The sequence below is a fragment of the Ahaetulla prasina genome, chromosome 2, assembly GCF_028640845.1.
Source record: "Ahaetulla prasina isolate Xishuangbanna chromosome 2, ASM2864084v1, whole genome shotgun sequence".
Classification (NCBI taxonomy): domain Eukaryota; kingdom Metazoa; phylum Chordata; class Lepidosauria; order Squamata; family Colubridae; genus Ahaetulla; species Ahaetulla prasina.
In genome coordinates, this window is record NC_080540.1 from 118709819 (window position 1) to 118781311 (window position 71493).

At 38.8% G+C, this 71493-nt stretch overlaps 4 protein-coding genes across 10 annotated transcripts in view; 2 read left to right on the forward strand and 2 right to left on the reverse strand.

The window, feature by feature from the left end:
* The first annotated feature begins 268 nt into the window (after positions 1-268).
* Positions 269-18794, forward strand: LOC131193205 (low affinity immunoglobulin epsilon Fc receptor-like). 2 transcript variants are annotated; one of them, XM_058173160.1, is made up of 9 exons: positions 274-428; positions 4904-5023; positions 8408-8470; positions 9481-9534; positions 10248-10310; positions 12750-12839; positions 14802-14953; positions 16231-16337; positions 17092-18794. In XM_058173160.1, the coding sequence occupies exons 1-9, from the start codon at positions 344-346 to the stop codon at positions 17228-17230; spliced, it is 873 nt and encodes a 290-aa protein (XP_058029143.1). In that variant the 5' UTR covers positions 274-343; the 3' UTR covers positions 17231-18794. The 2 variants fall into 2 exon arrangements, with proteins under 2 accessions (XP_058029144.1, XP_058029143.1); XM_058173161.1 differs by lacking the exon at positions 4904-5023 and having other exon boundaries at positions 269-428.
* An 18062-nt stretch (positions 18795-36856) lies between these two features.
* TRAPPC5 (trafficking protein particle complex subunit 5) lies at positions 36857-40489 on the reverse strand. Of its 4 annotated transcripts, none has more exons than XM_058172611.1 (2): positions 40374-40489; positions 36857-38762 (listed from the first exon to the last, which is right to left on the reverse strand). In XM_058172611.1, the coding sequence occupies exon 2, from the start codon at positions 38753-38755 to the stop codon at positions 38189-38191; it is 567 nt and encodes a 188-aa protein (XP_058028594.1). In that variant the 5' UTR covers positions 38756-38762; positions 40374-40489; the 3' UTR covers positions 36857-38188. The 4 variants fall into 4 exon arrangements, with proteins under 4 accessions (XP_058028594.1, XP_058028597.1, XP_058028598.1 ...); XM_058172614.1 differs by having other exon boundaries at positions 36857-38759; positions 40374-40486; XM_058172615.1 differs by lacking the exon at positions 40374-40489 and adding an exon at positions 40175-40352 and having other exon boundaries at positions 36857-38759.
* Positions 40490-40634: 145 nt separating this feature from the next.
* CLEC4M (C-type lectin domain family 4 member M) lies at positions 40635-50527 on the forward strand. 3 transcript variants are annotated; one of them, XM_058172609.1, is made up of 7 exons: positions 40635-40788; positions 41076-41395; positions 44065-44151; positions 45438-45572; positions 46340-46494; positions 48040-48140; positions 49929-50527. In XM_058172609.1, the coding sequence occupies exons 2-7, from the start codon at positions 41197-41199 to the stop codon at positions 50056-50058; spliced, it is 807 nt and encodes a 268-aa protein (XP_058028592.1). In that variant the 5' UTR covers positions 40635-40788; positions 41076-41196; the 3' UTR covers positions 50059-50527. The 3 variants fall into 3 exon arrangements, with proteins under 3 accessions (XP_058028592.1, XP_058028593.1, XP_058028591.1); XM_058172610.1 differs by having other exon boundaries at positions 41239-41395; XM_058172608.1 differs by lacking the exon at positions 40635-40788 and having other exon boundaries at positions 40839-41395.
* A 14158-nt stretch (positions 50528-64685) lies between these two features.
* LOC131191972 (G-protein coupled receptor 54-like) overlaps positions 64686-71493 on the reverse strand; it is a 7989-nt gene continuing 1181 nt past the window's right edge. Inside the window, exons 2-5 of the mRNA XM_058170678.1 lie at positions 68853-68977; positions 68407-68542; positions 67028-67266; positions 64686-65310 (exon numbers count right to left, since the gene is read on the reverse strand). Of these exons, the coding sequence (XP_058026661.1) occupies positions 64951-65310; positions 67028-67266; positions 68407-68542; positions 68853-68977 (860 nt within the window). The 3' untranslated portion in view covers positions 64686-64950. The remainder of the gene's footprint in view (positions 65311-67027; positions 67267-68406; positions 68543-68852; positions 68978-71493) is intronic.

Sequence of the window (71493 nt, forward strand, 5' to 3'; positions counted from 1 at the left end):
TCCCAGGAAAGTCTGATACTGCATAGCAGTATCAATATTGGCAGTTAGTTTGAAAGGTGCCAGATCTGTGAACTTATTCTGACATGCACAAAGCCGACACTTTAGTACTGAAGCAGTACTAGACATCATATTCCAACGTAGCCCTTAGGAGGCCGTGTTAACCGGTGCATTAGGATGATATACGGATTTTCAGAGGAAGGTTTTAAGAACTTCGTGGAAGTTCTGAGCTGAAAAGAGGAAGGGTGACTGCTCATGCTCATTTCCTTTCCTCAGAAAAAGTTTGGGAGAACTTTAGACTATAATAAATAGCTGAAAGTCCCACAGCTTCCAAAGACTGAGAAAAATGTCATCACCACTGGGTATCTATAAGAGATGTGAGGAACCCGATGAACAGGGGAAGCAGCCAAGCAAGATACTTGAAACAGCAGGTAATTACCAGCTCTATCTGGATTCAGAAATTTTGACTTGTGTCCCTGGGGGGAGGGTTTCCGGAAAAACAGCTGTTTTCAGAGGGGAGCTTAGAACAGCACCACAAACTCCTGCCAGCTGTTTAAGAACTTATTCATGAAAATGATTGCCAGTTTGGTAGAAGACCACAACTTCTTCAATAATATGAATTCTTATACTTATGGTGTCTGACAATAAGCCTCACTCACCATGATGGGACTTGCTAATGATTGGATTTGTGTGAAATTGGACTATAAACTGGAAAACAATTGCAAAGGCACATTTTATGGGAAATGAAAGGGTATCTGAGAAGAACGAAAATACTCTTTCCATTTTCACTTATTTCCAAACTTTTAAACATTCCATCCACCTAGCAAATTAAAGGGATTAGGGAAGAATTCTAGCTGCTTGAGGTGCATGCTTACTGAGAGTAACTGTTCTTTGCTGATATGGAGGGATAGTTCATCATATGAGCTGCTGTAACTCAATGGAGGATCACAAGGTTTTTGCATATCAGAAAATTCATCTTTTAAGGCAGTGGCCCCCAATCTTTTGGGCATCAGGGACCAGTTCCATGGTGAGAGGTTTTTCTGTGGACCAGAAGGGGCATAGTTTTGCATGCTGTCTGCATCCTGTGGATGGGGCTTCGCTTGTTTGTGCAGCCTGGTTTGTGGCCCGGTGCCAGTCCACAGACCAGGGGTTGGGATTGGAGACCCCTGTTCTAAGTTACATAGGGAGGATCCTCTGTCTTGATCCCTGAGAGAATTGACAGTCAGTCAACTCTAGCTAACATTGAGGTAGATGGGTCAATGATCTAATCTGATGAAAGGCCTATAGTCCTAACCTGAACCTGAAGACAAAGCCCAGTCTCTTTAAATTTATGTTCCAATTTTTGATCTGCATTTCTAACATCAAGGAGATAGCAACCAAACCAAATCTAACATCATTAGATGTTGCCAAGCATAAGTTAGGCAACCATCTCTCTGGGATGGTTTAATTTCTATTCTTGTACTGAGAAGAAGGATTGAGTTGATGACCCCAATTGACTCTTCTAGTTCAGCAATTCCTTGAAATAAGATTTCTAAGTTTATAAACTAGGCATAAATAATGTGAACTTCATCACATGCAAACCCACATGGTTGTAGTTCCTTCAATTAACCATGGTTAAACAGCCATAGTTTGTTTACTAAGTCAGTATACTGTAGGAAACATGTATCTGAGTTTCCCGTAGAGAATTTCAATTATCATACCCACACAAGTTAACTGGCCAAAGAATGAGCCTTTTTCCTTTTTAATGTGCAACTTCTGAACTCTGCACTGATAAGGTGGATCAAAGTAATCTCAGTTCAAATAGTCTGGCCCCACCGTAAGGCAGCTTTCTATGCACTTCTGTTCCACAACAGAAATCATCATGAGCCTGAAACAGTATAATCCTTGTTGTGCAATGTTTAGAGGACAATCAGTTTGTTCCCTTTCTCTGGGTCATACCAAAGACAGCTGCTTCCTGCTTTCATCAGTCTATGATCAATTGGTCATAACCTCTTTTGCTGAATCAGCAAGATTCATAACACGAGGCATTCTCATGTGTTCTGGAACTAAGATGACCGGATCTTCCATTGAAGACCTGTATACTGCATGAATCTTCCATTGAAGACCTGTATACTGCATGAATCAAGAAGAGGGCTGTGAAAATATTTACAGATTCCTCACATCCTGGACATAAACTGTTTCAACTCCTACCATCAAAACGACGCTATAGAGCATTGCATACCAGAACAACTAGACACAAGAACAGTTTTTTCCCGAAGGCCATCACTCTAGTAAACAAATAATTCCCTCAACAATGTCAAACTATTTACTAAATCTACACTACTATTAATATTCTCATCGTTTTCATCACCAATCTCTTTCCACTTATGACTGTATGACTATAACTTTTTGTTGCTATCACTAAGGGTTACATTGCAACCTATGACCATCATTTGTGTTGTAAATGTTATACCTTTGATGAAGGTTTTTTCTTCTTCTTTCTTTTTCTTTTTCTTTTCTTTTATGTACACTGAGAGCATATGCACCAAAACAAATTCCTTCCAATCACACTTGGCCAATAAAGTCTATTCTATTCTATTCTATTCTATTCTATTCTATTCTATTCTATTCTATTCTATTCTATTCTATTCTATCTAATTCATGTACTTTAAGACTTCTCATCAAGTTTAAAACAGTTTAGCTATAACAGGTTTTCCCCAAGGCACTCTAGGAACTGATGAGGTAATAAATTGGCATTCTAGCTATTAATTTACTGCTTTCTTGCTGAGAAGCAGTTCAGAAATCTTCTCTGTGTTACTCAGCTAGAAGTAGATATCATCATTTCCCTCTAAAGTTATATAGATCAGATGAAGAAAAGAGCCTAATGTAGGTACTTGAGACATCAAAGAATTAATCCTTGCCTATTTTACCTCACAGATAAAATGGTTTGGTACATAGGCTGATTTTTAAAAAAATACTTCAAGCATTTCTAACAGCCTGTAGCTAAAAATATATTCAAAACTTAACCTCAGAGGTATGGATTACAAATGATGTTGCTTTTAAAAGATTCAAGGGAAAACTAGCACTTTCTTAGCAGACATTCATAACTTCTTTTAATCAATACTTTAAATAATATTGGTGAGAGTGTGTCAGGTGATGGGAGCTGACAGATTATTGTTATAGTATAAATACTCCTACCCTGCTTCTCTGCGAATTTAATTTCTCAGGGTTTTGTGAAGAAAGAGAGACTATGAGCGCAAGACAGAAAGCATCGCAAAAGCCCCTTGGTAACACAGAAATGATCTCTAAGGTTCAGAGGGACACCTAAAGGTGCTATTTCCAAAAGGACTTTTGGGGGTTTTTTTTCTTTGAAAACATTTTGCTTGGAACATCCAAACTTCTTGGATGAGAAGTGAAACATTTTTAAAGAAAAAAAAATCATGAAAATCCAGTTGCCTTTTGGTAAAAGCACCTTTGGGAAAACCATAATCTGGAGGATGGAGACTCTCCATAGACATTCAGAGGGCAATTGCATGTACCTAAATGACATGAGCTGAAATAAGTACAGAATACACATCAACTGTTGTTCACTGCAAAAATCATATTGTAGCTGACTTCCCATTCAATACCATATTTTGAAATAAAGTGATTTATCATAGCAGTTATTGATGGAGTAAATTATTTCTGATTCTGTTTTGAATCTCTCTCCTTCTGCACAGAAGCCTGGGAAATGAAATTTGGGGATGTATATTCCTATACATAGGAATATGTATATTATAACAATGAGAGGGCTGCTATCACTCTTATCAACAGTCATACTCTCGTCAATATTATTTACCATAGCAGTTATTGATAGAATGAATTATTCTATTTGAAAACACGAACAATGGATTGTCTAGAGCAGGGGTGTCAAACTCAAGACCCAGGGGCCGGATTCGGACCGCGGGGTATATAGATCTGGCCCGCGGGGCTGACCTGGAAACAGTGAAGGACCGGCCTGCGGTGCCTCTGACAGTGAAAATGGAGATCAGGTGGGCCATGTGCAGCTCTCCCCAGCTCTGTTTTCACTAGCAGAGGGTTGCAGGAGGCCGTTGCAGCTGAAAATGGACTTCGTGAGGGCTGCATGTGGCCCTCCCAAGCTCTGTTTTCGCTGACAGGAGGCTGTCACAGCCAAAAACAGAGCCACAGAGGGTTGCAGAATTGACATTCTGCCTTAGAGGATCACCAGGAAATACAATGTTAGCCATTTGGTCCATTCAAATTGATGAGTCACTAATGCTGCAGTAAGCTGTGGAGAAATAGTAATTTTCTTATTGTGCAGTTGTTTAAGAACATTTACTCAGATCTAATGTGTTTAATTTCAAAGACAGTTTTTCCCTGCGCACATTCTTATCTCTGTCATAGTCCATTTCATATATGTGATGAAGAAAGAGCCTAATGATTATAAGTTTATACTGTGGTGGGATTTAAGTAATTTAACAACCGGTTCTCTGCCCTAATGATTTCTTCCAACAACCAGTTTGCCAAACTGCTCAGAAAGTTAACAACCGGTTCTCCTGAAGTGGTGTGAACTGGCTGAATCCCACCACTGAGTTTAAACCAGCTGTATAAAACCATGTTTTGCTGCTGTACAGAAAAGCTAATGCAAATATTATTCTAGAATGAATGGGATTTTAGCTAGTTTGTGTGAAACTTTGTGGAGTTTTTCTTCTATAGCAGCACTGTCAAACTCACGGCCCACGGGCCGGATACATCACGCACTGGCCACACCCACACCCCATTTAGCGAAGGGGAAAGTCACAATACGTCATGTGAGGATGCTATGACGGCGCGGAGCTTGACACCCCTGTTCTATAGTATTAATAATTGAATTCTTATCCTAGTTTTACCACTGTAGGTTTTATAAAACATGTTTTTTTGTCCACAGGTAATTTCCTGCCACAATGCTGCCGAGGTGGTTCAGGAGTATCCCTCCCAATCATTTCTCTTGTGACCATTGCATCATTTTTGCTGTGGATCATCATTGTTGCTGTAATGGCATCAAAATGTACAGTATAAGTCTACAGTTCATTTGAGATACCCGATTTCTAACATTAGCTTTAATCCAGTCTTCATGCTTGTTTCCTAGTTCTATCATTACATATGATTGGTCATTTTAGCTGCTTTTTTCTGATAGGAATTCATCTCCTCTTTCTTGCGGGCATCTTCATCTAGCAACTCTTCTGTATCTTGAAAATTACTTTATTTATGAAGCCTCCATTCTTCCAATGCTTGCTAAAACCAAAACTGCATATTTGTTGCAAAGGCTTGTTATTGTAAACCAGAGCAATAATTTTCAATTATAATTTTGCACTGAGTAAAACACATGCATTATATTATCCACAAGGGTACAAGCTTTAGATAACCATTCAAACATTTAATATTCGTTGGAAATGGAAGAGGAAAAAAGGAATACTGTGTGTCTTCTGAGTCAAAAGCTGGTTCATCTATCTCTATTCTAAAATAGCAGATCTTGGACGTGAAGAGAAAGAAAGAGAATAGGATATAATCTGGTGCCTTATAAATAAGTAAGGAAGATCAACCTCATAGTATTTCCCTTCAGGTGTGTTAAGTCTGCATTTTCCACAATTCCTCCTCAGCTTGGGGAATTTTGGGAGGTGAGAGATGCCTTTATTTAAAAAAATTCTAGATCAGAAACAAAGTATCCCAGTTATGTTTTCAAATATATCTGCACTTGAAAATAATTTATTTTTAGAGAATCAAATCACTAAATATATTGACTAAAAACTATGACTCAATTTTATACAAGATGGAGCTGTTTTGTCACTGAAATATTTGCACAGATACTATCAGTAATTGCCATAATTTCTGGTTATTGGCCATGCTGGCTGGAATTGATTGGATGGAGCCTAACAAAATACCTCCTTTCTAATCCAATTTATTTTATGTTTTTTTTTAATTTGCATTTATATCCCGCCCTTCTCCGAAGACTCAGGGCGGCTTACACTATGTCAAGCAATAGTCTTCATCCATTTGTATATTATATACAAAGTCAATTTATTGCCCCCAACAATCTGGGTCCTCATTTTACCTACCTTATAGAGGATGGAAGGCTGAGTCAACCTTGGGCCTGGTGGGACTTGAACCTGCAGTAATTGCAAGCAGCTGCTGTTAATAACAGACTGTCTTAGCAGCCTGAGCCACCAGAGGCCCTTTGATGAAGTTTGGGGATAGGAGGAGGAATATTTGCTTTTTGTGACTACTGATCTCAATGTCCTGATTGATAAAAAAAAATACTATAGGAAATAATGTGGGGGTTTTGCTCAGGTCCCAATACAGCCTTTTGGTCATGGACATTCTTTTCCTGTCACACAATTCCCAAGCTGAGCACTTCACATGAAAGCCTTTTTTTTTTTTGTTTACATTTATATCCCACCCTTCTCTGAAGACTCAGGGCGGCTTACAGTGTGTAAGACAATAGTCTCATTCTATTTGTATATTATATACAAAGTCAATTTATTGCCCCCAACAATCTGGGTCCTCATTTTACCTACCTTATAGAGGATGGAAGGCTGAGTCAACCTTGGGCCTGGTGGGACTTGAACCTGCAGTAATTGCAAGCAGCTGCTGTTAATAACAGACTGTTTTACCAGCCTGAGCCACCAGAGGCCCTTTGATGAAGTTTGGGGATAGGAGGAGGAATATTTGCTTTTTGTGACTACTGATCTCAATGTCCTGATTGATAAAAAAAAATACTATAGGAAATAATGTGGGGGTTTTGCTCAGGTCCCAATACAGCCTCTTGATCATGGACATTCTTTTCCTGTCACACAATTCCCAAGCTGAGCACTTCACATGAAAGCCTTTTTTTTTTTTGTTTACATTTATATCCCACCCTTCTCTGAAGACTCAGGGCGGCTTACAGTGTGTAAGACAATAGTCTCATTCTATTTGTATATTATATACAAAGTCAACTTATTGCCCCCTCAACAATCTGGGTCCTCATTTGACCTACCTTATAAAGGATGGAAGGCTGAGTCAACCTTGGGCCTGGTGGGACTTGAACCTGCAGTAATTGCAAGCAGCTGCTGTTAATAACAGACTGTTTAACCCCCTGAGCCACCAGAGGCCCTTTGATGAAGTTTGGGGATAGGAGGAGGAATATTTGCTTTTTGTGACTACTGATCTCAATGTCCTGATTGATAAAAAAAAATACTATAGGAAATAATGTGGGGGTTTTGCTCAGGTCCCAATACAGCCTCTTGATCATGGACATTCTTTTCCTGTCACACAATTCCCAAGCTGAGCACTTCACATGAAAGCCTTTTTTTTTTTTGTTTACATTTATATCCCACCCTTCTCTGAAGACTCAGGGCGGCTTACAGTGTGTAAGACAATAGTCTCATTCTATTTGTATATTTACAAAGTCAACTTATTGCCCCCCCAACAATCTGGGTCCTCATTTTACCTACTTTATAAAGGATGGAAGGCTGAGTCAACCTTGGACCTGGTGGGACTAGAACCTGCAGTAATTGCAGGCAGCTGTGTTTTAATAACAGGCTTCTTACAGCCTGAGCCACACCGCGGCCTTTATTTAGAACCTCATACCTGGTGGCCAATCATCATCCCTTCTCACATTTTTCTCTACAGCTTGTAAAACATTCACTCCACAGCTACCTATTAGTTAGAAATACTATTGACCACTCTTTACAGTTAGTAAAGTTGAATAAAAGTTATATTAAATGAAAACATTGTCCTTTTCTTAGTGAGCCTTGTGTCTTCCTTCATAGATGCATTTTATTCATTGGCACCTCAGATTCTTTTTAGCTGCCGCTCAGATTCTCTTTTGCTTGTTACCCCTTCATCTTTACCTGTTGTTCTTCCTAATTGTAGAAGGAGTACCACCTCCATGCTAGCAAAAGACACTGAAAAAACTGAAATACAGACTAAGAAATACCAGTGCTTGAACTGGAGAAATTTGGTTAATAATTATACCTTTTTATTATAACAATCTTTATATAAGACAGTGGACTGATAATGTGCAGTACAGATTTATTCCTTAAGAAGACAACAATTTGAAACATGTCAGAAACTTACAGTATTTTCTGTTATCGGCTCGAGATCATTCCTCTTTAACTTTCATAGGAAGCCACAGTCTACTGTTGTCCATGCTAATGAAGCTGTCTCTCTCTCAAAGTGAAAAACAAACTAATTCATTTCAAATTGCCTAGTCTTGGCCAGGTTAAACATTTCACATAAATTGCAATGTAATTGGTTTGGCTCACTGAGTAGTGCATATCCAGCTATTGTAAATTATAAAGGATGATTTGTGGCTTAGTGTATAATTGTTTTGCTAATCTGGATAGTTATGGTTCATCCAGGAAACCATGGTTTGATGCAATGTCTGAATTCAGTCTCCCTATTCCTTCAGATTCTAAGATTTCCAAGGAACTAGAAGAGCTGCGTTTGAATCAATCTTTGCTGACTAAAAATGGTAATAATTCCATATTGTTGTTCCAAACCGTTATATATATTGTAATTTCTATCTCAATTACAAAAATAAGTTTTTAAAAGAACAATAATTGAAATAGCTACATAACCAGTCATATTCATGTGTGCAGAAATGTTTTGTAAGTAACTGCAAAAGTAGATTATATGAAAGGGGAAAGATACAAATAAACAGTCTTTTGGGAAAGTATCTTTCCTATATTTCATCACTGAGTTCCAGAAAAACAATGAAAAAATATAATACAACCTGCTTTGCTGTAGGCATTGTAGTCTTCTGTAGCCAGAGAACCTTCAAATTGTATGGATTTCAACAATCAGAATTCCCTAGCCCATATTCTAGAAATTGATTCTACAAGATCTGGATGGTATCAACCTTACCAAAGGCTATCTTAAGGTAGCCAGCAAAGTTTCATAGTGATAATAGTAACTAGAATACAGCTGAAATGCAGCATTTCACAAAGCATTCCTATATTTTCCTATTTCTTGGCAAGATATATTGATCAGAGACTTAATGATCATCCTTTTGATGGGTCTGGAAAGTGGACATTTCCAATTCTGAATTCGCTGAAGTGTCTACATATACTGCTTATACAAGTTAACAGTAAATTTATGTTGGAGATTTCTAGAACAGGCTAGCTTTTCTGTGTATCCATCCTATTCTACTTTCGTAAGTTTGTTAGGTCTGAACCAGGATCTCCCCAGATACGATTGCCTTTACTGAGAAAAAAACCCTTCCATAAGCATTCAGTTTCTTGTTTTGATAAATCATTACTACCCTTATTACAAAGGACTTAATATCTTTAGAGAAAGAGGTCTGGGTCTTTTGGGAAAATTTTCCAGTGAGGTTGGGTCTATAAATTCCTGAAGCTACTGAAGCTAAACCTGACCATGTAGGGGTTTAAAGTGGGATAGCTGTCTTATAATTTCCAGTCAATCCATATATTGTACATTATCTGGCTGAACTAGGTCCCTCAGGCTAATATTCTGTCTTTCTAGGTCTCAAATCAGAGAAGCAGTTTCAGCAGTTCCAATCCACCCATGCTGCTCAAGGTTAGCTTCATCTTGTGTCTGATATCCCAATGGATGTTTCCCATTGCTTCTTTCCTTCCTTGTGCCAAGCGTCCTTGAATTGTTTATTTCTGTTCTCCCAACTATCACAACATGTTGTTTTGGCTGCTGGGTGACCATATTTTGTTCAGTGTCTGGGAGAGGAGGTCAACAATTCAAGATGATGCTGTGACCATACAATCTAAGACATATAACCGCTATCTTAACCTCTTTTTTTTTTTTGGTCTTCTTTATCCTATTGGATTCCTTGGCTGATTATCTGCTATTAGGAAAAAATGATTAATGGTCCAATTGAATGAATGAATAAAGCAATTTGTCAGTGGGAGTTCCTGCCCACTTAGGGTTGGGGGGAGGAGTGTTTCTTTTCTGTGAGAGTAGGAAATTGGCTTATTGGATCAGGTCTGAGACTAGTACTCTTCAAGGATTGCTAGGAGGAAGAAGAAAAAGCAATACATATTTTTAAACTTGGGACATAGAGAAACATCTGCACTGTTGCTCTGGGGAATTTTAAGCAGGATTTACAATTGTGTTGCTTATTACAGGAGTGGTCTTGACATTTAATTTTAAATCGAACCACTATAACCTAGTCCCATAGCACCTCCTATTTCTTCCTGCGTAGGGAAATACAGAGGTCTTAAAAATGCCTTTTCTCCCAAAGTAGCAATTTCAATTTACTGTGTCTTTTCTTTTTCCAGAATCAGTTCTAAATAACAGCCTTAAAAAGCTGGAGAATGATCACAATGACCTGAAAAAGAATGGTAAGCGGTCTTTAAAGGCAGATATGGGCTTGATTCTGGTGAGAAAGGAAGATAAAGTGGATACATGAGCTTGCTAATAGGGAATTTCATTAAGAAGATTTACTTTGAATTGTTCCCAATTGAAAACTGAGTCATTCCTGGCAACATCAGTCTAAGTTCCTAAATCCTGTGCATTGTATCTCTATTGTTTTTCTTTCTGAAGGACCCTTTTGACAATTTTCCCTATCAAGGATGGTCCTACATTAAAGTGAGGGATCTGCCCTGGGTTATTGATCATGGGGGGAGGGAGACACACATCAGCATCGACAGTCCACCAATTCCTCTCCCTGTCCTCTTGTGTTAGAAAGCAATTGTGTGAATCTTTCATGTATTCAGACAAGTTTCCCAGGAACACTTTTCAAAAAAGCATTTTGCCAAACATAAGGACTCATATTCTGATAATTGACCAGAAAATTAATGACATCTTCAGCAAAGTAGTTTTTTTCCCACCTGGCAATTTATAAGTTTTCCAGGCCAATAAGAAAGTAAATATGGACAATAAATAAACAAATAAATAAACAAATAAATAGAAAGCATTCATGAAAGATGGAATAAATTGGTCAAAGGATGTTAATTTTTCTGGATTTCTTAAAAAACGTGTGTTATAAACGAGTTAGCAACTGAATATACAAGAAACTGTTCAGTGTTAAATGTCATCTAGATATATTGAAATTTAGAGTATCGACAGTATTGTATTGGTTGAAAGTCCAACAAATTTGGTTTCAGCACAGCTTTGTCCCAATGGACCAAACTTTGTCCCAATGGACAAAGGCTAAATTATCGCCACTAGCATATACTGCAGAGGTGAATTTAACAGATAGAATAATGATATTTTTCCTTTTTTCCATGCCTGCATAGGAACATCTTTACATGTAGAAAATTGCATAAGAAAGAAATATAAAATGAAAACCATTTTTCATGCTTTCCCAGTGTTGATGAGAGGAAATGTATGGAAAGCAATAAGAATACTCAGTAACTAAACCAGGGGTTCTCAGACTTGGTGGTACTATAATCTCCAAAAATAAGAAATGAACCTCTGTGACTTCCACTTAAATAAAACTAACAAATTCATGCACATTAGGGTTGGGCAAAAATGATTTTAAAAATTGTTTTTAATCTATATATCAAATAAAACCAATGATACAACCTTACACATTTATAATTTTTTCACTGAAAATAAATAAACCAAAACCTTATGTTTAATAGGAATGATAAGCTTACTTAGTTTTGCATAATTGCTAAAATTTATGGAGTGGGAGTTGAGACAGTCACTCTAATTTTTCATTACACATTTATTTTGGATTCATATAGTGTGATTCGAATCACAACAGTGATTCAATTTTGAATATGTGTGCTATTGGATTTCTGGTCCCAAAGATGGTGCTGGGTCAGAAGGTACTCTGGATTTTGTTTTGACAAGAAGGTTTTGGCAAGATGATTTTCCAGCCATAGTGAAAGCAAGTTCTGCCAGAAATCCATCTTTGCATTAATGGAATTCTTCCAGCCATACATTTCAGTGACAGGAAAAATGGTTTCAGACTTACCTTTTCTTGAGTATGCCATATGACCTTTATATATGTATGTGTGAATATAAGGAAATTATTATTTCTTTAAACAATAAAACTAAAAGACGAACAGAGGTAGATGCAAGCATTTCGCATTGACTCATCAGTACCTACATTACAATAACACGGTTAAAATCAGCCTCAAATATAAGATCTAGCAAGAGCATTAATTAAGCCTATAACATATGCAGGAAAGCAACCAATGGCAAGACTTACACCCAAGAAAGGTTTTGATTGACATAAAGCTGTTTCTGCATGCACAAAGGAAGCTTCAGTTAATGGCAACCGCCTCAGCAAAATGCAGGAAACGAGAATTCCTGTGGCACAGTACAACTTTAAGCACAGAGTTTTGATCCACCTGGTGACCTGTAGCTAGTAAGTGTCTCGCAATGGCCAAAGAAGGCATTTTATGGCCATGATTTGCTGCTGCTGTTGGATTACTCAAGGCTGTTTGGACCCATTTCAGAAGATGCTCCTTTATTCTGAAAGCCAAACACCTATCAGTTCTGCCGATGTAATTGTGTCCACAATTAAAAACAAATTGGTAAATGCATTGATAGGTTGTGCTTCCTTTATTAGGGGCAGCCGTAGCCTCTGGGTTTGATTTAGAAATTTATTATTTCTTTCTTTGAATTCTCCTCTGCATCAGTATATCAATGGCTAACCTTCTCCAATCCAGTGCCCACAGATGTCTTGGAACTGAAACCCTTCAATGACTCTGTCAATAGGACATGATAGGTATAGGAGTTTCAACATATCTGAAAGACACAGATTGGTGAAAGTTATGTTATATCATTTCTCTTTAATTGTTTTCCTGTAAATTTGTACTTTTTAGTGAATGAAAAGATAAAAGAGATAACGACTCAAAGTGGTGGAAATGCGAAGACAGTCATCGATTTAATCAATGCAGTCTATCAGATTAATGGTAAGATACAATTCCTCTGTCTGTCGATTCATAAGATGTTACTCTTTCATAGTTAAGCACTCAATCTTGTTGTAATTGAGGCTGTGTTGAAGAAACCTTGTGTTTGATACTAGGCTGATGACGTTTGAATTAAACAATACAAGTACAAATAAAAGTTCTGCTACAAGTTTTGAACTGTAGCCCAATTTTACCACATGCCTCAAAGCATTGGTTATAGTACTATATATTATTATGCATTTTCTCTGGAGATTTAAATGGGATAGATACAAATGAATATATTTTGTTCCAGGTTCTGATCAGGGCCTCAGTCAAACCACCCATAGAACCTAAGGCCGTGATGGTGAACCTATAGCACGGGTGTCAGAGGTGGCACGGAGCGCCCTCTCCGACGGCACGCAAGCCATTGCCTCAGTTCAGCTCTGCTGTGCATGCACGCACACCTCCCACCGGCCAATTGGTTTTGTGTCCCACTCCCACTCCAACACACGAGTCAAGGAAGTCCGTAACAGACTTGGCAACGAAGCCTTTGCAGCTTGCCAAGTTCCTTTGAGGTTTCTCAGGGCAGGCAGGAGTCCAAGTTGTGACTTCAGCGATAGAGTCTGATATCAGCAAACTAGCTAAGACTTTGCTTGACTCAAGGTTGGAATGCCAAAAGCAGGTCCTTTATATAGGCTGTGGGGTGTGGCTCCATGACTCAGCATTTATCCAGGCCTGCCCCACCCCTCCTTCTGCTGGCGTCACCTCTCAGATCTCCGGAAGCGAGGGTCCTCCCACTTTGAATTGTCTTCAGCTGGATCTGCTGTCAGTAATTCCAGCACCTGGCTGGCTTCCTGCTCACATGCTTTATGAGTGAAGTTTATCGGGCTTGTCCGTTCACGGGGCCAGGGCCGGGGGCTGGAGGCATGACAGGCCGTTCATCTTCATTATCAGACTCGGAGTCTGATAACAGGCCCAGTTGGGGCCGGGGGGTCCCAGCTGAGGAGAGGAGGGAGGACGAGTCACAACAGGTCTTCGGTCTCTGCCGCACATGCACGGGGGCAGGGCGTGTGCTGGAGTGTGCGTGCATGCATGGGGGCAGGGTGCCTGCAGGGTGTGTGTGTGCATGCACTGGGGCGGGGCGCATGCAGGCCTCATGTACATGTCCGGGGGTAGGGCACATGTGTGGGGGTGTGCACATTGCATATGGGGGTTCAGGCATGCACATGCGCATTGGCACACATATGCATGCACTTTGGGCACTCAATCCAGAAAAGGTTAGCCATCACTGACCTAAGGGGAAAAAAAATAATCTGCCCTGGAATCCTCAAGTCAAGTGTGGTGGACCAAACTAGTTTCCCCCTGGCCACATGGTGGCAGCAGCATTGATAAGATGAAAAAGGTGATAAGAGAATGATCTGACTATGGCAAAGGAGTGGTGGTGATACCTTCCATTCCCAGATTGCGACTGCTCTGGGGATACAAACCACGTCTAATGCCCAGTGCTGAGTGTGTATGTTAGGCTCTTGGTGACTTAGGTCAGGCCCATGATTGCCCAGGTGATGAGGAACTCTTGGACTGACCCACACTTCATGCCATCTGAGGGCAGATCAAAGTCCCAAGAGCTACAGTATAAGCCATCTGGCAATCAAATGTAGCAGTTTGGGTAGGGATATTGTTGAGCAACAGGGAGGCCAGTAGGGCAGCTACAACTGTAGAGCTAAATTTAACCAGGTCTCATATCTGATTATCTGCAGAGCAGAACATCTGAAAGCCATTAAGGTTTTTTTTTTAAAAAAAAACTCGCAAATACAGTATTGCAATTTTTGCTAGTCAGGACCTGGGCCTAGACTTCATTTTCAAGACTGTATAGACTGTTTAGGCAGGATCAAATTATCACAAGCATTGATAATATTGGTTTAATGATTAAAAGCAACTCTAGAATAAGTGATTATCTGTCTTTAAATATCTACAACTGTTTTACAGCTTCAGGCTGCCAGATATGTCCAAAAGGTTGGCTGTTGAACAGACAAAAATGCTACTTTTTCAAGATGGGGAGTGAAGCCTGGTCTCAAGCCGAGAAGAGATGCGAGAGTTATGGAAGCAAACTGGTCATCATTGATGATTGGGTTGAGCAGGTAATAAGCAGCTCCTGTTTAATAATCAAACATTTCCCATTTCTGAAGCTTACACCACGCACATTGACTCGAGGAGCACTTTTGTGGGAAGGAACTTCAGCTCTCGAGAATTGAACAGTGGTGCCATGTTGGCTCTAATTATGAAGCTATTAGAGGGAAGGAAGAAGGAGAAGGGAAAAAGTTGCAGGGGCCACCTACTTCAGTAGAGAACAAGGGTCAGAAGTCTCCTTCACATCTGAAAAGATGGTGGAAAGGTATGTGCAGTGCAGGAACAGGATTCCATATCTATACGCTGCATTTGACCTGTTGTTGAAGGGAGCTAGTTTTAGTCTACCATGAGGGAGGCTGTTGGGTGGAGGGCTACTGACCCTTTGCTTGGCTGTGAGCAAACATCCTGAACTGCTTCTCTGGGCAAGGTACAAAATGCTCTCTTCCCATCTCTGCTCATAGCCAATATTAATATGCTGGTGATGAAGGTAAATGATATGCAGCTCCCCTTTATAGGATACATTTTTGCAGTTCCAGGGAAGATGGTAACCCCAGTCACAAATTCATCTGCATTTCCTGCATCAAATGAGGAAAGCACATCTTTCTCTTTCTGTCCTGGCCACTTTTGAGAGTGTACTAACAAACTGCATCACTGTTTGGTTTGGTGGCAGCACTGCCTCAGATATAAAGTCCATACAGAGAGTGGTAAGGACAGCCAAGAAGATTATAGGAAGCTCACTTCCTGTTATTCAGGATACTGCTTATACTGCTATGTGCTTAGAGTGCAAAGCATTGTTAGAAATCCCACACATCCACTTTACGATCTGTTTCTGTTCCTCCCCATTGGGAGGAGGTTTCAAAATATTTCTAGCAGGACTACCAGATTCGTAACAGCTTTGTTCCCTATGCCATCCATCTGGTAAACTTGCAAGGTTTGTTTTTCTTGCCATGTACATGTATACATCTGGACTAGACTGTGTTGTTTCTCTTTATCAAATAATATATGTGGGTCTATGCATACTTTTGGATTTTATTTATTTATTCATGTTTATGTAGTGTATATTGCAGGTGGTGACCATTTAAGAGCTGTATGCAACAAAAAATCATTTTAATGTATGCCGATTAGTGTACATTGTACTCCTGGTTGCATCAAGATCCATATGATCTGCAGGTTTGCACATCTGGTTGACCAGTTTTGGAAAACAATTGGACAGTTCATAAGACAGAACAATTGGTCTATTCCATGTGGTATATTATAGCTGAACTATTTAAACTGTCTTATATTTCAGGATTTTCTTATGTCACATATAAATGAAAAGACGTTCTGGATTGGGCTAAGTGATATTAACAATGAAAACAACTTTGTTTGGGTAGACAATAATTCTCCCTCATTTACGTAAGTCTCTGTTAAAATTTTCTCTCTTTTTCTCATTTGTTTATAAATACTAGGGAATTTCTACACTAGACTTTCAAACTATGCAATCAGCCTGCCTCTTTCAACATACTTTTATCTGACTGCAGGTAGTCTTCAACTCACAACCACAACTGAGCCCAAAATTTATGTTGTTAAACGAGAAATTTGTTGTGAGTTTTGCCCCATTTTATGACTTTTCTGATTGTTTTATCTTTTCTTGTTATGGGTAGACCTTCAGCACCTTGATTTTCAGTTTTGTTTTTCCTTTTTTTCAGCTTGTCTTTGTCAGGTGATTGTGATGGCGGTTATAACTGCCTTTATGCAACCAGGGCCCTGTTTTGTGCTGGTTTCGTTCAATGATAATGTGCTGATATATATGCGGTCTATTGGGTCATCCACTATCATCAGATGGGCCATTTTCTGGCTTTTTCTTTTGCTGTTTCCATCCTGCTGCAAGTTTATTGGAGACCCATTTGTTACACTGTTAGCGAAGACATACTGCATAGGCACTCATACAGAAAAAATTGCTGTTCTTTGTAGAAGTGTGCCCGCATGTACCTATGTCTATCCAACTTCTGTGCTTTCTGAAGCATTTTCTGCCCACATGTTGCTGCAATAATGGAGAATATAGATAGCTTAGGCTGAGTTGTTGGATTCTTGATACTTGTTCACCAATGTATCAGTGCTGACTAATTAATTTTGCCATTTATATAATCCCTTGCATTTCTAACTGCAGCCGCTGGCGTACAGGAGAACCCAATAATAGTGGACATGGGCAAGACTGTGTAGTGATGAGTTCTGATGGCCTGTGGGAAGATCGTCAATGTGGGAAAAGTGTGGATGGCTGGATTTGTGAAAAGCCCTGGAAGTGCTAATTGTATCCAATAAGAGCAAGACATTCAGCATTCCTAATACATGTGTATTATTTTGACCTTTGTTATTTTTATTGTCTTTTATTAATTTGCTGTATTTTTCTTTACTGAGAACTATCAATATATGGTGCAGCATAACTATTTTAGTAAATAATATAGTACATAATATATTAGGAAAAAAATATCCCCAATCTTATCTATTATATAGATTATCAAATTTCAGAAATGAATGATAACCGACAAAATTCATTAATTTTAAATTGTATCATAATGAGAAAAGGACCATTATTCTCAAGCTGCTTTGGGTTTTCCTTAGTACCTTAAAATGAGAATGAGAGCAGTTTACCTTCAGGTCTGCCTATTGCTTTATCATTTGAAATCAATGAAGCAGGTTTGACAATAGACGGCAATGATAGTATTCTGTAACAAATATAAAATTTCAGTGTTTTTGGTTTTAATCTTTACTGCAATAGTTCCACAAACAAGCCCCCCCCCCCCTTATCCAATATGGATTGGAAAGAGTGTTTCAATTTCTCTGTTCTTTCTTGGATCCCAGCTACAAAAATAATGGATTAGGCATTAAGAATAGATTGAAGGAAAGGATTTTCATAGAGCTTTTGACCAAATCTATTGGGCTGCTTATTTTTTTTGGGTGAACAGAGAGTTCAGCCTAGAACAGGGGTGTCAAACTCAAGGCACGCGGATCACATCTGGCCTGCGATGAAGTCAGGTCCAGCTTGTGCAGCCATACTGGAAATTGTATGGGGCGGGCCCATGTCGCTTCAGCCTGACCCACACCATCCTGGCAGGCAGGCATGCGCAGAGGAGGTGCCAGCTGCCCATGCGCGCAGGCTTAATTCTCTGCCGCTGCATGCAGGCCAACAAAAGTAGTCTGTGGGTCTATAGTAAATAAAATAGTTCAGACCTTCCAGCTTCGTGAGACCTTTTTTTTTTTTTGGTGAGAAGTTGGAAGGTTTGAACTATTTTGTAGCCCCACAGACTATTTTCTTGTCCTGCACGCGGTGGCAGTGAATGAAACTGGAAAGCAGGTTAGTGAAGAGATGCGGCTGCCCTGGGAGGAGTGTGTGTGTGTGTGTGTGAAGGTTTGGCATAAGTGGCCTGGCTGAAGGTCCCTTAGGTATGCTGGTGTGGGGCAGGCAGGGCAGCTGCACAGCCCCTGCCTTGCTTCGTCCTTCCCCACACTCCACTGCCTCGCTATGTTCTTCTTCGTTCTTTGCCACTTGCTCGCTGCTGTAATGGATGTCATTTACCGCCCTCAACGCCCATCGCTCATCATCCTGCTCCGTTATGGTGGCAAGCAACCAGAAGAAGCGGCGAAGAACGAAGATGAACAAATCGAGGGATGGAGGACAAAGCAGTGCAGGCCATCATGGAGAGCATGGCTGGTGCTGCCGCCATGAGGTGGGGACTTGGTACAGAATAATTCATGACATTGAAAATGCTTGAGAAGTTGAAGGCATTAACACTGCAGTTTTGGATTCAAATTGGTGCGGAACTTTTTTTATCTGTAATGTGTAAATCTACACAATAATAAAATTTAAGAAAAATGAAACACTGATTTGGGCTGTATTTTTGCATTCTCTATATCTCAATTTACTGTGAATACTTCTCCGTGACCAGGTCCCTTTGGAGTACAGTACATAATGTCCTAGGAACTCTCTTTTTAAAGATGAAATGTTTGCTTTGCTGTCCTGTTTGCAAGCTCAATGAAGGATTTCCTTTGGTAAATAGAAAATTGTTCTTCACCAATCTCTTCCTTCTAACAAGCACTCAATGAAGTTGTGTTTCTCCAGCCTCACAACTGGAAAGGCAGGCAGGGCCTGTTTCTCCTCTCATCCTTGAATATTTTGAAATCACTCCTGTCATTAAGAGTCATAACAGGGCATGAATGAAACAGGCTTTACTCAATAGTTGTGATAACCCAAAAGAACATGGACAACCTTGCATGATGAAGATAAGCCTGGAACTCCATTGTGCATATACTGCATGAAAAATTATCATAGCGGCAAGTTTAAATGCACATATAATTTAGCTCCAAGAATCTCATGCAGGAAGTGCATTTACATTCTACTGAATTAAAAAAAAGAGGTAATATGAATGGACTGGGGGAGGGGATTGCGCACCCAGTTGCAAAGCCGGTGCAGCTTCCGGCATTGCAGATGGGGGGTTGGAGGGGTAGCACAGGCAGGCGAACAGAGGTGGCATGCGGCTTAGGGGAGCCCCGCCCTTGCCACTCCAGCTTGACACCTAACAGGCAGGTTGGCTGTGCAACCCTCCCCCCAATCCCACCTGCAATTGCAGAAGCAGCACCCACCTTGCCGCTTCCCTGCACAACCCCCCAGACGCCCCTCTGCCCACTTGCAACACCAGAAACAGTGCTGGCCTTGCCATTTGCCTGCATGACCCCCCCCCAGCCCCTGGCCTCAACGTCAGAAACCGTGCCCACCTTTCTCCTCTTCCCCTCTTTTGATGGAGCTGATCGAGTTGGAAGCCAAGCTGTCTATGATAGAGGTCTCCAAATTTGGCAGCTTTAAGACTTGTGGATTTCAACTCCTAGAATCTGGAAGTTGAAGTCCACAAGTCTTAAAGCTGCCAAGTTTGAAGACCTCTGATCTATGTGAAGCCCTCTTGAGGCACCCCTCCCTTCCTTCCTGGTGTCCTCCAACACACTCTCACTGTCACCCAGTGGCCCCAGAGGTTGTTACTCCCCCTCCTTCTGCTCATGGTGTCAGATCTGCAAGGCCCCAAAACTTATGGCACAGCCCTGGTACTTTTTAAAAAAATCTTGCATCGCATGCTGCGCCCGCAGCACCATTGCTTCTGCCTGCCACCCGATTGGCTGGGGGCTATTTGTCCCATGCAGCCAAAGGCCTGGGTCAAACAAGTGTTTGGATGAATGGGCAGGGATGAAAGGTGAGAGGCTGAGGGCCATTGGCTGTAGAGAATGACCAGGATAGGGCCAGTGGAGGACGAAAGATGGCTGTAAATGGGCTGAGGCAGGTGACCGGGGGTGAAGGAGGAGTGGCTAAGGGTCTGTGCCTAAATGTCCCATTCCATGCTTCCAGTATCCCAACTGCAATGTTGTGTCTCGTCCGATCTCACCACAGCCGGGGCCTTCTTATCTGCTTCCGAACACGGAGGAATGTCCTAGTATGCCTCCCGGCCCCAGCCCTGGCTCCATGCCCAGACAGGCTGAAGAGGAGGAAGTATCTCCAGCCCCCAGCTCTGGCTCCATGCCCAGGCAAACGGAGCAACTAGACCCCTCCCCCTCCTCCACAGCATGTGAGCCTGAGGGAGGTCAATTGCCAACAGCTGCAGACTGCAGTGACCCTCGCGTCAGAAGACTTGATAGACGGAGGCAACAGAAGGAAGGGAGGGGCAGGCCTGGATAAGTGCTGAGTCATGGAGCCACACCCCATGGCCTATATAAAGGACCTGCTTTCTGGCATTCTCTGAGTCAGGCAAAGTCTAAACATATCTTGCTGAAATCACTTTCTGGTCTCCTGCCTGCCCTGAGGACTTTGCTAGGACTTTGGCAGAGCTGCAGAGGCACGCCTGATTCGGATTTCCCTGACCCGGCCGTCAGCGGAGGAGTGGGACACGACATGCAATCAAAACTTTTACTCTTAAAAAAAGAATTTAAAAATCCCTTGAGTCAAGCTTAATTCCTGTGACTACTATCTAAAAGAACCAACAAATCTGAATAGTATCTTCATTATTTCAGTAAGATTTAAGAACTGCTAGGGAATGAAAAAATAGCTTATTGCACCATGTGGAAAGCAAGGAAAAATGTTGACAATGTTTTCAGCTCCACTAAAGGATGTGCACTGGATATTTTAAGAGCATTGTACAAGTGCAACGTACTTCTAGCAAAGCACCGGGGAATAGATTTCACAGCACTGAATTGGAATATCAGACCAAGCTGCATTGGGAGCAAAGCAAAAAGTTGAGTAAATAATAATGTGCAGTTTTAAAAGTTATAAATGAAGTGCCAAGGGTATTGATCTTTTTTTCCTTTTAAAATCTCTTGAACATGAATTTCTAGAAAACAAAGTACTTGCTCAAAACTGAAGGTAAACAGGCTTCCTCATGGGCTAAATCCCACAACTCGCTACTCAATGAGTTTAAGATTGTCAAAATTAAAAAAAACAAGGTTTGGGCGTCCAGTAGTGATTTGTACTGTAATAAGAGTAGGATCCCCAAAGCAGAAGCTCCAGTGCAATTTTTTTCTCCAACCACAGAAACTTCTTTATATGTGGACTTCAGTTCACAGAATTATTAGCCATTACTGGGCTCTGTCCTGACTGGAGAATTTGAGGAGTTAAAGTCTACAGATCTGGAAGTTGCCAAGTTTGAGAAACACTAGTTGAGCAGTTGTGTGAGTGGACATGAGGAAAGAATAGTTTGGTTATATGAGTGAGCTGAGCAAACTGATAGCTTTCACAACTATCTGGATGCCATTATGGTCTGTTGTTAAAATATCCTGTTTTAATATTCAGATCTTTTGTTGAGGACTTCATGGACAGGTTTTTTTAAAAAAAAAATCTTGGAACTTCTTAAAAGTTAATGTTGTACTATTTGTTGTGACCCAGGCCCAAGTAGGTAGTGGTAAATGCAATCAGTTCAAAAACAAACAGACTTTATTAGAACAGCTGAGAAGTAACTCATTCTCAGTGTCATCCAAACTAAATCAAAGCAAATGCTTCATAACACAATTCTTCAGTCTTATCCCTAACTTTGGTCTAATTAGGCAAACTGCCAAAGGCTTTTCTTGGCAAAAGTTCAAAAGCAGAAGACGCTGACCAGAAATAAATGCAGCAAGACAAGGAGCAAGACTATCAACGTTGTTTTCCGACAAAGTGCAAATGCCATTGCTGGTCTTTTAAGCCTTATGGGATGGGGAAATCATATCTTGGCCCTACTCCCGAGTCGTCCTCTTTGCTTTAGCTGCTCTTGCCTTCTGGTAGCTCTTCTCATTCGTGCATTAGGAACAGGCTCCTCCTGTTCCTCTGCCTCACTACTGTCAGCCTCTGGGGTCCGCACATCACTCCCCGATGACCCTGGCCCCATCTCTCCCTCCAACACAGAGTCCTCATCCGGGCCTTCCCCAGCCTCCAGAACTGGCCCATGTTCTTCCTCAGCCTCATCGCTGTCTGACTCTGTTGCCAGCTCTGCAGGCTGCTGGCGGACCACAACACTATTCTGTTGAATTACAGCTCCACAAAAGCTGTAGTTCAGCATTGCCATCATGGTTTACAATTCATTGCATGGGAGTGGAGAAGAGGAAAGTGTATACAGGAGCTGGTAATCTTGGTGGCATCCAGTTTCAACCCATTAGTAGCACTTGATCCAGATCAGAACAACTTTCATAGAAGGAGTGAGATTTCTTGGGTAGAAAGGAGCTTTCCCTTTGTTCTCACACCCTGCAGACAGTGCAGTTACAGATCAAGGTTGCCGCACGTATTGATTCAGAATTTAAAACTTACATGGAGTAGAAATCTGATAGTAATTAATGGGAGGTACAAAGTATAGACTTTTTAAAATAGCCCTTGCTGCTGTGAAAGTTATTAAAAATTCCCGGGATTAAATGAACTATTTAATTTAAGGGAGAGAAGGAGGGAAGAGGAGGAATCTCCTTTAAGCTGAGTTACAGATTTCACCTCTGCATTTTGTCCTCCAGAGCTGCTGCATCTGCAGTTCCTTTCATTTCAAATTTTCTGCAGGAGATGCAGATTGCTCAGCGCCTCACAAAGGAACAACATAACCTGACTGTCAAGGTTCCAGAAATACCTCTTCTGCGTAACCTAAAGTCTAATATGGTTTCCAGGCCTGACACTGACAAAGGCAGGATGCATGCAATCTGCAGATCCATGCAGACAAGAAAATGTCAAAATCACAGAAGAGGATTTGATGTGCCTTTCAATGGAATTTTTTTTCTTCCCTTTCACCCTCCAAAAAAACTGGATTCAGTTGTGTCCCCCCCTCCCCCAGTAATTCAGCAAATTAACTCTGCAATTAACTGCATCAGTGAACATTCATTCTGCATTCCATTGACTGATTGCTGGAGCCCCTCTGCCTTCCCCCAGGAGCATGTTATACTCTAAGACACTTTCACCTCTGCCTGTAATGGTGGATAGGTGTTGGAAATGAATTCAACCAACAAGTATGGATCGATGGAAACAAAGAAACTTTATTAAAAGAAAATAATAAAAGCAATTTTGCAAAATAGGGTGGGTATCTCAGCAGATCTCAACAAAGGAGCTTGAGCCAGGAAGCCACACCTGAAATTTCAAAAGCATTAGATTTTATAGATCTCTATCCCAATGCCCCCCTGCCCCTCCTACATCGGGTCCAGTGGCCGATCACCATTAATCTGTGATGCCTTCAGAGACAACATCATCTCTTTCTCTAATTACATGTTTATTAACACCTCCCTACAACTATCCTTATAATATTTTGCAAGCATGGCTCTTTCTTATCTCTATTGCCTTGGCGTTAAAGGAGTATCCCCATAGCTGGCCCTCTTTCTAATGGGCCTCAAACAAAAGAAGATCTATTCTAACACAACATTGTTACATATTGGTATGCTTTCAGCATGTCTTTTCTCCAACTATCTTAAAGCAGAATAATGTCTAACAAATTTAACAGAGTAACAGAGCTGGAAGGGACCTTGCAGGTCATCCAGGCCTAAGCAAAACTGAATCTTCATTTATATGCATTTCTAATCTATATACCTACATATTATTTTATTTTTGAATTGTCTTATATCATACATAGGGTGAGAAGCACCAAAGATATTTCGGAGTCTAGGTACAAGGGGAAATAATTGGAATATCTGATTAATTGAAAAGGCTGTACAGAATCAAAAAAACTATGAAAAATCAGGTCCTTATCACTCTCCAAAAATCTCTTATTTCTTCCTTAATCCTTGAAAGTGAAGCCAGATAGGGATATGATGGAATTGAGATTTTGTAACATGCTTCTAGTTGGAAATTTTGATAGATCTCGGAGGAGGGTTTTCTTGAAAAAGAAATACCTTTTTGGAGGAATTTCTCAGCAGATAACCTATTAGAATCTAATTTAATTAAATTACTAATATAATTCTATGCCAAAGCTTAGAAATACAGATCTCTCTAAAATACAGATTGAAACTTCTTTCTTCTGTCTTATATTTGATAGGTGGTTATGAAAAAATAATATGATAACATTATCTTCTTTTCCAAGTTGTAAAATATTGTTCTGTCCATGGATGGATATTTATCAATGTATAACATTTTTGAGTCAGATTTATTAAAACAAATCCAATTTATGAGACTTCTGCATATCTTTTCTCTTTTTTTTCAACTTTTTGTCCATTTCCAGAAGTTTTCTCTCTAAGAAACACATAATTTATTAACAGTGTTGATAATTTCCACATTATAGTCTTTGCTAGCTGATTTGCACTGACTATGTAAAATTGAATACCCAGTAAAAATATATATCTTCATCACTCTCTTCTTACAAAAGTCTTTTGCATTTTATTCAGTATCTATATGTTGAGTTGTTGTTTTTTTGAAGATTAATCTTCAAAATCTTCTTGAAGATTATATGTACTTGATTTTCCAAGTTTCCCCCCCAAATCTTTCCAATATGGTTGAGTCCTGATACATCTAAATCATCCAGATATCTACACCAATTAGAGTAGGAATAGGAAAACAGTAAATCATTCCACTTCTGTTACACTTAAATAGTTCATAGTTAATTAGTTGAAAAGTTCTGTATTTCCCCTTCTGTAACTTCCCTCTTCACAATTCAGTACAGAAATAGATCATTCATTGTTTGAGGAACAAAACCGTGGTGATTCAGCGTATGACAAATCTCAAAGGAGCAGATATATATTTTAAATACTTGCTGAATCAAACACTGAAATCTTCTGAGATTAAACTGTCAAACTCAGACCAAGTTCATGTAACTCTGATATATTTTTAATGCAAATATAAGTAAATGCAGCTTGAAAAAGATCCTGATATGTAAGCTTCTGGTCATTTGTTTGACCCAGCTCTGTGTGTATGTATGGTTGTGTGTATGTGTGCGTGTGCACACTGCCTTCAGTGAATGCACATAGGACTGACAGGGAAGAAAGCGAGGGATCTGAGGGGGCTGGGATCTTCTCATATCCATCCCTATTGCCCACTTTGTACTCACTCTTTACTGTCAGTGAAAAATTTTCCCTGTTGCTTTTTGTCAGGAGGCCTGTGTGAAAATGCCAAATGCTTAAAGTCTGGGATTGCATTCTGACCAATGTCTTGCACTGCCTTGATTCACCAAGGTAAATGCATCTGGTCTTTCCACATACTAAAGCAGATTTTGTGTGAGGACCTTTCTATAACGAACAATTAATCTAAGTAACTGTCCATTAAAAAAAAAGTTCCTGAATTGTGAATCTGTATTGTGAAGAGAATATTTCAAAATGAGAACTATCTGGGCGTAGTTTTGGAGTGTCTATTCATAGCATCATCCAAAGTGATTTAAAATGACTCTAACTCTAACCTTTCTGGCAAGTTGATTTTTCCACCAAAAATGCAGTTAGAAAGTATTGAGGTTTGCAACCACTTCAAGCTGTTCTTACTTTGTCCTTTCTGCTTCAATGGACTTTCTCTCAAACTATCCTGACAGAGCTAAAATGTTTTTCCCCCCCAAACTCCTTAACAGAATGGGTGCCGTGAAAGCACAACTATTCAGTACTACTGAAAGGCAGCCAAGTAATATAAAATGCCGCTCCTTGCTGCCATCGTGTGGTCAATGGGTGAAACAATTACAATAATAATCTACCTTTGGTGGGAAGGTAACAGTGTTCCGTGCGCCTTTGGCATTGAGTCATGCTGGCCACATGATCACGGAGACGTGTTCAGACAGCGCTGGCTCTTCGGCTTTGAAACGGAGATGAATACCGCCCCCTAGAGTCGGCAACGACTAGCACGTAAGTGCGAGGGGAACCTTTACCTTTTTATATATTATACTGTATATAAAATTAGTCAGGTCAAGGTGACAAGCATATTTAATGCTCATCCCCTATTTTCCCCACAACAACAATCCTGTGAGGTGGATTGGAGTGAGAGAAAGAGAGAGACAGAGACAGAGACAGAGAGAGAAACAGAGGCCCAAAGTCACCCAGCCAGCTTTCATATCTAAGGGAGGACCACATCTCACAGCCTCTTGATTTCTAGGCCAACACCTTCACCACTACACCAAATTGGTTCTGTTTCAGGTGACTGAAATAAAAACCTCCCAAATAATCACCCAGTAGTGTGGAGGGAAAGGAATAAAAATAGCAGCATGTAAAGTAACTCAAAGATTGAGGATGCCAACATGAAACAGATTTTCACCTTACAGGGGTTGCTGGGCCATGATACCAGGTTAACCCTGTATGGATCGTAATGTACCACTGGCCTATTTGGAGAACAAGGTAAAATCACATTGTGAGAATGACAGTAAGGTTTAGGACATCATGAAAGTAGAGTATGACAAAGCAGCCATAGGGATATGGTTTATAATTCCACCCATCATTCCCAGAGCTATTTTTCTAGCAGTGACAAAGACTGCATCAATAAACAGTTGATTCTCATTATTGGTGGTAGCTATATTCTATAAAGCTGCCATGAACACTGAATTAACAAATACTGAACCATTGTTTTTAGAAGAAATACAGAACACTTGTTTACAGCTGAAAAGCTGAAGACAGTGTGTTGATTCATTCAACCTCAATTGGGACTGTGCACCTCAGGTGACTCAAATTTTACATTGCTCTGCACATGTCTGTGAAAGAGCTGTGAGTATTGATCAGGGGTTACAAATTCAGTGAGTAGGTGAATTGGCAAAGAGAAAGAAAATACGATCATTTTATCTGAAGACAAAAGGAAAATTGGGGGGGGTTACCAAAAACATCAGAGGGCAATACTCCGATTCAGGAGGAACTTGGCAACTAGAACTGGGCAGTAACATTCCAATGAGGGGGGAAAATGTAATGTCCTATATTTCCATAAGGAGGAAAATAGAATAGAATAGAATAGAATAGAATAGAATAGAATAGAATAGAATAGAATAGAATTTTTTATTGGCCAAGTGTGATTGGACACACAAGGAATTTGCCTTGGTGCATATGCTCTCAGTGTACATAAAAGAAAAGATACGTTCATCAAGGTACAACATTTACAACACAATTGATGGTCAGTATATCAATATAAATCATAAGGATTGCCAGCAACAAGTTACAGTCATACAGTCATAAGTGGAAAGAGATTGGTGATGGGAACTATGAGAAGATTAACAGTAGTGCAGATTTAGTAAATAGTTTGACAGTGTTGATGGAATTATTTGTTTAGCAGAGTGATGGCCTTCGGGGAAAAACTGTTCTTTTTTTATTGAAAGAGTTTTATAAAAAAACAAAAACATTTTCCCCCCCTTTTTCCCCCTGCCTCCCAAAAAAACAAAAAACAAAAACAAAACACCCCCCTCCCTCCCCCACCCCCCGGCTTCCCGGGTCAATCACAAGGTAAAGTTATACATAAACCAAACATAGAATAAAATTTTCCCTTCCAATCCAAACAACCACATCCAAAGCTTTTCGTCTCCCAACCCCCTCCCCATTACATAAAATAACTTTCTAATTATTCAAAGGCAATCTGATATTTCTTAATCTGATATCTGTTTTGTAAATAATCAATCCATTTTTTCCATTCAATTAAATATCTTTCCTGCGTATTGTCTTATTAAAACGCTGAGATTTTAGCCATCTCAGCCAAATTAATAACTTTCAATATCCATTCTTCTATTGTAGGTATCTCTTCTTTCTTCCAGTATTGTCCAATCAATAGTCTTGCTGCTGTTATTAAGTTCAAAATCAATTTAGTCTCAATCCCTGTACAATCCGTTATAATTCCCAAAAGGAAAAATTGTGGCAGGAACTTTATCTTCTTCTTCAGTACATTTTGAATAATCCACCAAATTCTTATCCAAAAGACCTTAATTTTCTTGCAAGTCCACCAAATATGAAAATATGTAGCATCATCACAATCACACCTCCAACATTTCGCTTGGATATTAGGATACATACATGATAATTTTTTGGGATCTAAGTGCCATCTATAAAACATCTTATAAAAATTTTCCTTAAATTCTGTGCTTGTGTAAACTTAACATTTCTAACCCAGATTTTCTCCCATGTTTCCAACATTATTGGTTCCTGAATATTCTGTGCCCATTTTATCATACAATCCTTTACCAAATCCTTTTCGAATCTATTTCAAGCAACACATTATACAATCTCTTTATATGCTCCTGGGTCTGATTTCTAATTTGCTTTATTAAATTTTCCTCCTTTGCATTATACCAATTTTTGATCTTCTTTCCATCTAGCACTTATTTGCCCATATTGAAACCAAGTATAATTCCTCCTTCTTCATTTTAATACCTGTAATGATTTTAATTGCAATCTACCTCCTTCAGCATACAAAAGTTCTTTATATGTAATCATTTCCTGTTTCTGTTCTATATTTATATTCTCTATTGCATGTCTAGGGCTCGCCCATATAGGAATCTTGTAATCTAATTTATAGGAATATTTATTCCAGACCATAAAGAGCACTTCTCAACACATGATTCTTAAAAGCCCTATCCACTTTCTTCCATAAAATAAGTACGCATGCCATCCATATAACAAGTCATAACCTTCTATATTCAAAATTCTTTCCTCTGTTAAGTTAAACCAGTCACTTATTACTGAAAGGGTTACTGCTTCATAATATAGTTTAAAGTTAGGCATTCTTAAACCACCTCTTTCCCGTGAATCCTGTATTATTTTCATTTTAACCTCGCCTTTTTACCCTGCCATATAAATTTATTAACCCCACTCTGCCAATCTTCCAAATTTTTATCCTTTTTAATTATAGGTATCATCTGGAACAGAAACAAAAATCTAGGTAACACATTCATTTTAATAGCAATCCTTCCCAATAGGGATAACTGCAATTTCTTCCAGCCACTCATATCATTCTGAACTTTTGCCATAGCAAGTCATAATTATTCTTATAAAGTTTCTTGTTCGATGAGCTAATATAGACCCTAAATATTTAACCTTTTTACTACCTCAAATCCTGTCATTTCCTCTAGTTTTTGTTTCTGTTGTATAGACATATTTTTAATTATCACTTTTGTTTTATTCTGATTTATTTTAAATCCTGATACCTTCCCATATTTATCAATTACTTCCAACACAAATCTACTTGAGTTTATAGGATTCATTAACGTAACCACTACATCATCTGCAAAAGCTCTAACTTTGTACTCATATTGTCTAATCTTAATTCCTCTATTTTCATTAATTCTCGTATTTTATCTAATAATGGTTCCAGAGTCAAAACAAACAATAATGGTGATAAGGGACATCCCTGTCTTGTTCCTTTCGCAATCTTAATAACTTCTGTCAAACTACCATTTACTATAATCTGTGCTGTTTGCTCTCCATAAATCGCTTTAATTATTCTAATAAAACAGTCTCCAAATTGCATTTTCTCTATTAATTTAAATAAAAAATCCCAATGCAATCGATCAAAGGCTTTCTCTGCATCCAAAAAAATAAGTGCCGCTGAAGTATTCTTCTTTTCCAAATATTCCAATATATTAATAATCTGTCTAACATTATTCCTCATCTGCCTCCCTTTTATAAAACCAGATTGATCAGTATGAATTCTTTGTTGTAAAACTAACATTAATCTATTTGCTATTATTTTTACAAAAATCTTATAATCATTATTTAAAAGTGAAATCGGCCTATAGTTACCAGGTTTAGAGCAGTCTTGCTCCTCTTTGTATCAGTGAAATAAAAGATGTTTTCCATGACGGGGTATTCCACTCCTAATTGTATCTGATTAAATAATTCTTTAAGTGGGCCTAATATTTCATCCTGTGTTTTTATAATAAGTTGCTGTAAGACCATCTGTACCAGGGTTTTCCCATTTTAATTGTTTAATTGCCTCCACTATTTCTCCAGTAGCTATCGGCGGTTCAGCTCCTCCTCTGTTCTAATGTTAGAATATTCACCTTATAATCTTTCAAATAATCATAAATGTCCCTATCCAATATTTTGTCTTTTGCATATAGTGCAGTATAAAATTCTGAGAATGCCTTTTAATTTTATCCTGTTGGTATATCTCTTTACCTTTATATTCTATTTTTGTATGACACGTGCTTTCTGTTTCTTCCTTAAATTATATGCCAACCATCTCCCAGGTTTATTTGCATTACAAAAGGTATTATGTTTAGCATATTGTATATTCGTTGCCACCTGGTCTGCCATTAACATATTAAATTGACTCTGTAATATTTTTATAGCCTCTTTAAGTTTATGATCTTGTGGGTTTTGAATTAATAACTGTTGCTTCCTTTGGATTTCTTCTTCCAAATATCTCGCTGCCTTTGTTTATTATTCCTTTGCCTGTTGTCCAAGTAAATCAATATCCTCTAATAAACGCTTTGCTCGCTTCCCACACAGTTCCTATAGGTGTCCCTTTGTACATATTAAAATCAAAAAATTCTTTTAACTGTTTCTTACAATAAGTTACATTATCCTCATATCTAAACAGATTTTCATTCAACCTCCATGTTCTACCACCTTTTTTCCCTTGTAATAATTCCATCCATACTGGGCTATGGTCAGTTAAACACCTCGGAAATATCTTCGTTTTCTTCACCCTAGAAAGCAAGTCATTAGAAATTAAAATAAAATCAATGCGTGAAAAAGATTGATGCCTATCAGAAAAAAGTAAAATCTCTCTCATCTGGATTCCGTAACCTCCATATATCTCTAAACTCAAAGTCTTCCATCATTTCAAAAAGATTTTGGTAATTTTGCATGTATAGGTATCTTCTTGGAGGAGGTTCTCTTATCCTTCTTGTATCAATTACTCCATTCCAGTCTCCTAATAAAATAAACGAACTATAATCCCAGAGGTCAACCTCTCATGTAACATTTTGTAAAACTTTTCTTGTTGCTGATTAGGTGCATAAATACCTATCAACAAAGTCTTTTGCATCTATCACCAGTTCAATAGCAATAAATCTTCCTTGAATATCTGCCTCAATTAGCTTAGCTGGTATATCCTTCCTGATATATACAACAATTCCATGCTTCTTTTGCAAAGCTGATGCAACAAAATGGTTACCCAATTTTGAATTAATTAAATATTTTTGGTCTGATAATTTTATATGTGTCTCTTGCAAACAAATCACATCATTTTAAATTGTTTCAAGTAGTGAAATATTTTCCTTCTTTTCTGAGCTGAATTCAAGCCATTAACATTCCATGACAAGATTCTATTTGCCATTACTGGCCTCCTGAAGCTTTGAAGCAGACAACGGAAGCTCCTCCTCCGGTATCTTCCGTCTAGCTCCTCCCACAGCTTCCATAATGGGATCCTGACTTTTACTTTGAGACTGTTGCTCTTCTTTACGCTTAAGGGCTCCTCTTGTCACCCTTTGCTCTTGTGGTTCCTCTAATACTGGCAGCAATAAAGGCTCTTGGGTCACCACGCCTTCTTGAGTCTCTTGAAGTTTTCTATCACTTCTATTTCGACTTTCAAAACTGTAGAAAGAAAATCCTTTGCCTTTAAAACAGTGTCAATTCTATATCTCCTTCCTTGATAGAATAGTGTCAGTCCAGCTGGCACCTCCCAACTGAATTGAATCTGATGTTTCTTAAGTTCTTGTGTAAAAAGCAAATTCCTTCCTGTCTCTTAACATCTTTGAAGGAATCTCTTTCAACACCTTCAACTCCTGTTCTCCAATTTTTAAAGTTGTCTGATATGAAACTTGCAGAATTTGATTTCTCATAGTCCTTTTCACAAAATAAACCACAATGTCCCGAGGAAGCTTTCTCTGTCTTGCAATCCAAGAATTAACTCTATATATTTTATCAATTTGGTAAGATACCTCTTGGGGTCCGCTTCAATAAATTCAGCCAATGCTTCTGATATAATTTTTCTTAAGTCTTCTCACGCTCTTCTTGCATACCACAATTCTAAGAGCTCCTTCCATAAGTTTATATTGTAATATCACAACCTGATCTTCATTTTGATCCACTTTTTTCTGAACACCTTTCATTTCGTCTTCTAAATGCTTATTTGACTGAGAGATCTGTTGCATTTCCACTTCCAATCCTTCAATTTTTTTACTCAGTCCTTGAACTGCCATAAGAATATCTTCTCTTATTTTTGCATTAAAATTCTCCATCATCTCTTTTGCCTATCTTCAGAAAGTTTTAATTGTTCTTTCAATATTTCCTCAAGACTTGGTTCAGATCCCTTCTTCCAGAAGGCTTTAAAGGTTTAGCTGCCATTCTGTCTTCAAAAGAATCAGGAATTCAAACTTAATAACTCTCCTTCCTCCTTTCAGTATAAAAACTCCGTTTGTAACAATCCACAAATAACGCTGCTTCATCGTACTAAAAATTTTACTTTCACTTTTAGACGCCATTTTAAAAGTCAATTAATCAAAGACAAAGAAAGGTTTCAAGTTTCAAAAGGAGTCGGTACTTGCCGTGCTGATTCTGCATCAAAGTTCGAACGCTTGTGAAATTCCGTCTGCTTGGAATATCAATCAATTTAATAAGCCTTCTAGAGCAGAAGCGACATTCCTCTCCTTTTCCCTGATAAAAACAGGGGCGTGCTGAAGTTGGAAGGAGTGGAATTCGGTGGGGTCATAAATCCAGGAAAATTCGCTCTTGAGAGCAAACCCCCTGTCAGACCTGCCACTCTTCCACAATTCTGATAACCTCTTTCACCCAGAGATTATGCTAAGCTCAGTGAACAGTGATTTATTTTCTGTTTCACTGACTTTTACAATCTTCTAACACGGAGTGCTCTGTTAGAGCACCCAACAGGAGGGTGACGTCACTGGAAGCCCGGGAAAAACTGTTCTTGTGTCTAGTTGTTCTGGTGTGCAGTGCTCTATAGCGTCGTTTTGAGGGTAGGAGTTGAAACAGCTTATGTCCAGGATGCGAGGGGTCTGTAAATATTTTCACGGCTCTCTTCTTGATTCGTGCAGTATACAGGTCCTCAATGGAAGGCAGGTTGGTAGCAATTATTTTTTCTGCAGTTCTAATTATCCTCTGAAGTCTGTGTCTTTCTTGTTGGGTTGCAGAACCAAACCAGACAGTTATAGAGGTGCAAATGACAGACTCAACAATTCCTCTGTAGAACTGAATCAGCAGCTCCTTGGGCAGTTTGAGCTTACTGAGTTGGCGCAGAAAGAACATTCTTTGTTGTCCTTTTTTAATGATGTTTTTGATGTTAGCTGTCCATTTTAGATCTTGCGATATGATAGAACCTAGAAATTTGAAGGTTTCTACTGTTGATACTGTGTTGTCTAGTATTGTGAGAGGTGGAAGTATGGAAGGGTTTCTCCTAAAGTCTACCACCATTTCTACGGTTTTGAGTGTGTTCAGTTCCAGATTGTTTTGGTTGCACCACAAGGCTAGTCGTTCGACCTCTCATCTATATAAAATATATATATATATATATATGTATATGTATATATAATATTATATATTATATAATAATTATATAATTATATAATATATAATTATATTATATATTATATTATATAATTATATTATATATATATATATATATATATATATTATATATAAAAATCAATGGATTGAATATAGAATGAGACAGGAATCGTATTAGGCAATAGTATATGCTAAAAGGAATTGTGTGTCTCAGTGGATCACAAATTGATCCAGAGCCAATTATATAATTAAGTTGCAGAAAGAAAGAAAAATGCAATTTTACCATGGCATCAAAAGAAATGTAGCACCAAGGTAATTATCCATTTCCGGTCAGTGTTTGTCAGACCACAACATTTGTTCCAGTTCTCTTCAATCCCTTGATTTTCTTCAAGTCCACTTCCTGGAGATTTGTGATATAAACTGTAAGGGAAAATTGTTCAGAAGGCATATAAACAATTGATTTAAATGATAAAGAAGTTTACTTTGGTTAGAGATCAAGAAAAAAAAATCAGCTTTATTGTACAATAATTATTTTGATATAATCTGCAGTTGCTTATTAATGTTATATTTGGTTTTGTAAAATGTAAAATACATTATGTTTATCAACATTGACATTTCAAATCATAGTTAGCACTGACATAAGCCTCTTTTTTTTAATGATATTTTTGGTTTAAGTTGCCTAAACATTATTAAAAATGTCTAGTCAGTACTGCATTTACGGAATATATTACTATTATGACAAATTTCTTTTTAAAGAAAACATTCTAATAATAAGAGTTGCTTGTTTAGCAGAGAGACAACTTCCTTAGGAAATTAACTTCTCCTTTTTTTTTGCCGTAATGAAACACTGAATCCTCTCTGTTGGGGATAATGTTGTAGGTTCCTGCACTGGGCAGAGGGGTGGACTGGATTACCACAAAGGGTTCCTTTCAACAGCAAAATGTTATGATTTTGTGATCCCTTGTCTTAAATAAATGTGAACCTTTTCGAGCATTACAGAAAAAAGCTCCTATAATTGAATTTGGATATAAGGCATGATTTGAAAGTGAAGTAAATTATACTGGAAACTGTTTCTCACTCGTACAACAGCATTATTTGTTATTTACATTTAATTCTCTTCCCCCCCCCACCATGTATATTATATATCCTAACTATATAGAGCTCTATCCAGTGCTTCAAAATGACCCAAGCAGTCCAGATAAAGGAAATTAAGAATAGCCTTGATTGGTTATAATGCTTCCTAACTGCACTTACGGTTGAAAAACTCTCACCAACAGGTAACTGGGATAATTTAAAATCATTTTGGATGTTGCTAATTTAAGGTGAAAATGAATACTGAATCACACTCCAAAAGTATCCCCAGAAAATTCTTATTTTTAAATATTCTCTTCTCAGAACATAAAATCAGGACAAAAAACCCCATTTTTTTTAATGGACAGTTGCAAAGATTAATTGTGCTATGTTCCAGTTTTAGAAAGGTCCTCACACAAAATATGCTTTAGTATGTGAAATGATCAGATGAGTTTTACATTAGTGAATCAAGGCAGAACAATCAACTATTCAGAATATAACCCCATGCTTTAAGAGTTTGGCATTATCACACAGGCTTCCGGGCAAAAGGCAACAGGGGAAATGTTACACCGACACAGCAAAGAGTGAGAAGAAAATGGGTAATTAAGAATGGAGAGGAAAAGATCCCAAGGGCCTTAGAGGGTTTGCAAGTGTAGTTTCAGCGATTCCAAGATTTCTAATAATTTTGTACAGTATTTCTGCTGCCTTTAAGCCAATACCTCCATTTGTAGAAATATCATTGTCATTGAACTTAACCAGTATTCACAATGGAAGGTGTCAACCACCTCTTCATCACAGATTCGGTTTTCTAACTTTTGAAAGAATTTCTTTTTCCAAATAAAGGAGGAAAAGGAATATAAAAAACAAACAGCGGTCCAGAACAAGTTACCAGAAACTTATACATCACTGGGTCGTCCCACACACACCTGCTGCATTTACCTATGTTTGCATTAAAAGTATATAAAATCCAGATAAGATACATGGAGTAGCTTGTAGCTTCTCCTCTAAGTTTGACAGTTTAATATCAGAAAACATCTGATGAAGAGTAGTACATGGGTAATGTAACAATCCTCTCAGCAGCCTTTAACACCATCAACCATGGTGTTCTTTTGAACTGACTAGGGGATCTGGGGCTGGACAGCAGAGTCTTGTGCTAGTTTGACTCCTTTCTCCAAGGTTGGTCTCAGTTGGTATAGAGATCCAACCCACAGCTGCTCTTCTTTGGGATGCCATAGGTCATGATACTCTCTTTACTCCTTTTTAGTATCTACATGAAGCCTCTGAGTAAGATCATCCATCACCATGGGTTGGGATGATACTCGACTTTATGAGGGTGAAGGTTCATTCTCCAAGCTTGTGGGTTGGCTTCAGAATATTTCATTACCAGGCTAGGTAACATCTCCGCTGAAGATGTTACCTAGCCTGGTAACAACATTCAGAAACCAACCCACAAGCTCGGAGAATGTACCTTCATCTTCATCCTACACCTGAGTTACAGATATTCACCACTATTGCAACTCAACTTTATACCTCCATCTCCAAATGATGCTGTTGTTACTGTCTTGCAGTGGTTGGAGGCTGTGGGGGGGGTGGGGTTGGAAGGGGGACAAGAAGGTTTAGCTGAACTCTAGCAAAACCAAATGGCTTTGGATACATGGAGCTTCTGACACTCCAATATCTTTAGCTCTGGATAGGGTACAACTACTCGACAGACCCAGTCCACAATTTGGGGATTCTCTTGGACCTGCAACTACTGCTTGAAGAGCAGGTGGCAGTTGTGGCTAGGAGAGCCTTTGCACAACTTCGTGTTGTGCACCGGTTGCAGCCTTTCCTGGATCAGGAGACCCTGTGCTCAGTCATCCAAGTCCTAGTCATCTCACACTTGGACTACTGCAATGCACTCTACACGGAGCATCCTTGAAGAGCATTCAGAAGCTTGAACTGGTGTAGAGTGGGGCTCCATTCAGAAAGAAAGACTAAAAAAAGTCATAAAAGGGCCAATCACCAAGTTTATTATTTCAGTAAACAAATTCTCCCAAATATCTAGTGCATTAAACAGTAAGAACAGATTGATGTTAGATGTATTAAATGACAAATCAATCTTGCAACTTTCATCATCTCCTTCCAGATGTTTTTGCATTCAGTTCCCATAATTTTTTTACAAATAAATGGTCATGTTGTCTGGGAATTTGATTTAAATATTCAATCTAAAATATTGACAGATCTTTAGTTGGGTAACGTTGGTCAAAACTACATATATAGTGTTTAAGCCAAGATTTGAAAACACAATGGTCTATTCCACTTTGCAGCTGGAAGAAGAAATAAACCAGGACTAATTTTCATTTTGTCCCCAAAACAGGATTAAAGAAACTCTGGTTTATTATTAAGCACTAACTGCAAAACCTTGGATTGTTTAGATGAACTTGAAAATATGCTCAAGCCTGACACTTGTCAGTTCTATCCACATACACAAGTTATTGCTTATTGTTCTGTATGAAGTCTATATGCAGGGTCTTCTCATTTATTTTTTCTAAAAAGAAAGATAACTATGTACATCACAGTTATAATTATCCCCCCCCCACCCTTTCTCAATATATAGCAGGAAAGAGCTCTATGAAGGAATAATTAAGTTGATAGGAAATCCATGTAGCTCTTGGCCCAACTTTCAAAAGAGCTTTCCTCGATAATCTATCACAGTTTCTGCAGGTAGGTAGTCAAGCAGATTTATCTCCTAATGCTCAGAGCAGAAACAATATCGTCAGTAAAAATATCATAGAGATAGGCATTGCACTCTACTATCTCTAAAAAAAACATTTTAGATGAAATATCAACATAGGTTCAACTTCTTATTTCAGGTATACATAGGAAATTGACTGCAATAGTCATGAATAATGGGAAGAACTAAGTAAAAAGGACAACAGCATGAGCAAATAACTTGATGGTAGAGCATACATTTTTCATTAATATCGTCAAACTTCTACAGGACAGTAACAAAGAAATGCAATATACTCCTTTCTCAGACTGGTATCCTACAGGTATTTGGGATTACAACTCTTCTCAGAATGCCTAGAAGTCAAGAATGAAGTATACTGCAGATTATCTGACAAAAACTTGGTTGAGAAAGGCATTATGGAACACAATAACCTTTTTCTGAGGCTGGCTGGATCTTGCTTTCCCTCACCAAATACCATTTGCATATAGTCAAAATTTCAAAGTACATATGAATAAATTACTTTATCATAGAATGTGTGCATCTATCTGTACATGCTCTCTTTATACATATACACACAAGGACAATTCCAATTTATTTATACAAAATATGGTCAACGGCCATCCAATGATTTGTCACGTGCTATAACTGACTCATCAAATTTAATCATGAGTGTGGTCCCTTTATGCCAATGGGCTGTGACTTTAGCAGGGAAGCCACTGCAAGTGAGCATGGCCTCCACAATGCCAGCAGTGAAGGAAGCACAGTTGAGGGTGCTGTTCTCCTTGGGAACTGAAATGTAAGTATTGATAAGAGGCTCTTTCTCAATGATGTAGTAGGTCTTGTCATCATCGTTGGCTTGCTCAAGCTTGTCAGCTTCCTTCCCAAAGAGAGCCTTCCAAACCGTCACCTTGATGAAGAGCAGAATATTGATAACCTTGGTTTCACGTTTGCCATTTTTCTCTCGCATCACCAGCACATCCAGAATACGAGCTCCCACCTGCTGGCCTAGTTCAGAAAGTTTGTTCTGAAGCTCAGAAACAGAATAGACCCTGTTCTGGCAGTACTGTACAATCTCGGAAAACAGCAGGGAAAAGGCACTGAGGCTTACATCTGTCTTGGGTCGGGTGAGAGACCGTTCAAGGATAGCAGACTTCCCACGGGTAAAACGTGCATCCATAGTGCTACTGAGAAAAAAGTTATTGAGGCAATAAGCACATGGCTACAATATATGGTGCTGTTTAATTAAGAAAGAGAGAAACATGTGGGTGTGGGAGAGAAAAAGTAACAATCTTTTCAGTGATTCAACAATATCTATGGAAATATTTCTCTCCACCTTTGATATCAGAGATCACCATCGAAATTGATTAAAATTGATGATTGGGAGATTCAGACTGGAAAGCTAACATTATATACCTGCATTATGTACTATTTACAGATATGTAATAGTCATTCGTACATTTGTTTTTTATTTTCTCTCTCTCTGTCTCTCTCTCTCTATGTGTGTGTGCAAGTGAGTGTATAGATATATGTATAACATTTAATTTAAATGATGTGGTTGTATTTATATTATATATACAGGCAGTCCTCGACTTACATTCATTTCGTGATTGTTTGAAATTTCAATGGCAATGAAATAAATGACTTACGACCAGTGGTGGGATTCAAATAATTTAACAACCGGTTCCCTGCCCTAATGATTTCTTCCAACAACCAGTTCACCAAACTGCTCAGAAAGTTAACAACCGGTTCTCCCAATGTGGTGCGAACTGGCTGAATCCCACCACTGCTTATGACCGTTTTTCACACAATTGTTGCAGAATTCTCCAGTCATGTGATCAAAATTTGGGTCTCATAATCACCATCTGTAATCTTCCCAGGCAGCTTCCAACAAGAAAAGTCAAGGGGGGAAGCCAGATTCACTTAACAACTGCATGATTCACTTAAGAATTAGTGATTCACTTAACAACTGTGGCAAAAAAAGGTTGTAAAATGGAGCAAAACTCACTAAACGTAAGCAAAACTCATTTAACAACTGCCTAGCTCTAGCCACAGAAATTTGGGCTCAACTGTGATGATAGGTTGAGAACTATTTTATTGTATATCCATATCTGTACTACATATGTATATGCATATGTATATATAAAAATAATCACATCATTTAAATTAAGTGATAGATTAGATAAATAGATAAAAAACGATCTATGGATGACTGTTATTTATGATTAACATAGAACATTCTGATTCAGATGAAACTGAAAACAGCAACAGGACATTATAAATTTCATTACATTATGTTGACTTTTCCGAATCTTCTAATTGGCCAAAGTGAAACCACTCTGGGTGGCAGTACAATTTTACATGTTTTTGCTGTTAAATACATAATTATAAATCCGAAGCACAGGCTTACACAACTACCCCATTTCAGGGAGAGTTTCCTTTAAACTACACGGGTGAAAATCTTCCCAAATTGTTTCGCTTTCTATGATGGACTTAAGGATCACTAAGGTCCCCCACCCCCGGTCTCCCTCGCAACCTTACATCGCACAATATATCTAAGGGAGAAACCTCGTCAGCCATATCCGATGTTCAAACTTACTTAGTGTATATAACCCAGGCAGCACCTTGCTCCTGCAAGGCACCAGCTGTCCCTGGAGTGAGACCCTCCTCCAATTAGAGCACTGGGGCAACACGACCATGACAGGAAGGGGAGGGGGAGGGGCGATATTGTTTCTCTTGCAAACCAACCAACCCCCCCTCCCCCCGCCCCGAATCGTCCGCCCCTCCCCGTCTCTCACCCAAAGAACGAGATTAACCCTCGACTGCGGCTCCTCTTCCCTTCCGGCAGCGCGACTCCTTTCCGGCCGCTGGCAGAAGGACCGGAAAGAACAAGCGCACAGCGGAAGCCCCAGGAACCCGAAGGCGTCGCTGTGGCAACCGGATCCGCGGCCCAGCCCGTTTCCCGTAGCGCTCCCCGAACTAGCCTGCAAAAACAATGGGCGGCCGCTAGATGGCAGTAAAAAGACGCGGAACTGTCTCGAACAGGGGGGGAATCAGAAACTCAAAGCAACGGGAAGGAAGATCGGTATAAAATATCACTACAATAAACGAATATAAACTGGTCTATTTCATACAGCAGCCGAATGCAGCAAAATGATATGCTCAGCACATTACAATTTGTCATAATTGAAATGGCTGCTAGAGCAAATACTGGTGAGTTCAAAAGAGAGGTTTTATATGCTTAACTTAGGAGATAAATCCTGATTTGAACTGTGTAGTAAAATTACACAATTAGTTTTGCTTTGCACATTGGAAAATTCAAAACATCTCAGCAGTCACTTTCCCAATGGGAAACCATTTTATGGGAGTATATATGACTGTGTCAAGTTCAGGAAAGGTTTATTGTCCCCAAATATTTTGAAATCTTTTTTTCATGTTTCCTAGCGCTGTGGTTCCCTACTTTTTCCTTTCCTTTAATAACCTGCCTTCCTTTGAAACAGATCTACTTTATCTGGAGTTATCAGACCATTCACCACATTTTACTCCATAAAGCTGCCATTTCCTTCCTTGCTAGCTCTCACTCAATGAAGGGACTGAGTGAACAGTTTAAAAAGTCCCAGTATGGAAGTGTTTGTGTTTGTTTGTATGGTATCTAAACTACAGGAAGAACTTCTTGGAGTTTTGCAACACAGAAGCATTGTCATCCTCTCAAAACAAAACACTGATTGTCTTTGGGGAAGTAGCTGGATCTCATTTTGGAAGAAATTTCTGGAGCCCTATCATACCAGAGGAGTAGAACACATGGAAGACCAGATGAAAGGTAGGAACAAGACTACTACTGATGAGATGAGATGGAATAGATAAGATAAGATAATCTTTATTGTCATTTTTTTCTGTGAACACAACAATGGCATACATACATACATGCATATACACACACACACATTAATCACAGACCATTTAGAATACATAATAATAATAATGAAACCTATCTTTTTCTATGTTAACTTGATCCTGTTTGTGGTATTGGATTAAACTCTTCAATCAGAGCAGCAGCTTTTAAATATGAGACAGATCTCAAAGAAGAACATAATGATTATGGGAATCTCTGGGCAACCAGACTGCCTCACAAAGCCAACACACATGGAATTAAGATGCTTCAGTAACAACTTCTTTTGCTTTATCTACATGAAATTCCTGTGTATCATCCCCAATTAAGACCTGAGGCAGTTCAAAATCATCTTTAACTGTTCCAGTTTTGAAAAAAGTGCCTTTTTGCATGATGTAATTGTGCCATTGGTATGATCTGGCACGTTACTGACCACATTTGATTTTGTGGTCAAGATTAGGGAACCACTTATCTACAGATGTGGATGTTTGATAGTGTTAGAGGAATTGTCACAGAATGTAAGCTGTTCCAAGTAAAGCTGCCTTTTCAATTGATTGATGGTGAATTTGTCAGTGCCGATGGTGTTCAAATGGTGCTTTCTTTTGCCACAGTTGTTCTATTTCTATTTGCAGGTCTTTGTATTTTGTTATCTTCTCCATTTCTTTCTCTTCTAATCTGCTATTTCCAGATACTGCCACATCCACTATCCAGGTTTTTCGTCTTTTTTATCGACAGTTGTTAGATCTGGCATGTTATGTGGCAGGCGCTTGTCTGTTTGAATGTCCCATGTCCCAGAGTACTTTAATTATTTTTATTTTTATTTTATTTTATTTCTTCTGAGGACTTGCACAACAGCAGGGAAACACTCCTGGGGGAAGTATTGGGAACCAATAAAGGAGAATATTTGTAGCTCAGGGTTGAAATGAGGGGTCCTTGGTGCTCTCTGAGCTTGCTTGTTTTCTTGCAGACATTTTATTATCTAAACTAGGTAACATCAGTGCTACTGACATCACTAGTGTCTGCATTTCCCATAGCTGTTTTACAGCACAACAGAGTTACTTATATTCTAGACTGGATGGGAGACAGCAAGTGCCACCCCACATCATTTTGACTATGGTAGCACCATGGGCCAAGGTGACAGTTGTGAATACGAAACTCTTCACTAGCACAGAACTGGATTACTTGAACTTGTAGCACTAGTCAGGAGCAGAATTAACTTATGATCATTTGCTCACTTATGTTCCTCTATGTGCTCCCATCTCTAGCTTAGACCTTTTGGTCTTGGACTCTTATCAAGAGTGATGCCAACCAGAACTTCACCCACATCACCATACATCCTCCCTCCATGCCTATAATCTGTCAGCTAGGCTACTCATCAGAACAAAGTTGGTGCAATAAAGGGGTAAAAAGGACCTATCTTACTGTCAAGTTTTGTGAGCAGTAGTTAAGGTGTAGTAGTTAAGTGAACTAGGCTAAAATCATGAATTCTACTCCTACTTTGGGCACGATGCTAGATGGGTGACCTTAGCCTAGTGTTTCTCTCCCAGCCCCAGGAAAGAGGTAATGGCAAAAAAGGCATTTCTGAAATCTTAATAAGAAAACTTCAGGGAGTTCTCTAACTGGTAACTTCTCTAAGTGGTCATCAGAAGTCACCACTGACTCAAAGCACCCCCCCCCCCAATAATCTAGGGCCAAAGGGGAGAGAATGTGGGGGGTGGGGCAAGACATAAAGACATCCAAATATCTGGGAAAATAGGAAAGGCATGAAGCGAGGACAGTCCCTAATTTAGACTGAGGATCAACCTGACCCTGTTATCAGTCCACTTCATATGGAATCTTTAAAGTCATCTTCAGGAATATGCAGGACTACAGCAGGTCTTTGCAGTGCATTATATAGGTATACATCAGGGAATTCTTTGCATACAAGGGGAACAATATTATGCTCAAAATACAGAATTCCCAAAAAACAGTTGTACACTGCCACTGCATCATACTCTTTAGAACAGAATGGTGGCAGACAAGAGGTAAGAGATACTCAAGTTAATGTTAGATTTGGTGTGAGTCAAGGAACCAGGCTAGAAAGTGATGACTGTGAGTTCTACTCCTTTCTTGGGCCTAGACAGCTATTAAGCCGCTCTCTTTGACTTACCCATTACTTTCCCCTGACTTCACCTCCAACACAGTATGTGGCTGAAGCGTTTTTACACATATACACACATACCCCTCAAGTGGTAAACATACCAATATTCCTTCTTCCTCTGAGTTGGGCTAAAAGAGTGTGTCTCCCAGCTAGTTTTTCATACATAAGGCAGGAACTGCAACATAGCCTTCTGGTTTCTAGACCCACACCTTCATCTCTACACCAGGGGTGTCAAACTCACATTGTCATGGCGGCATCATGTGGCGTATTGGGAGTTTTTCCCCCTTCACTAAACTGGGTGTGGGCGTGGCCAGCATGTGTCGCATCTGGCCTGAGGATCGGGAGTTTGACAGCCCTGCTCTACACCAAATTACACCAAGCTTATCTTATATAACAACTTACGCAGTCATGAGGATTTTAAAAAAAGAAGAGCAGTACTTAACAATGTTTCTTTCTCTAGTCTTTGGAAGCAACCTTGACGATTCTGAAAGAAATTACCAGAATGTTATTACTCCAAACAGAACAAGAGCAATGAAAGCTAAGTCAGGTATGAAATTCTTAAAAACACAAAAGCATCTAGGGATTGAAATTTAAAATCATGGGTTTTTTTTGCTAGTTTGGGAAAGATTAAAAAGTCTCAACGGGCAGAGCTGGAAATACTTATTATTTCTATTATCCCCCCCACACGCCCTATTCATGCCTATTTAAACAATTGCTATAATATTAACAATACTACTAAAAGAATGAGATGATGATCTTATGAATACTTGATTATGAAATTGTTGGTAGTCTTCTAGTTTTGTTTTGTTTTTTAATTTTATCCCAAAGATTTTGGAGTCTAGGTGGCTCTGTGGAATTGAATAGTATCTTCAATAAATTGTAAACCAGGACTCCTGGTTGTCTTTTTAAACCCCTGTGTCCTTCCAGAAAAGCAAGTTTAAAAAGTATAAAAGTTGATGACATACGGCCAAGATAACATTATTTTGACCCATTCACCCCATCTTTCCCTTTATACCCCACAATGTCCTCTTCTCAGGGGTGGGGGTTGGGAAATATTTTGCTTAGGCAGAGGCTCTTTTCAATATTCTCACTCTGTACACATGCCTCCATCTGCTTATTTATTTTATTTATTTATTTTGTCAATCATATATAAGATAACAGGTAAAAGTATAAACATAATTTGGATACATGAAAAGAGTAAGTAAAAAGGAAAATTAGGACAGGGACGGTAGGCGTGCAGGTGCACTTATGCATGCTCCTTACAGACCTCTTAGGAATGGGGTGAGGTCTACAGTAGATAGCTTAAGCTTAAAGTTTTGGGGATTTGGAGGAGAAACCACAGAGTCAGGTAGTGCATTCCAGGCATTGACCACTCTGTTACTGAAGTCATATTTTCTGCAATCGAGTTTGGAGCAGTTTACCTTGAGTTTGTATCTATTGTTTGCACATGTATTGTTGTGGTTGAAGCTGAAGTAGTCATTGACAGGTAGAACATTGTGGTAGATAATTTTATGTACTATACTTAGGTCAGACTGAAGTCGACATAGTTCTAAATTGTCTAAGCCCAAAATTTGGAGTCTGGTAGCATAAGGTATTTTACTGAGGGTAGAGGAGTGGAGGACTCTTCTTGTCAAATATCTCTGGATTCTCTCAATTGTATTTATGTCCGATATGCAGTGCGGATTCCAGACAGATGAGCTGTATTCAAGAATTGGTTAGGCAAATGTTTTGTACGCTCTAGTTAGTAGTACAATTATATATATTTGTTCTGCTTTCTACTACCAGCTATCTCACTATATACTAATCAGTTTGCCTTCTATTGGTTATTTACAGGGGTGCCTTCATTTGTGCGGATTGCCAGTCATAAGGGCTGCATCTGTTCCAGAACATCTAAGATCATTCTTTACATCTTGGTGTGTGTATCCCTGTTGATGGCAACAGCTGCTTTTCTGCTGGCTTTTTTGAAATGTATGTTCAACATTTCAATTACTACCTCATCTGATGTGCTTATTCATGTTAGTTGTCATTCTCAAACTTTGCTACGAGACAACTCATTTATAGGCAACAAAAAAAAAACATTTTAAAAATACAGCTATAATGAAAGAGTTTCCCACAAAACAAGATGTTGACTATCCTACTTTCATTTCCTTCTAATCAGCCAACTTTGTAGGTGACTCATGCTATTGCATTCCTCTTTTATGGTTGATGATTGGTTCATTCAGTCACCCAGATGCAGAGATAGAGGAGAATTATGGGCTCTCAGCAATCCCAGAATGATTCCTACAGAAAGCAGAAAGTGGGGATCTCCTGGTGAGAAAAGTTCTCAGTGTTACTCTGAAATTGATAAAACCTTTGGCCCTGTAGAAATGGAAAATATCTTCAGAAATATACATGCCTCAGCTATCCTGAGATTGGGGAAATTATACTTACTGGTTTACCATGTTAAAGCTGTAATAAGTGGTGTGGGTTGGAGGAAAATCATAGAAACAGAAAATTAATGCCATAAAAAGACCTAATGCTCCATTGACTTTACCCTTTGAGGTTCTTTTGTTGTAGTTATTATTTTCTTTTTAATTTATTTATTGTATTTATTACTATTTTTATAAGTCCCAGGAAGGATTATAGGAGATGTTTTGTATTTGTACTATGTTGGTATTGTTGGTATAGTAGTATGGAATTATAGAATCCTTGCAATACCCTCTTACTTACATTGCATGGCTCTCTGTGCCCTGCAGTTCTCCCTCAGTGTCCAAAAGGCTGGCTGAAGTTCCAGACAAATTGCTATTACTTCTCTGCTGATCAACAACCTTGGGAGAAGGCAATGAGTAACTGCCAAAGCCTCAAAGCTCACCTGGTAGTGGTTGATGATAAAAATGACATAGATAAACAGGTGAGCCATTCCTTATGAGACAGGTTGTCTTGCACTCTAAAGTTTTTTCCTGCAACTATTCCTCATTCATCCCTATTCTTACAAGAGGTAAGGCACAAATATAGTACAAACATTTCCAATTGTGTGCAGTTCAAATTTTCTTCTGCCATCTGTTTCCTAAAGATTAAGTGTGTGAAATAAATCTTAACATTTTAAGAGGAGAGTATATCTCCTAAACATTCTCTGTTTCATTAAAGATCTGAAACCTTAACAAAAAAGAAGCCTTTCTATCTCCCTCCCTCCTTCCCTCCCTCTTTCTCTCTCTCTTTGTATAAAAAATGCAAACATTTTTTAGTGAGCTGATATGTACACAGACTTCAGAAAGATTCCAGATGGAAGCTGCATTATTCCAATGCATACTAAAAAAAATTATATTGGCATAACAATTACCGGTTTGATTGTTATTCCAAATTTATCCTCTAAACCTTCTGTTCTAGCTTGCTGCTAAATGGTTGTGTCCTGATTTATATTGTGAGAAGGACAAGAGTTAGTGCAGAATTTCCTCTCTCTTCTTTGCACTAACACTCCCCCCCATCACTGCTCTTCAGCTGTTATTCATGGTGGTCTAAGTTACTAAGCCGAGTATTGGCTTGGAGACCTAGTGGGTCCACTGTGAAATAAAACAGACTCCTCCACCGCCTCAAGTAGAATGGACCTGTTGCATTTGCCCACATCGTCAAACCAATTGCATCCCTAGGGATTTCTTGACTGTGACATTGAACTGAATGTGAGATACCTGATTGTAAAACTCCCAAGTCGAAAGCACCTCAGATATGAGTTCAGGAGGAAAAAATTTTTTGGCACAGCATGTTCGAACGGTACTTGAGTGCAACTGGGAAAAGATATGAAGATAACTGACCCCACTGTTAATCCCAGTCTGTCCTCTGAGTTATCTGTTGAAGCTTGCTGCTGGATGGTGTTCTGGAAATCTTTGAATTTTTCTTTGAGTATAAATAATTGAGATTCATTCATTCACATCTCAGTCAGAGGTGGATTTCAGCAGGTTCTGACCAGTTCTGGAGAACTGGTAGCAGAAATTTTGAGTAGTTCGGAGAACTGGTAAATATCACCTCTGACTGGCCCCGTCCCCATCTATTCTCTGCCTCCTGAGTCGCAGCTCATCAGGAGGAAATGGAGATTTTACAGTATCCTTCCCTTGGAGTGGGGAGGGAATGGAGATTTTACAGTATCCTTCCCTGCCACGCCTACCAAGTCATGCCCACCAAGCCATGCCACACCCACCACACCCACAGAACCAGTAGTAAAAAAATTTTGAAACCCACCACTGATCTCAGTGTATGTATTTTTAAAAAAAGAATTTTCAGGTGCAGCTTTTATTTATGTCTTGGATTGTTTTAAGAGAAGTGAAATTCAATAAACTTAAATCTGCTGCAATCCTAGTTTGGGTGAATGCCACCAGTATCCTTAACCCAGATTCAGTGAATTGGGTCACAGTCATAGCTCCAGACATTAATATAATCCTTTTTCGCTTTAATTTCCCCCCAGGAATTTCTAGATCATCTAAAAAATACTAGCTATTGGATTGGCCTCAGGAAGTACCCTAAAGACAAGTGGATGTGGATAAATGGTAAACCCTTTCCAGAGACGTAAGTAAAAGTTACTGGTGATGGCTCTTTCTCTGATTGCTCATTTCATGGTAAGTCTTTTAGGAGAGAAAAGGAGAGAGGGAACCTCTAAGAAAGTAGCCACATCTGAATGGGATTGAAATAGATTTTTCAAAACATTTTAAGATATTTTCTGATTATTGTGACACCTTTATATCATGAGTATGTAGGGTAGTTCAAAACCTCTTATTTACAAGGACAAACTCTCACTTGCCATGTTCATTTAATCTGCTCAAAAGAAAGGGGATTGCTTCATGGAGATCTGTCCATGGAGGAGTCTATTGCAGGCTGCTGATCAAGGTTTCCCTTCTTCTTCCATTATAGAAAGTCTGGGTAGAGAGGAAAATCATAGCTGTGAGCAACACTGAGGAGGAAATGTGTATCTCTTAGTGGCATCTCTTCCATAAAAGTCAAGATTACATTCCTAACTTGAGATGCTACCAAGAAAAGTGAACAACCATATTTACCTAACCATTGAGTAAAATCCTTAATGGAAGAATACCCTAATTCGCCTAACATGAGGACTTGCCTATTGGTAGGTTCACCGACACATAGAGCTGAGTGAGGAAAGGATGATGGGCAATCTGGCATTCTAATTCATGGCTCCCTTCCTAGGTTGAGTGGTGGGTGGTATACTGGGAAGAAGGTGCCAGGGGGAAAAATTGGCAAACAGCCAGCTAGATACTCCAGTCAGGACAGATCTTTGTAGAAAGATCAGACACTTTTTTCCATTTTATTCCAAATCTCAGGTATTATTTTGTAACTGCCTTCAAACACAGCTGCATAGTTAACCTGTCCAGAGTGGATTGCAAAGTGCTGTTGGAGTTTTCACAATTGCTATCCTTATTAGAAAAAAATTGCTTGAGTGTTGGATTGTGGCTTTGCCACATTTTTCCAGCTGTTATAGGTTTTACACTTTTAGTATTTTTAATATTATGTACTACCCAGAGTCAACATAATATAACATAATAACAGAGTTGGAAGGGACCTTGGAAGTCTTCTAGTCCAACCCCCTGCCCAGGCAGGAAACCCTACACCATCTCAGGCAGATGGTTATCCAACATTTTCTTAAAAACTTCCAGTGTTGGAGCATTCACAACTTCTGGAGGAAACTTGTTCCACTGATTAATTGTTCTAACTGTCAGGAATTTCTCCTTAGTTCTAAATTGCTTCTCTCCTTAATTAGTTTCCACCCATTGCTTCTTGTCCTAACCGCAGGTGCTTTGGAGAATAGCTTGACTCCCTCTTCTTTGTGGCAACCCCTGAGATATTGGAGCACTGCTATCATGTCTCCTCTAGTCCTTCTTTTCATTAAACTAGACATACCGAGTTCCTGCAACCGTTCTTCATATGTTTTAGCCTCCAGTCCCCTAATCATCTTTGTTGCTCTTCTCAACATCTTTTTTTTTTACATGCATGAGATGAACAGCCATGTAAATCCACTGAATAAATAAATATAGTTTGGTTCCTCTCAACAACTTTACTTAATTCTTCTTCCTGCCTGGAGAGATTGGTGAGGGAGGAAAATGAATGAAATAAAAAACAAATGAAACCATTATATACACTGAGATATTGCAGAGACTAAATAGTGATATTTAACTATTGTGCAAACCATCACTTTAATTTTGGTTCCAATAGATCGTAAGAAAATCCTAGCAGTGCTAAAGAACCTTAGTTAGAAAGTCATTCTGAATTTATTTATTCTTAACTGACACTGTAGGAAAGATCTTCCTTTTCTAATAATTAATGCTTGTCATTCTTTCTTAACAGGACTCAATCCATTGAAAATAATGAAAAAGAAAACTGTATGTATAATTTCTGGAAAGATTCTAAAAGTAGGAAAAAGAAAACTGCTTGTACAGAATATTTTCCTTATATCTGTGAAAAAGAACAAATATAAAAATATGCAATTTGATAAAGTTTATATTTTCTTCTTTGGAAAATCATGTACTCCATTGTTTGATGGGTTTTATATAATTTCTTATGGAGTTACAATTTTTCAAATGCTGCAGTAATCAGAGTGAGCATCTCCATTTAGGAGGTGCTGCTGCCTAACAAACACAATTTGCCTTTTCTTGGGTTTTTTGTTTTTATTATATTGAAACAAGGCAAGGGTGAAAAAGATGATATTTTAAAATTTTTAAAGGAGAGTTGTAATTTTAAGCAAGGAGAAATATATATATTCAATCATTCTAACCTGAAAAACAGTTGCATAGATAAAGTTAATACATTAATGTAGCCAACAAGGAATTTTTAATAAAAGTATCTGTAACTCTAGAAACTATACTTGTATCTGTTATCTAATACATGCTTGATGAAAATAAAAGAAATAAATAAAAATAAAGCTGCCAGCATCTCCTGCAATTGGAGCACACGACTTCCTTGATTCAGCTTGCAATACTCTTCAGCTGTATGTGAGCCAGGAAGGGCAGGTGTCCAGCTGATAAGTCACTGAAGACACATCAGAAGTCTATCCACTGAAGTCTGTGGACCAAAAGGAGTAAAACTACTACATAAATGTGGCATAGACTTTTATGTTTCCTAGGCTGTATACTTTCTTAAAAGATTTGTTGCAAATGAATTATTTTTTAATCTTTTTCTCCCTATCCTGCATAGTGATGATTTCATGATAATCTTCTGGAATCCTGTATAGGATGTCATTGGGATGAGTGGCACTTTCTTTGCTAAGGCAGGAATGCAGATAAAGGCAACAAAAAAAACATTTTAAAAATACAGCTATAATGAAAGAGTTTCCCACAAAACAAGATGTTGACTATCCTACTTTCATTTCCTTCTAATCAGCCAACTTTGTAGGTGACTCATGCTATTGCATTCCTCTTTTATGGTTGATGATTGGTTCATTCAGTCACCCAGATGCAGAGATAGAGGAGAATTATGGGCTCTCAGCAATCCCAGAATGATTCCTACAGAAAGCAGAAAGTGGGATCTCCTGGTGAGAAAAGTTCTCAGTGTTACTCTGAAATTGATAAAACCTTTGGCCCTGTAGAAATGGAAAATATCTTCAGAAATATACATGCCTCAGCTATCCTGAGATTGGGGAAATTATACTTACTGGTTTACCATGTTAAAGCTGTAATAAGTGGTGTGGGTTGGAGGAAAATCATAGAAACAGAAAATTAATGCCATAAAAAGACCTAATGCTCCATTGACTTTACCCTTTGAGGTTCTTTTGTTGTAGTTATTATTTTCTTTTAATTTATTTTATTGTATTTATTACTATTTTTATAAGTCCCAGGAAGGATTATAGGAGATGTTTTGTATTTGTACTATGTTGGTATTGTTGGTATAGTAGTATGGAATTATAGAATCCTTGCAATACCCTCTTACTTACATTGCATGGCTCTCTGTGCCCTGCAGTTCTCCCTCAGTGTCCAAAAGGCTGGCTGAAGTTCCAGACAAATTGCTATTACTTCTCTGCTGATCAACAACCTTGGGAGAAGGCAATGAGTAACTGCCAAAGCCTCAAAGCTCACCTGGTAGTGGTTGATGATAAAAATGACATAGATAAACAGGTGAGCCATTCCTTATGAGACAGGTTGTCTTGCACTCTAAAGTTTTTTCCTGCAACTATTCCTCATTCATCCCTATTCTTACAAGAGGTAAGGCACAAATATAGTACAAACATTTCCAATTGTGTGCAGTTCAAATTTTCTTCTGCCATCTGTTTCCTAAAGATTAAGTGTGTGAAATAAATCTTAACATTTTAAGAGGAGAGTATATCTCCTAAACATTCTCTGTTTCATTAAAGATCTGAAACCTTAACAAAAAAGAAGCCTTTCTATCTCCCTCCCTCCTTCCCTCCCTCTTTCTCTCTCTCTTTGTATAAAAAATGCAAACATTTTTTAGTGAGCTGATATGTACACAGACTTCAGAAAGATTCCAGATGGAAGCTGCATTATTCCAATGCATACTAAAAAAAATTATATTGGCATAACAATTACCGGTTTGATTGTTATTCCAAATTTATCCTCTAAACCTTCTGTTCTAGCTTGCTGCTAAATGGTTGTGTCCTGATTTATATTGTGAGAAGGACAAGAGTTAGTGCAGAATTTCCTCTCTCTTCTTTGCACTAACACTCCCCCCCATCACTGCTCTTCAGCTGTTATTCATGGTGGTCTAAGTTACTAAGCCGAGTATTGGCTTGGAGACCTAGTGGGTCCACTGTGAAATAAAACAGACTCCTCCACCGCCTCAAGTAGAATGGACCTGTTGCATTTGCCCACATCGTCAAACCAATTGCATCCCTAGGGATTTCTTGACTGTGACATTGAACTGAATGTGAGATACCTGATTGTAAAACTCCCAAGTCGAAAGCACCTCAGATATGAGTTCAGGAGGAAAAATTTTTTTGGCACAGCATGTTCGAACGGTACTTGAGTGCAACTGGGAAAAGATATGAAGATAACTGACCCCACTGTTAATCCCAGTCTGTCCTCTGAGTTATCTGTTGAAGCTTGCTGCTGGATGGTGTTCTGGAAATCTTTGAATTTTTCTTTGAGTATAAATAATTGAGATTCATTCATTCACATCTCAGTCAGAGGTGGATTTCAGCAGGTTCTGACCAGTTCTGGAGAACTGGTAGCAGAAATTTTGAGTAGTTCGGAGAACTGGTAAATATCACCTCTGACTGGCCCCGTCCCCATCTATTCTCTGCCTCCTGAGTCGCAGCTCATCAGGAGGAAATGGGGATTTTGCAGTAACCTTCCCCTGGAGTGGGGAGGGAATGGAGATTTTACAGTATCCTTCCCCTGCCACTCCCACCAAGCCATGCCCACCAAGCCATGCCACGCCCACCAAGCCACACCCACAGAACCAGTAGTAAAAATTTTTGAATCCCACCACTGATCTCAGTGTATGTATTTTTAAAAAAAGAATTTTCAGGTGCAGCTTTTATTTATGTCTTGGATTGTTTTAAGAGAAGTGAAATTCAATAAACTTAAATCTGCTGCAATCCTAGTTTGGGTGAATGCCACCAGTATCCTTAACCCAGATTCAGTGAATTGGGTCACAGTCATAGCTCCAGACATTAATATAATCCTTTTTCGCTTTAATTTCCCCCCAGGAATTTCTAGATCATCTAAAAAATACTAGCTATTGGATTGGCCTCAGGAAGTACCCTAAAGACAAGTGGATGTGGATAAATGGTAAACCCTTTCCAGAGACGTAAGTAAAAGTTACTGGTGATGGCTCTTTCTCTGATTGCTCATTTCATGGTAAGTCTTTTAGGAGAGAAAAGGAGAGAGGGAACCTCTAAGAAAGTAGCCACATCTGAATGGGATTGAAATAGATTTTTCAAAACATTTTAAGATATTTTCTGATTATTGTGACACCTTTATATCATGAGTATGTAGGGTAGTTCAAAACCTCTTATTTACAAGGACAAACTCTCACTTGCCATGTTCATTTAATCTGCTCAAAAGAAAGGGGATTGCTTCATGGAGATCTGTCCATGGAGGAGTCTATTGCAGGCTGCTGATCAAGGTTTCCCTTCTTCTTCCATTATAGAAAGTCTGGGTAGGAGAGGAAAAATCATAGCTGTGAGCAACACTGAGGAGGAAATGTGTATCTCTTAGTGGCATCTCTTCCATAAAAGTCAAGATTACATTCCTAACTTGAGATGCTACCAAGAAAAGTGAACAACCATATTTACCTAACCATTGAGTAAAATCCTTAATGGAAGAATACCCTAATTCGTCTAACATGAGGACTTGCCTATTGGTAGGTTCACCGACACATAGAGCTGAGTGAGGAAAGGATGATGGGCAATCTGGCATTCTAATTCATGGCTCCCTTCCTAGGTTGAGTGGTGGGTGGTATACTGGGAAGAAGGTGCCAGGGGGAAAAATTGGCAAACAGCCAGCTAGATACTCCAGTCAGGACAGATCTTTGTAGAAAGATCAGACACTTTTTTCCATTTTATTCCAAATCTCAGGTATTATTTTGTAACTGCCTTCAAACACAGCTGCATAGTTAACCTGTCCAGAGTGGATTGCAAAGTGCTGTTGGAGTTTTCACAATTGCTATCCTTATTAGAAAAAAATTGCTTGAGTGTTGGATTGTGGCTTTGCCACATTTTTCCAGCTGTTATAGGTTTTACACTTTTAGTATTTTTAATATTATGTACTACCCAGAGTCAACATAATATAACATAATAACAGAGTTGGAAGGGACCTTGGAAGTCTTCTAGTCCAACCCCCTGCCCAGGCAGGAAACCCTACACCATCTCAGACAGATGGTTATCCAACATTTTCTTAAAAATTTCCAGTGTTGGAGCATTCACAACTTCTGCAGGCAAGTCATTCCATTTATTAATTGTTCTAACTGTCAGGAAATTTCTCCTTAGTTCTAAGTTGCTTCTCTCCTTGATTAGTTTCCACCCATTGCTTCTTGTTCTACCCTCAGGTGCTTTGGAGAATAGTTTGACTCCCTCTTCTTTGTGGCAACCCCTGAGATATTGGAACACTGCTATCATGTCACCCTAGTCCTTCTTTTCATTAAACTAGGCATACCGAGTTCCTGCAACCGTTCTTCATATGTTTTAGCCTCCAGTCCCCTAATCATCTTTGTTGCTCTTCTCAACATCTTTTTTTTTTACATGCATGAGATGAACAGCCATGTAAATCCACTGAATAAATAAATATAGTTTGGTTCCTCTCAACAACTTTACTTAATTCTTCTTCCTGCCTGGAGAGATTGGTGAGGGAGGAAAATGAATGAAATAAAAAACAAATGAAACCATTATATACACTGAGATATTGCAGAGACTAAATAGTGATATTTAACTATTGTGCAAACCATCACTTTAATTTTGGTTCCAATAGATCGTAAGAAAATCCTAGCAGTGCTAAAGAACCTTAGTTAGAAAGTCATTCTGAATTTATTTATTCTTAACTGACACTGTAGGAAAGATCTTCCTTTTCTAATAATTAATGCTTGTCATTCTTTCTTAACAGGACTCAATCCATTGAAAATAATGAAAAGAAAACTGTATGTATAATTTCTGGAAAGATTCTAAAAGTAGGAAAAAGAAAACTGCTTGTACAGAATATTTTCCTTATATCTGTGAAAAAGAACAAATATAAAAATATGCAATTTGATAAAGTTTATATTTTCTTCTTTGGAAAATCATGTACTCCATTGTTTGATGGGTTTTATATAATTTCTTATGGAGTTACAATTTTTCAAATGCTGCAGTAATCAGAGTGAGCATCTCCATTTAGGAGGTGCTGCTGCCTAACAAACACAATTTGCCTTTTCTTGGGTTTTTTGTTTTTATTATATTGAAACAAGGCAAGGGTGAAAAAGATGATATTTTAAAATTTTTAAAGGAGAGTTGTAATTTTAAGCAAGGAGAAATATATATATTCAATCATTCTAACCTGAAAACAGTTGCATAGATAAAGTTAATACATTAATGTAGCCAACAAGGAATTTTTAATAAAAGTATCTGTAACTCTAGAAACTATACTTGTATCTGTTATCTAATACATGCTTGATGAAAATAAAAGAAATAAATAAAAATAAAGCTGCCAGCATCTCCTGCAATTGGAGCACACGACTTCCTTGATTCAGCTTGCAATACTCTTCAGCTGTATGTGAGCCAGGAAGGGCAGGTGTCCAGCTGATAAGTCACTGAAGACACATCAGAAGTCTATCCACTGAAGTCTGTGGACCAAAAGGAGTAAAACTACTACATAAATGTGGCATAGACTTTTATGTTTCCTAGGCTGTATACTTTCTTAAAAGATTTGTTGCAAATGAATTATTTTTTAATCTTTTTCTCCCTATCCTGCATAGTGATGATTTCATGATAATCTTCTGGAATCCTGTATAGGATGTCATTGGGATGAGTGGCACTTTCTTTGCTAAGGCAGGAATGCAGATAAAGGATTCTTTACATGCTTAAAATTCTTCAATTCAATCCTAGCCCCTCCAGTTAAGAGGAGAAAGTCACAATTGATACAAGAACAGATCCTTGCTTGAGAGCTTGGAAGAGTCGCTGTAGGTCCAAGCAGAGCGTTTTGAATATGAAGTTAAAGGTCCATTATTTGCTATATCCTACTTTGCTTATTTAAGATTGTTTATAATCTATCCCAGTTCCAAATGATTTTTTGTCAGTTTGGTGCAGTGGAGAAAGTGGAGAAAGCCTAAAAATTAATAGGCTGTGAGCTCCTGTGTCATGAAAGCTGGCTTGCTAAACTTTGGGCCCACTCCACCCTACTCCACAGGGTTACTATGGGGGAAATAGGACAAAAAGGAGTATTAAGATATATTCTCTGCCTTGAGTTACTTTATTAAAGTAATAAAGGAAGGATTTAAAACAATTAATAAACCTCTGCATAACAATTGGAAAAACAAAGAACAAATGAAAGAAAAAATCCTATTCCAAACTCTTGGTTAATTATCTGGAGTCAAAAGCTCAGTAAAATAAAACAGGCCACCATTTTTTAAATATCAACAAACTGGGAACTGCAGATAGATTCACTATCTATCCTCTTGACAACCAGTCAGTGTCTTTAAATGTTATTCTAAATTGACAAGAGTTATCTTGCCACTGTGTTTTTGGGCCAGCTGCAGTTTTTGGGTTATCTTGTCATACAGCCTCACATAAAATAAATTGTAGTAGATGACTAAAACATTTTGCTCTATCACAATGTTGAAAATTCAGGATGTTTCACATGCAGAATTCCAGGCTCATCTAGCTTGAGACTCCCTAGCGGGGACATCCACAAGGGGTTCAACAATATCAAAATGGCAGGCATGACCAAGTGACCAAAGCCCACCCTTTCTCATCTGCCTGCATTTCATGTGACCCATTAAAAAGGTTGGGTCTTCAATAACTTCAGTTGCGCCTGCCATTTGATGTCATTGACCCCTCCCTGTGAATGCCCCTGTTCTCCAGATGTGTTGGATTAAATCTTACTATCACCAAGCATGGCCAAATCCTCCATATGCTGAGGGTACTGGGTTAGAAAAGGCTGATGCCACCCTTATTTTATTTTTATTTTAAAAAGCAGATGCCTGCAAAACTAACCTATGATCTTCCTATGAAACCAACTTCCTGATCTAGATCAACTCACAAATTTCCCCATTACAATGGCTAAAGATTATACTTTTCAAGCATTCAAGAGGTTGAAATTCCTTCCATCACACCTGGTGAGCACTAGCCTCCATCCATCCATCCATCCCTCCATCCACAGTGAACATTGTTCTATTTTAGCTATCCAGTATCTAGAACGTATCACAAAGGTGCTTTTTTAAAAGGCAACTAGACTTTCTTGAGTTTTTTTCCCCTGAAAACATTTTGCTTCTCATCCAAGAAGCTTCTTTATGAGAAAGAAAATGTTTTCAAGGAAAAAAACCAAGAAAGTCCAGTTGCTTTTTGAAAAGAACCTTTGGGGGAACCCTGACCTGGATGACTGAGAATCCCCATGAATATCTAGAACATGATTAAATAGTAGAAGTCAGCTGGGAAGGTTACAAATGGTGATCACATGACCCCAGGACAGTGAACTGTCATTTTGATCACATGACCATGGGGATGCTGCAATGTTCGTAAATGTGAAAACTGGTCATAAGTCACTTTTTTCAGAGCGGTTGTAACTTTGGTTGTAGTTGAAGACTACCTGTAAAGCAGCAGTCGTTTATTTCTTATGTGCTTATAACCAAGAGCAGAATAAAATAAAAATCAGAACAATAATGAAACTATCATAATATTAAAATATAAGATCAGGAGCTTTTCAGCTAAAAGTCCTTAACTCATAATAATAATCTCTTACGTATTTAAAAATAACATAAGAATGCAGTTATATAGGTATAGACACCAGATAAAATGCATTTGTAGCCCTTTTTAGTAACCCTAAGTATAACAAATCTTTTTTTGTTCTGGCTCTAGCTGGGTTCAACCCATTTTTCTCTCTCTCTCTTTCAACTATCTCTAAAGGGCATGAGAATCATAAGGGAGTGTTTCAGCAACACATACTGTTTTTCACTTATCTGAAAATTAAAAGGGAAATGGAGGGGAAATAGAGAAGGAGAGAGAGAGAGAGAATTAAGAACAGTGAAATAACAAGCAAGTAGCAAAACAACAAAGTGGAAAAGAGCTTTGGAAGGGAATTTCACCTTGCAAAGTAGATTGGAAGGAATAATGAGTACACTAATAATCAGAAGATGACGAAAAAAAATTGTCTCACTGTTCAACTGGAAAGTAAAACATGAATGGAAAATACTGAAAAGGGGTAAAATAGTTTGATTCTGGCATTAATTCAGTCTTTCTACATTGTAGAAAGTGACCGATTCCAACATTGTGTGTGGTTTTGTTTTTTTTAAAAAATGTGATGCATGAACAATGGAGGTACAAAAAGCACTTCAAAGAATATCTGATTTAAATTAAATATATCGTAAGATGTAAAATTATGTCCAGTTGACCAGAAGTTACATGCGATCTACGGGAAAATGTGTAAGTATTGAAAATTCTGGTGATCATTTCAGTTTTCTGCAATCCTTTTGAGGAAGTGGCACCAATGCTGATGCCAGAAGTGCAGCCAAGGCACAGCAATAGATCTCTGTTCAAAAGTTCAACCAGGACTCAGGAGCTAGCAGCTGAGAAATTAAGGACAAGGCTCAGACTGGTGAGTTGCTTTCATTGTAGATGAAAGAAGATTGGCTGGTGCAGGATCTAACAGCAAATCTTTTTTCTACTCTTATATGATAAAGGGTGAGGCAAAGTGGCTCAGTGACTTAAAAGATGCCAGAGAAAGTGTATATTCTGGTGCTTTGAGCCCTACCACAGCATGACAGGGTGAGCTCCCATCATTTGCCTTGTCTCCTGCCAACCTAGCAGTTTGAAAGCTTGTAAATGGAAGTAGATAAATAGGTACCACTTCAGTGGGAAGTAACAACATTCCCTGTTTCATCGTCAGGCTGTGGCATGATGTCATGCTGGCCATATGACTTGCTCACCTTCCATTTTTTTCAGCCTTTGAATTTGGAAAGTTTTTGCACCATGTTTTGAAAGCAGTCCTGTGTGGTTTCAGTTCCTCTCCTTTTGCTCTTGGCAGCTGAAAATGTTCCTTGGTGATCAAAAGCTTCTTGTAAAAAATATCCTTGTTTATTTTGGTTACAGGAGCTGCCTGGAAAGGGTTATGTAAATGAAGAGAATGGCTCAAATTCTGGTCAGACTGTAAAAATAATACTAAATGAGAAGCATTAGCTTGTACAATGAAGGGATGAATTGAAAAGCTTGTTTGATGTTGAAATCTCAGGTAGAACAGAATTAGGAATACATGTACAATAAAACTGGAAAAGCTCAGAAAACACTCTATACCCTTTTGCCAATAAACTCCCATGAATTCCAAGGAAAGGATGTTTTACAGTTGAGATGGATCCATCTGGATTCCTTTCAAAGTATTGTATTATCTCTTAAAGTCCTACACAGGCAGATCAAAGTAATACTCTCTCCCTTAATTACTATTATAGTTATGAAGACATTAGAGAAGTGCTTAAACATGATGGGTGAGGCAGAACAGGATCTTCAACCAGCAAATCACAATCAAACGATTGTAAAAATCACTGAATATATGATTTATAAATCTTTGAAAAACTGAAGATCTACAGGCCAAATTGAATGGCAAATGTAAACTTCTCAACAGGAATCAAAGGGAGTAAAATATTCATCTTCCATGAAAATCAAATTATAAACTCTCTAAAAGTTTAGACATTAATGAATAGTCCCTCTGTGAACTGGTCAGTTAAGACTTCATTCCCATCTCAAACCCCAGCTTATAACTTAAAGCCAGGGCGTCCTGCTCTGAGTACTTACTCTTTATAGAAGCAACATATTTTGTAATTGGTGATTATTTGATTTATAGAATGTCTAAGTTAGTCTTTAAAAATGTTATAAAACTGGCAGTTGCCTAACTGCAGGCTGTTCTGCAAAAGGAGGCGGGGCAATTGTTCCCTTTTTTGTCCATTGCTAGGGATGAAGCTTGTTTCCATTACTCTTCCCAATTTGCTTTCAGCAGTGTTGCTCATGCTATTGAAGCTTGGTGTCCAACTAAATGCTATTGGCCATGGCCCACTGCCTCAACTGACTCCACCCTTTCCTGTCGCCATAGAGGTATTTTCCACTTGGTTTTCATCTCTAGGCATACATTTGTGCCCTCAATTCCCATGATTCCTTGCTAGCCATGCTGGTTGAGAATTCTGGGAGTTAAAGTCCACAAGTCTTCAAGTTGCCAAGTTTGGAGACCCCTGCCCTAATGATTGGAATATTTCAATGATTTCAAGAATGCCAATTGGGTTTTGACACTGACAAAATGATCGTTTCTGAAATAATGAGGTGAAAACATGGGGTTTCTTCCTGTAGGAAAGCATATTCATGATAAGTTTCAGTACAGTAATGGTCAATTTTGCTTTTCAGTTTCACTGGGTTTCATATTCTAGTTTCCTGGTCACCTGAAGTGATAGGCCATATTCTTGGTTTTTGTCCTCTGTTGGTTGCCTTAGAAACTGTAGAACCTAGCAGTCATATTGGCTAATGGCAGCTCATGTCCTGCTATTGATAGAATGATAGAGGTGGACAATTTAATGAAAGGTGAACTACTGTGAAATCAGTGAAAATGCCATTTCAGGGCTCATTAGGTGGAAAGAGGAAAGGTTTCAGCAGAAGGTCTGCAATTCATAGCAAAGCTCATGTTAAATGTATTGAAACTGGGGGAAAGGAAGAAAATGTCGATTTTCAGTATATTTAAGTATATTTGTCGGGTTTTCCCTTCTTATATTTATAATAGCTCCACATATTAGTCTTCCTGAACAATTATTCCAAGTGGTTATAGAAGATACTGAATGAAAGAGAGACATACGATTTCTTCAAACAGCCACATAGCCTATGTGGTCTAGTAGGAGAGCATCGATCTCTCAGCTTAACCTACTTCATAGGGCTATTGTGAGAATTGCAGAGTAAACCAGCAGAGACTCTGGCGAGCCTCAGAGCTAAAACATGTGAATTATTCTCTTTTCTGCTTTCCCCCCCACCTATTTAGCCAAGGTTTAGTGGGTTAGAGAAGAGTTTTTCCTGTTTTCATCTTTGACTTTGGGGGAGTAAGTCCAGAGGTGGTATTCAGCAGGTTCTGACCAGTTCTAGAGAACCTGTAGCAGAAATTTTGAGTAGTTCGGAGAACCGGTAAATACCACCTCTGACTGGCCTCGCCCCCTCTATTCTTTGCCTCCCGAATCCCAGCTGATAAGGAGGAAATGGGAATTCTGCAGTAACCTTCCCCTGGATTGGGGAGCAAATGGAGATTTTACCATTCATTCCCCTGCCACACTCACCAAGCCATGCCAAGCTCACTAAGCCACGCCCACAGAAGCGGTAGTAAGGCAGATTTCCAGATAGAAAATCTCCAATTTCTTTTCTCCTTATAGTGTGGTTTGTTTTGTATGCCCTTTTGTGAATATCCATAAATCTTTTTTTTTTAAAACCATGCATCCTTGAAGAAACAATTATGTAGGTAGAATAATGGCACCGTAGGAGCATAATCCTGAGAGATGGGCTGACTCTTCCATAAAGAAATATGCTCTGTGTTTTTCAGGTCAGTTATCAGGCCAATACAGACACTTTTTAATTTTCTTCTTCTATTCTGCCTCTCACAGAGTATCTATAGTGCACTTTACTGATAGTGTGCACCTAATGAGCTCCAGTGTTCCTGAATAAGGCAGCAAGATTGCTGATTATTATTCTAAGAAGGAATGTTTTGGTGTCACATTGGTGTGTACAGAGCATTACTGAGACTCTAGGGATTTCTTTCATAGAGCCATTTAGTGATCTTACCTTCATAGAAACAATACCCATAAATATTAATGTTGCATGTTTCTTCAGGGCCAGGGTAGACAGATCTGCCTGGTAAATGTTACATAAAAAAACCCATTCCATTACCTAAAATAATCAGCTACAATAATTCATAGATGTTATGGCAGCTGTAAGCAATCGCACAGCAAAAGGCATATATATGTTGTTGAAAGGTCCAGGTGAATCTATCACATAACCTTCTTTTCTCTATGTCAGGGGTATCAAACTCGTTTTCATTGAGGGCTGCATCAGGGTTGTGTTTGACCTTGGAGGGCTGGGGTGGCCCGTGTGGTGTGATGGCGGTGGTAGGGGGTGTGGCCATGGTGGGCATGGCTGGGGTGGGCGTGGCCATGTGGGCATGACATGGGACATGTGTTGGGGGCATCTGTGGTGGCCATGTGCTAAGACAGGACTTTCCTGAGACTCTCCCTCACTCTCATTATACTGTAATTGATTGTTTCCTGATTGTTTAATTGTAGCCTATGACTATTATTAAGTGCTGTATCATTAAGTGTTAAATTTGTACTCTATGACTAACATTAAGTGTTGTAAGTGTTGTACCTTGATGAAGGTATCTTTTCTTTTATGTACACTGAGAGCATATGCACCAAGACAAATTCCTTGTGTGTCCAATCACACTTGGCCAATAAAAAATTCTATTCTATTCTATTCTATTCTATTCTATTCTATTCTATTCTATTCTATTCTATTCTATTCTATTCTATTCTATTCTATTCTATTCTCCTTCCTTCCTTCCTTCCTTTTCTTCTTTTTCTTTGTCTTTCCTCTTTCCCTTTCTCCTTTCCTGTCCCTTCTTGCATGCTCAAATGCAAAAGGGGAAACATTTCTCCTTTTGTTTTGTTTTTAGTTTGTTTTGATAGTCCCTGCCAGCTAAAACAGAGCCCCCCCAAGCTCCGTTTTCACTGGCAGAGGAACCATGGGCTGATCCTTAGTTGTTTCCAGGCCTGCCCTGCGGACCAAATCTAAACACCCCTCGGACCAAATCCGGCCCGCGGACCTTGAGTTTGACACCCCTGCTCTATGTGTTTTATCATGCTGACAAGAATGAGGCATTACCTTACCCTGGGCAACCATGTTGGAAATAAATCTTAGTGAATTGGATAGGGAGGGATGGAATTCTGATTATTCTTACTGGGAACGTACTTTTTTTAAAAATTCTCCTTTCACTGCTCAAGCAATTCCCATCAGATTGAAATGTTTGTATTTTATAAAGGAAGGGAATCTGAAACAATTGAATGTTAGTAGACAGACATAACTAAAGTGATATGCTTCAAAAAAGGTTCAACCATCATTCACATAAACATGAATTCTCAAACAAGAAATATAAAAAGTGGGGAGATGAGACAAAAAGTTAAAGAAAAAAAACTGCCTGGTGAGTTACCAGCTTGTTCAAAAGCACACTATCCCTAGCAAAGGATGGCTGCTGACATCAGAAAATATGAGTCATGGGGAGACAAGTGGAAAGGAGAAATGATTACATTGTGGATTGATTTTGTGTGGGAAGAGTCAGAAATTATCTAACCTTCTTTTCTCCACAACAACTACTGTTGTCAAGGAATTTGCTCGAGTCATGTGTTCCAGCAAATTGAGCGACTGTACACTTTGCAAAGTTGTCCTTGCTCACTGACAAGCTGGCCAGAATCACTTGGAAGGTCTGCCTGGCTTAATGCAGTCACTGCTAATTACTGTAGTCTCACCTGGAGACTTTTTGAACCAGCCCAAGGTCTCTATTAAACGTAAGAGAAGAAAGGAAGGGGGAAACACCTAAGAGAGTGTGCAGTCTGGAAAGAACATCTCTTGCATTCAGTAGTAGATCCCAGGAAAGCTGGATCCCATTCAGTTCTTGGATGCACCTGGAGATCTGTCTCCTGGTCCACACTTCTCTTCTTGTCCCATGGTTGGGCTATTTGAAGAAGATGGGTATGTCCTGAATCTGTCATATGGTCAGAGTAGCAAATGTCTTGGGGCAATCTATCAAGGTTATTCTTTATAAGTAAGCCTCATGTGTGCACATGCATGAACTCCCAAGGTTAGAGCACTATAGAGTGACCTCCCTGTTTTTTAAACACAGGCGTCTAACACTGTTTTAGAGAGAGAAGACTCATGTTTACAAGGAGGCCATATAACCAATATTTCAGGCAATATCAGTGAGGTATTATGTGGCCAAATGCTCCTGTGGCAGCCAGCTGTATGTTTGCTCTTACAACCCAAGAATCAGTCCCGTCTCTGTTCCAGACTGAGATAAGATGGGGAAGCTTGGAGTTCAGTCTACTTAAGGAACCTAGTCAAGTGTTAGCATGTTGGTTGAATCAGGCCATCATCTTTTTGCATCAGATAGTTTGCACTGGCAGTTTGGCTTAGTGGTTAAAAATAGAAAATAATAACATTATGGCACTAATGGATATTAAATATTAACACTGCATGGGTTGGTTAAACAGGGATACATCTTGACTGCCATTGGATCAAGGTTGTGTCTTTTGAATGATATTAATCTGTTATTTTATTATTTTAATCTGTTATTTTTTAAAAAACAAACCTTTGAATCTCAATAAGCCTCAGGAAAAAAATCAGTTTCAAAGATTTTATTTTTACATTTTACATCCAGAGACCGGATAAACACAAAACAGTAGGTTAGCTTCTGCCAGCATTGAAACCTAATACAGCAGTGCAGATTTCTGAAGCCTTTAAAATTAAAATTCACAATGAATAATATGGAATCCCTAATTTTTATCATTATCGAATTTACTTAGCCTAGAATACAGAAAATTCTGCTTTGTGTAGGTGGTACGGAAGAAATTACCTTTCATAGATAGCAAGTCAGTAGCCATCTTACTTTTAACATGTCAGTTGGAATATCCTTTCTCTGGAAGGAAGCCAGCCGAGTTCTCCTCACAACAGAAGCTAGGTCTCTTCAGTTACAAATTTCATCTCCGCATTATGGGAGCCTGAATGCCCACCATTGTCCCGTATACGCTGGCGGAAGAGGAAGGGGAACGCCTTCTTGAAGGATTTGCGGAAACTGTCTCCCATGAAAGCATAAACAATAGGGTTGAGGGAAGAGTTAGCATATGACATGCAATTAGCCCATGTCTTAATCTTATAGGTTTCATAGTTCGCCTGGAAATGGAGATAGAAGCCCTGAAAAAGCAGGTAGAACTGGATAGGACCCCAGCAAATGGCAAAAAGAAGTACAATCACTACAACCATCTTGGAAATCTTAGCGCGCATGGCAGCTGAGCGCTCAGAGAGATGTTGCACTTGCTGGAAATGAACAGAAAACACACATGAACAGTGTTTATGGAGAGCGGGCCAGTTGAGTAGCCAGGACAATTGCCTGGTTTAGTAGGAAAAAAGACCTCCTGGATTCAGATTCAGGAGGAAGATAATTGTAATTTTAGGCAGTCATTTTAATATTTATTATTTTAATTGTAAACTGCCCAGAGTCACTTTTCAGAGTGAGATGGTGGCATTAAATTGTATAAATACATAATATAAACTATCCCAAATTTTTAGAATATGTATCTTTGGAGAGGTATTTTCCAAAGAAAGGTAAATGATGGAATCTCAGTGAAATGCAAGGGACTCAGCAGCCTTTTATACTCTGCACATGCCAGATGTCTCTGTCCAGATTTCTGGCAGTTTACTAAGTTTTTGGAAGTGGCTTGCTAGGACTGACCCAAACCCATCCATCTGGATTTTGCAATTCTAGAGCCGGACTAAAATTCATGGTTTCCTGGTTTGTAATCCAGCACCAATCTGGCTATCATTTGTGGGCGGGGGAGGAGGGATATTAGTTGTCTATCCTTACATTGACAGTCCCTTTACTTATCCTCTTATGTTTACCTTTTCTTCCATTTTCCTACTCATTACAATTTTTTTCTTCCTGAATTTTCCCACAAGTGTAGAGACCTTTGGAGAGGGAAGAGCAACTGAATAATTTAATTTAATTTAATTTAATTTAATTTAATTTAATTTAATTTAATTTAATTTAATTTAATTTAATTTAATTTAATTTAATTTAATTTAATTTAATTTAATTTAATTTACTTCTTGGGTAAAAATGATTAATAATAAAACAAACTGGCACACCTTAATTTTTTGTGCTCCATAACTGATGGAGAATTTGAGAATTCAGAACACATAGGAATTCAATTCCTTGGTGAAAGATATTATATAAACAGTCGAAGAAGACAAAATGAGAATTGATGAACCCAAATATTATATGCCAAGTCCAAAGAACCTTATACATTTTCAGATTTCAGCAATATAGGAACATACAAAAATATGTCTGTTTTGCCAGGTATTTTAAATTGATGATGAAATGAAATAAGAAAAAAAATGTTTATCAAATATCAATCCTGTCCATCATACTTGCATGACTCTGGGTATTTACAAACAAAACAGTTAATTAAAAACATAATTAAAAACCATATTAAACCAAAGACTTTTTTAAAGAAAACAACTACTGCAGAGTTAAAAGGCAGAGGGAGGTTTCAACCCACAAATCACCCCAGGGTTGCCTGACACTTTAGATCCCCTGGCCAGTTGGTAGAGCCAGGTATTAATGCTCTTCTAGAAGGCCAGGAAGTGTGGACCGGCCACTGGGGCAAGCTGTTCCATAGGGTGAGCAGTCAAAGTTTATTTAACCAATGGGGATATATATATATGGTTTCTGAGGTTTTCGCGGGTGTTTGTATGTAGGTCTTTGGTTATTCGGGTTTTCTCCCGCGTAAAATTGGAAGTGTCTTGGCGACGTTTCGACGAAGTCTCATTCGTCATCTTCAGGCTTCAGCTTCGTGCTTCTGGGAGCAATTGCAGCAATGTATGAGAGAGAACAGGTTTTCAACTTTCAGGTTTTTTTCTTTTTAACATTTGTTTAAATTACCTGAACTGGGACTTTGTTTTTGCACATACAGGAGACTGCAGGAGCTATAAAAAAATCTAACAACCGAAGTACGGTTTCTTTCTACTATCTTACCTGGTAATCATGGTCTACTGGTTCAACCACAGGACGTCCAATGCGCTTGACCATGATGGTGTAGCAGAAGCAAATAGTGAGAAGAGGCAATAGATAAACACCCAGGAAAGTGTAGAGGATAAAACTGCGCTCCTGGCTCTTGCTCGTGAAAGCTTCAATGCAGTAAGTACGCAAACCATACCAGTAGCCATTTTCAGTACGATGATACATAGCCATGGGCAAGGAGAGAATGAAGGAACCTGGAGGTCATAGAGACAGAACTCACAATCCTTGGATGAGAACTCTAAATCCTTGGATTTAGAAAACAAGCTCTACAGAGACTTGAGAAAAACTAGGATAATGATCCTATTTCTTGGAAAGGAGAACAGTGGATAGGACAGATGGATGGATGGATGGATAAATGGATGGATGGATGCATTGATATGTGGATGAGTATGGTTGCTGATTTACTAATAGAGATAAAAACTAATCCTTTCTTAGCAAGATTTAAAAAACAGTTTGTCACTGGATTCTTCCTAGGGTTCAGAGAAAGTGACTGGCTAGAGGTCACCCTGCTGGCTAAGTAGGCCTAGAACTCATAGTCGCCCAGTTCCTAGCCTGGTGCCTTAACCACTACACCACACTGGCTCTCATATAATATATAATAGAGGTAAGGGAGAATATTTTTGAAAGTGGTATTCAAAGCATTTATAAACCTAGCCCAGAGACCGAAGGATGAAAAGAGAGGAAACTGAAATATGACCATATTCAAAAATCCATCATTTAGAAAGTTTAGCTTTGCCATGACAGTCAACCACTTGAAGTTTAAACGATCTAAAGATAATGGTTATCAAAGATTATTTTAAGCTTACACATAGTACTATTAAATTAATATGTATTAAATTATTTTCATATAGTAAAAGTTTGGGGATTGATAAAAAAATCTGAAACTTCATGAAGGCGTTGATGAACTGAAAGGCTTGGAAACCGCTAGTTTACAGGAAATTGAATGGATAGGTCAGGGGAAGGTAAGTCCTAGATTCTGATGTCAAATGATGATTAAACTTATATGCGGTCCAACTTGCAATGAGCCTGGAAGATTAGCGGTTTGAACTGAAATAATGGCTTCAAAGTTAGGATATTTGAGTTGTCTTGATTTTTATTCATGCTGCTTATTTTATATACATGTATATTTCAAAGTAATAGTAACACTTTTTACATTCTCTTTCCTTCTGACCTCACTTATTAATTAAATAAGCAACTCCAGAGATTATCAGGCTAATTCCAAGAAGGAAAATTTGGATGTGTCAGACATGGGTTTGGTCTCCCTTACACCTCAAATAGCCTCTTCTTCTTCCAGAGGTATAAGCGCTCATAGATTTTGCAAATCCCCCACTTACCAATCCAAATAGCAAAGCTGATGGACATGGCTACCTGGGGGGTTCGATAACGCAATGACTGCAGTGGGTACAGTGTAGCATAGCAGCGGTCCACACTCATAGCCATCAGAGTAATGCAGGTGGCCTGGACAGTCACCTGGTGAGAAGACAAAGCATGTGGTAAAGACAACGAAATCTAAATTCACCCTTCAGCTACTTGTGCACTTCCTTCCCCTTTTTTAAAGTGAGAACAGTGCTATTTGCATTCACTGTGAATTGTTTATAGTCCCCGCAGATCTATAATAGCTTAGGAAGGGTGTCGGGAAAATGTAAACAGCCTGTGGGTTGCCTGTCCTAGATACAGCTATGATCTTGGCACTTCATATCATCAATTGTACCTGTGGGGATTAGAATAAATTACAGGTACAGTACATAATAAAATGATAATATAGATAATTCAAGCTCACCTGCTGTAAATAGTTGACAAATTTGCACATAAAATCACCAAACACCCAGCTGGGCAAGGGATAGAGAGTGGCAGTGAAGGGAACACAGCACACTAAAAATATGATGTCAGTGGTAGCCAAATTTGCTGTGAAAGACACAAAGTTGAGATCAGCTTTGGCATAAGGTTAGTTGAGACAAGTAATGTCAACCTCCTTCCCTGATTCAAGTCTTAAAGTTCTGTCAAACACTAAGGATTCCTGTTTGTCTGGGACTCGAGAAAAAGTGCTCTAGGGATCCCCCATGTATCCATACATCCAGAGGTGGGTTTCACATAATTTTATCACCGGGTCACCGTGCACCGAAATTGTGAGCATGCACCTTCCATGCATGCGTGCAGCCTTCCCCACATGTACTTTGCTCGCACGGGTGGGGGTTTGCATGCATGCGCGCAGCTTAGAAAACGTGGCTAAATAGCGCCAGGGCAGGTGGGCAGGCCCACCCGCAGGTCATCACTACCCATTTGCCTGAACTGATCTGAATGGACTGAATGCCACCACTGCATACGTCCCTCCTCCTGACTTTTATCGCTGTTGTTTCATGTTCTCCACTGAATTTTGAAATGCGGCATTTCAGCTCACATTTTGGAGTCATCAGTGCCTTAATATTCCAGAAGAAAGGGACATCTCATTAAAGTATTCTTGCAGAATATCCAGCCTAGAAAATTTGCTTTTAACATTTATTTATCTTCGTCTATTTCTTGCATTTCATTTTTATCTCCTTATCAACAAATGCCTAAGGCCGTTTAAAGTCATTTTAGAAGTCCTGGGGTTAAGATCGTTGCTTTTCCCCTTTAAGCACATAGCAAGTCATGGCAGTTTTTCCTCTGAGTGAGACATGGTGTGCTTCGCCAACCATTTGGTTGATGGTTTGATCCAGGGCACCCCAAGGGAGTGGGATGAGCACTGCATCTGTAGACTACCAGTTGATATGGGAAATACCATTCCATCCCCTCCAGTCAATTGGTATAGTCCTTCAGGGCCATTCAGCTTTGAGCAATGAGAAAGCTCAAATCTTTCCAGCCAAACCCCCATTTGGATCAGCTTGAGTAGTCAGTGCCCAAGGGATTGGAAGGAGAAAGAGAATAGAAAGAGTGCTCTTTTTCTGCTGCTTCATGGTATATGTCTTTGATCCACTCACCTGCTTTCAGGCTGCTTTGGAGCATAGATTACCCAATCTGAGAGGATGGGAGGAGAAGAAGGAAATGGTTCTTGACCTGCCAGATCACTTACCTCACAAAGCTGATCTCTGGAGCTAGAGACCTAGTGGGTTAAAAATCTTCCACCTTCCCCTGCCACCTGATCCCCAAACTGGGACAAGTGGCAGGAGAAGAATGGTAATCAGCTCTTTGACTTTCTCTTGCCATTTCTTCTCGTCCTACAATTGGTTGTCACAGTTCATGCAAAATCTGTAATGACTTTTGACAGACAACTAAACCTCTTAAAGCTCACCTGATTCCCAGATTCAGCTCTCAACCTGGTCTCATTTCCTACTGGCTGAAATATTTATTCAGGTTGGAAGAAGCAAAATTGGGGTGATTCAGTCAACCCTGTTCCTGAAGGCAGAAACACTTAGCAGCTTCCAAGAGTGAGCAGCAATAAGGCAGCAAAATCTGTAATTGTAATTTTTTACCCACTGATGGACTAATGGATTATACTTTAAGTGAGCTATGGATGAGGCACCCACCCAAAATACTGAGGATGTTTGATGAAAATCAGCTGAATTTGCTGAAGTGCTAATTTTAGAAAATGATTACATAAAAGGGGCAAATTATATGTACTAAGGTTCTATTAGGAATGGAAAATGGACTGAGATTAACTCTGAAAGAGGAAGCATACAGCTTTTGTCTAGACTAAGTGTGCATAATAGAATGGCATGCATAATAATGCCAGATCAACTAGGGATACAGACTACCTCACCTCTTCTGATGCATATGGTTGCCCAGCTTGGTGAGCTATGATAGACTAAGCCAAGGGTGAGGAATTTATGGGTCTCTGAAACACTGAATTTCTATTCCCATCAGCCCCAGCCACTGTAGCTAACAATGATGAAAGCTGGGAGTTGTAGCACAGCCACTCCTGGAAGGCCACAAGTTTCCCAATATCTTATGAATTAGGTGTGCCGTATGAAAATGTGTCGAAGCTTGGGGATAATAATTTTTTAACCTAGCTTCTCTGAACATATTGTAAATAGCTTTGGAATGTTCACTATCTTAATGTATTCAGAATACAGAATAACAGAGTTGGACAGGAACTCAGAGGTCTTCTACTCCAACTCCTTGCCTAAGCAGGAGACCCTATGCTATTCTGGACAAATGGCTGCCCAATCTGTTCTTAAAAACCTCCAGTGTTGTAGCACCCACAACTTGAAAACACTTGAAAAATGCATTGAGGAATATCCTGGTTTACATTAATTTCACACGCACACATACACACACATGAAATTAATGTAAATATTCCTCAATATATATATTTGATATATATATATATATATATATATAAATAAAATATTATTCCTTTAAAGTTACAACACATTGTGGATTTTTACCTGGCAACTGCTGAAGAACTTAAAGAGCAACACATCAGTGTAATCTGGAAATGCAGT

Excerpts from the sequence above, each read along its gene's own strand:
- LOC131193205 (XM_058173160.1), top strand. The coding sequence starts at position 344 with ATGTCATCACCACTGGGTATCTATAAGAGATGTGAGGAACCCGATGAA. Across the intron at positions 9,535-10,247 it reads ATCCACCCATGCTGCTCAAG|AATCAGTTCTAAATAACAGC; the intron begins GTTAGCTTCATC and ends TTCTTTTTCCAG. Across the intron at positions 10,311-12,749 it reads CAATGACCTGAAAAAGAATG|TGAATGAAAAGATAAAAGAG; the intron begins GTAAGCGGTCTT and ends TGTACTTTTTAG.
- TRAPPC5 (XM_058172611.1), bottom strand. The coding sequence starts at position 38,755 with ATGGATGCACGTTTTACCCGTGGGAAGTCTGCTATCCTTGAACGGTCT.
- CLEC4M (XM_058172609.1), top strand. The coding sequence starts at position 41,197 with ATGGAAGTGTTTGTGTTTGTTTGTATGGTATCTAAACTACAGGAAGAA. Across the intron at positions 41,396-44,064 it reads CATGGAAGACCAGATGAAAG|TCTTTGGAAGCAACCTTGAC; the intron begins GTAGGAACAAGA and ends TTCTTTCTCTAG. Across the intron at positions 48,141-49,928 it reads GGTAAACCCTTTCCAGAGAC|GACTCAATCCATTGAAAATA; the intron begins GTAAGTAAAAGT and ends CTTTCTTAACAG.